Source organism: Dendrobates tinctorius, unplaced genomic scaffold, assembly GCF_039654945.1.
Source record: "Dendrobates tinctorius isolate UK_male_01 unplaced genomic scaffold, ASM3965494v1 ptg000143l, whole genome shotgun sequence".
Classification (NCBI taxonomy): domain Eukaryota; kingdom Metazoa; phylum Chordata; class Amphibia; order Anura; family Dendrobatidae; genus Dendrobates; species Dendrobates tinctorius.
The window spans coordinates 10,544,704-10,612,500 of record NW_027361810.1 but is presented as its reverse complement, the minus strand read 5'-3'; the positions used below and the strand labels follow the sequence as shown (position 1 = coordinate 10,612,500).

The 67,797-nt window shown below is 44.4% G+C and overlaps 2 protein-coding genes, 1 long non-coding RNA gene and 2 other non-coding genes across 6 annotated transcripts in view; all 5 read left to right on the top strand.

The window, feature by feature from the left end:
• Window positions 1-11,056, top strand: part of ASIC4 (acid sensing ion channel subunit family member 4) — a 316,859-nt gene extending 305,803 nt beyond the window's left edge. The window contains exons 2-10 of the mRNA XM_073545442.1: window positions 922-1,066; window positions 2,085-2,212; window positions 5,362-5,521; window positions 5,852-5,908; window positions 6,255-6,408; window positions 7,168-7,259; window positions 7,494-7,573; window positions 7,656-7,760; window positions 10,631-11,056. Coding sequence (XP_073401543.1) covers window positions 922-1,066; window positions 2,085-2,212; window positions 5,362-5,521; window positions 5,852-5,908; window positions 6,255-6,408; window positions 7,168-7,259; window positions 7,494-7,573; window positions 7,656-7,760; window positions 10,631-10,744 — 1,035 coding nt within the window. The 3' untranslated portion in view covers window positions 10,745-11,056. The remainder of the gene's footprint in view (window positions 1-921; window positions 1,067-2,084; window positions 2,213-5,361; window positions 5,522-5,851; window positions 5,909-6,254; window positions 6,409-7,167; window positions 7,260-7,493; window positions 7,574-7,655; window positions 7,761-10,630) is intronic.
• A 39,216-nt stretch (window positions 11,057-50,272) lies between these two features.
• LOC141049231 (uncharacterized) lies at window positions 50,273-52,592 on the top strand. Of its 2 annotated transcripts, XR_012220297.1 has the most exons (5): window positions 50,273-50,421; window positions 50,946-51,066; window positions 51,274-51,369; window positions 51,739-51,791; window positions 52,344-52,592. It is a non-coding gene; the product is annotated as an uncharacterized lncRNA (long non-coding RNA). The 2 variants fall into 2 exon arrangements; XR_012220296.1 differs by having other exon boundaries at window positions 50,286-51,066.
• Window positions 51,430-51,542, top strand: LOC141049448 (small nucleolar RNA SNORD89). The gene has a single exon (XR_012220353.1). It is a non-coding gene; the product is annotated as a small nucleolar RNA SNORD89 (small nucleolar RNA).
• Window positions 52,167-52,274, top strand: LOC141049449 (small nucleolar RNA SNORD89). Its single transcript, XR_012220354.1, has one exon. It is a non-coding gene; the product is annotated as a small nucleolar RNA SNORD89 (small nucleolar RNA).
• Window positions 52,593-56,563: 3,971 nt separating the features above from the next.
• On the top strand, window positions 56,564-65,540 carry RETREG2 (reticulophagy regulator family member 2). Its single transcript, XM_073545441.1, has 9 exons — window positions 56,564-58,069; window positions 58,250-58,356; window positions 59,697-59,727; window positions 59,979-60,117; window positions 60,623-60,707; window positions 60,784-60,915; window positions 61,629-61,723; window positions 61,911-62,046; window positions 63,112-65,540. Exons 1-9 carry the CDS (start codon window positions 57,798-57,800, stop codon window positions 63,567-63,569), a joined length of 1,455 nt encoding a protein of 484 aa, XP_073401542.1. The 5' UTR covers window positions 56,564-57,797; the 3' UTR covers window positions 63,570-65,540.
• Window positions 65,541-67,797: the final 2,257 nt, after the last annotated feature.

The following is a 67,797-nucleotide window of genomic DNA, read 5'->3' as shown; positions in this document are numbered from 1 at the left end:
GATGATATGGGTGACGAAACTGAAGTTTCCAGCGGTCACGATCTGTAGGGTCCGGCAGCAGAAAGGAGTCACCCAGTACCCCAAAATGTCTTCTCCACCTGGGCATCGCTCTCAGATTGACGAGCTAGGACTTCCAATGTCGTCCAATGAGTCGTGGAAAGATCTAGATAACCTGATATTAAAATGCATCTTCCGGGGACGTAACTGCACAAGCCAAGACTTTACTCCCGTGAGTAGAACGTGACCTGAGAATCTTTATTTTCTTCCCATAGTCAAAATGTAATATCCATGAAAGTATGATGTAAAGTTCTGCAACTTTCCAATATACTTTTTGTATCAACTCCTTAATATTTTAAAGATGTGTTAGTCTGTGAAATGTAACTCTTTTTCTTAACATTCAGAACCTTTACAGACCTAATACTTCTCAAAGCTGAGAGTTTGTTCCAATTATGCACAGTCTGAACAATCCTCCATCAGAAGCCACAAGTCTCTCCTCTCCTGATAGTTTGCTACAATGTATCAGTGAGAAATAAAAGGTCTCAAGATTGGGAATTTTCCAGCTGTTTGTCCAGAGTGGATACAATTGTATCAGATCTTCAGCTGAGAGAAGGAATGCTGTCTGTACAGGGCTTTACAATGTTTCCATCCACAGAGTGAAACATAACATATATTGTCACATTTGCAGAAATGGTTCCTGCCACATGCGATCAGTTTGGTTATCTGCAATAATATTGTGGAGTATTATGTGTATAGAATATTTCTAATGTTTCTAATCACAAAACTCCATTGTTAACACAAGGATGGAGGCTTGGAGTTGTAGTATTGCAGGGTGGCAATCGCTCACATCTTCTGTGACTTCCATGTAAGCAGGGTCTACACACATTACTCTGTCCTCTTATTAACCATTTCTTCTCCTTACAGGTTTACACCAGATATGGGAAATGTTACACCTTTAACGCTGACAAAAGGAACCCAAAAGTGACCCGACAGGGGGGGATGGGAAATGGACTGGAGATAATGCTGGACATCCAACAGGAGGAATACCTTCCCATCTGGAGAGAGACCAGTGAGTATCTGTGTCCCTAAATGGGTCCTGAGTGTAGGAGTAAGAACACGACTGAACCCGCCTTTTTATTGTTCCAATGTATCTAAAACAAAAATGCAAGCAATTTTGCAAAAAGTTTTAATCCAAAATCTATCATTTTGTGCCTACAGCTCCTGTGCAGTCCTATGTGTCTCCATGGTTACAGACTACAAACCCTGTGTAGTCTGATAATGCCGTCCTGTTATTTTTCATTATCTATTGTCTGGAGCTAGAGGGAGGAGAGACCAAAGTAACAACTACAGAATCAGACGCAGGGATGGTCCATCTTCTGTGACCATGGAGTCATACAGGTTTGCACAGGAGCTGTATACACTCACATCACACTCGCAAGTGTGACCCCGGCCTAAAAAGGATCATCAAGACTAGATGCTACTGTAGCAAACTCCCAGCTGTACGATGTATAATTATTTAGTTGCTTGTCGTTCACAGTCATTGCTATAAAAAAAAAAAACCTGCATTGAATTCCTGCTGATCGTGTGGTTATACACAGTTGCCAATCTGAGCACGGAAACCCGCAGTGTAAAGCATGTGGGACAAAATGTAGCAAACCGTTTCCACAATAGTAGCAAGATCACTCACGTGTTCAGGTCCTGGATATAAATAAGGCTGTTACAATTCATTTCTAGTTAGTAGAGAAGAATTGTAACAGAGTATATTAGAAAGTTGCAGAAGTTTTTATTACCCCATGTTCTAAATGTTATTTTCAGAAAAACAGAAAACCCCTTTAAGTTTCTCATGAAAAAGGCAGGATTCAGTGAATAGGAACAGGTGGACGCTAAGAACGGGAGTATTGGGGGTTAATGTCTCGGGTCTGTGAGATTTCGCTGATGAATAATTGAGCGCAGGGCAAGAAGTGTCGACAATTACAAGAACACGAATTATCCCAAAGTGTCTGACGAACATTACAGAACTAAATGTAACCACAAGAACTGAGCGAAGCTCCCAGGGACCAGACCAACCCCATCTCTTTACTCCTCAGATGAGACATCCTTCGAAGCTGGGATCAGGGTGCAGATACACAGCCAGGACGAGCCCCCCTACATCCACCAGCTGGGGTTTGGAGTGTCCCCCGGATTCCAGACCTTCGTCTCTTGCCAGGAGCAGAGGGTATGTATGATGAGGAATCCTGAGGGGTGCAAGAAGGATCTAGGTGGGATCTGACACAGAAATGGCACCCCACGGTCTCATTCACTCATGGATCCAGGGCCGGACTGGCCATCTGGCAATTCTGGCAAATGCCAGAAGGGCCTGTCTGGTCACGGGCCGCCTTGTCTGCTACATTGTTTGCAGAATCTGTGTTCTCAAGACACTCATACTGTTAAGAGTTGTGAAGAAGCACAAAGTCGCCGACTCCATCACTTACCCCAGCAGCCACGGGTATCATTAGAAATATTGGATCCCATCTGGTTCATGGGTACGGGGACAGCATGAGCCTGTGTGACTTCAAATGCCAGGGCAGAATTTCAGACCCAGTCCGTACCTGCATGGATCCGTAGTCTGCAGCCTGCAATAGGTCTGTGCTGTAATTGTAATTTATTCTTTCCTAGAAGCAATCCTCCCCTGTAATATGGTGCACCATGTGGCGGCACACATCCTGCCTGGCAGCGGAATGTTATAAAGCAGGAGGCGCTGAGCAGACTGATATATAGATTTGTGCGAATAAGATTTAGCAGTATTTGTATTGTCTTATTACTCGCAACAAATCAATCTAATTCTTAGCTGATGAGTCCAGTGGGCGGAGTCACGCTGGCTCTCACACAGTAGGACCTCCCACTGGACTCAAAAGCAGAGATTTAGACTACTTTCCATTTACACAAAACTTAACTACTCCGGTCAGCTTATCCTGCTCTATAACAAGCAGAAAATCTGTTTCATGTGCCAGGATCACTGTGAAGGAGAAATGTTACATTGTAAGCAAAGGCCTGCAAAGCAAATGATTCACCACATGTAGGAGCGGCATATGATTTGCATACATTACCTGCATTGCTGTGCAAATGTAGGCAGTGACTTTTGCGCTAATCCGAGATGCAAAGAAGTAAATCAATTTTTCAATGTCTAACTGGCCAGAAAATCAGCGCATTGGATGAAAGCTTAATCCGGAGGATAAATTATACTGAATTACTGAATCCTGATCTACGGTAACAGAGATTGTATCCAGTCCCCAAATATGACACACTGAGAATATACATATCAGACATATATGGCGTTACTATTATCAGAGGGTCCATCATTAACTTAGAACGGGTGCCATAACACCCAGCAGAATAGTGAGTGCAGCTCTGGAGTATAATACAGGATGTAACTCAGGATCAGTAATGTAATGTATGTACACAGTGACTGCACCAGCAGAATAGTGAGTGCAGCTCTGGAGTATAATACAGGAGGTAACTCAGGATCAGTAATGTAATGTATGGACACAGTCACTGCACCAGCAGAATAGTGAGTTCAGCTCTGGGGTATAATACAGGATGTAACTCAGGATCAGTAATGTAATGTATGTACACAGTGACTGCACCAGCAGAATAGTGAGTGCAGCTCTGGAGTATAATACAGGATGTAACTCAGGATCAGTAATGTAATGTATGTACACATTGACTGCACCAGCAGAATAGTGAGTGCAGCTCTGGAGTATAATACAGGAGGTAACTCAGGATCAGTAATGTAATGTATGGACACAGTCACTGCACCAGCAGAATAGTGAGTTCAGCTCTGGGGTATAATACAGGATGTAACTCAGGATCAGTAATGTATGTACACAGTGAATGTACCAGCAGAATAGTGAGTGCAGCTCTGGGGTATAATACAGGATGTAACTCAGGATCAGTAATGTAATGTATGTACACAGTGACTACACCAGCAAAATAGTGAGTGCAGCTCTGGAATATAATACAGGATGTAACTCAGGATCAGTAATGTATGTACACAGTGACTGTACCAGCAGAATAATGAGTGCAGCTCTGGGGTATAATACAGGATGTAACTCAGGATCAGTAATGTAATGTATGTACACAGTGACTGCACCAGGAGAATAGTGAGTGCAGCTCTGGAGTTTAATACAGGATGTAACTCTGGATCAGTAATGTAATGTATGTACACAGTCACTGCACCAGCAGAATAGTGAGTGCAGCTCTGGGGTATAATACAGGATGTAACTCAGGATCAGTAATGTATGTACACAGTGAATGTACCAGCAGAATAGTGAGTGCAGCTCTGGGGTATAATACAGGATGTAACTCAGGATCAGTAATGTAATGTATGTACACAGTGACTACACCAGCAAAATAGTGAGTGCAGCTCTGGAATATAATACAGGATGTAACTCAGGATCAGTAATGTATGTACACAGTGACTGTACGAGCAGAATAGTGAGTGCAGCTCTGGGGTATAATACATTATGTAACTCAAGATCAGTAATGTAATGTATGTACACAGTGACTGCACCAGGAGAATAGTGAGTGCAGCTCTGGAGTTTAATACAGGATGTAACTCTGGATCAGTAATGTAATGTATGTACACAGTCACTGCACCAGCAGAATAGTGAGTGCAGCTCTGGGGTATAATACAGGATGTAACTCAGGATCAGTAATGTAATAATGTAATGTATGTACACAGTGACTGCACCAGCAGAATAGTGAGTGCAGCTCTGGAGTATAATACAGGATGTAGCTCTGGATCAGTAATGTAATGTATGTACACAGTGACTGCACCAGCAGAATAGTGAGTGCAGCTCTGGAGTATAATACAGGATGTAACTCAGGATCAGTAATGTAATGTATGTACACAGTGACTGCACCAGCAGAATAGTGAGTGCAGCTCTGGGGTATAATACAGGATGTAACTCAGGATCAGTAATGTAATGTACACAGTGACTGCACCAGCAGAATAGTGAGTGCAGCTCTGGAGTATAATACAGGATGTAACTCAGGATCAGTAATGTAATGTATGTACACAGTGACTGCACCAGCAGAATAGTGAGTGCAGCTCTGGGGTATAATACAGGATGTAACTCAGGATCAGTAATGTAATGTATGTACACAGTGACTGCACCAGCAGAATAGTGAGTGCAGCTCTGGGGTATAATACAGGATGTAACTCAGGATCAGTAATGTAATGTACACAGTGACTGCACCAGCAGAATAGTGACTGCAGCTCTGGAGTATAATACAGAATGTAACTCAGGATCAGTACAGGAAATAATTTAAGTAAATGTTATCTATTTCTAAAGGTATCACATTTGTTTTGCTTTTTGCACACAGCTGACCTATTTGCCCCAGCCATGGGGTAACTGCAGATCCAGTGCGCCGTCTGGTGAATTCCTTCCAGGTTACAGCAAATACAGCATCTCTGCCTGCAGACTGCAGTGTGAGAGACAATCCGTGGTGAGGAGCTGCTCCTGTCGAATGGTCCATATGCCAGGTAATGGTCACCTGCCGCCTTCTCTGATCATCAAAAGTCCAATCTGTACTAAATTACTCATGTCAGTGACTTGCACAATTCACAATTGCAGCTACTGATGGGTTTATCTCTTACTGAACAGTGACTCCTCTCCTGCTTTGCTACGCAGCGCTGACAATCAGTAGTTTGGGAAAGCTGAGTGACAAATATGGCCTCCAGTGTAGATTGAATAAATTTAGATAGAAAAATACTAAATGACAGATACAATTTATTACCATCTAGGTATTTCTATGTATAACATCAGTAAAGTTTATTAACATCTTTATTCTGTCAATGTTTTAATTTCCATAGGAAATGAGACCATCTGCTCCCCCTCCAAATACATCAGCTGCGCTGACAACACACTGGGTACGATATCCCCCAAAGTTCTGCCTGATTCTGTCCTCTGCTTGTCTTAGAAGCTGACCACCATCGATCCTGATCCCTAGCGGGTTTGTCTGACCGTATGTTTCCCCTACAGCGGCCACTACTGGTGGAATGTAGAATTACATGCTGGCGGCTCTTATTTCTCTTCTCTGCCTTATAGAAGTGAGACTCTACAATGCCCCTAATAGGAGGAATGGAAAACGGTTTCCCTGATTAAAGCGCTCCTTTAATTATAGATTTGCAAAAAAGTCCATGCCCCAATGTGCAATTAGTTTTTGTGTATACAGTGTCCATGACCTGCAGATTGGTCTCGTCTCTTCCCCTACAGACGCCATGGTAGAAGACAATAATGATAAATGCACTTGCCCCACACCCTGTGACATGACGCGCTACGGCAAGGAGATCTCCATGGTCCGGATTCCCAATAAAGGCTCCGCTCGGTATCTGGCTAAAAAATACAACAGGAATGAAACATACATTAGGTGAGAGAACATCTCGGAGACTCCCCCATACTCAGATTCATTCCCTTCAGTCTATGGCTGGAAGTTTTCTTATAATTTTCCGCTGAAGATTAGTTAGTTGCAGTTTATAATAATTATCTATCCATGTACTGAATCAAACTGACCTGCAGGATAAAGCATGGTGGAGAGAGACAAATGCAATAGAGTGTGTGAGCCGGGTGAACTCATGGACTAAATCTTTATGAAATAAGCCTTCATGTACAGTGACAACCATTCATCAAGAAGCTACAGATTGTCACCAAACTGACCCCACACTCACTTTTGTTCCTGCCAGAAGTAGCCGTGCCCCCACATCATCTACTGTATGGATATCTGTCGCCTTCCTTCCCTCTTTTTCCATGATCCCCTTACTATTCACTCCCCATCCCAACACTTACAACATACTGACATGTCCTGCTTTCTGCTTCACTGTATAGACTGTGACAGATGTGCAGAGTCATGTCTTTATCATTAGAGGACACGTCATTGGCGTGTGTTCCAATTATGTTTATTGTATATCGTGGAAAAGCTCCCGGTATAACCATTAAATGTATCCATGTACGCGTCAGTATAGATTTTTTTCAGTATAGATTTTTTTTTTAATTAAGTATACACATGGGTGAAGATATGTATGCAGCTCCCAGAAAATACTCCCTGGCTTCTGGGGCAGAGGTGAAATTAATGGAACCAAAAGTTACACACGAGACTTTCCCTTTAAGTCATCCATATTTTACTCCGCAGGGACAATTTCCTCATTCTCGACATTTTCTTTGAAGCCCTGAACTATGGGACAATAACACAGAAGAAGGCGTACGACCTGGCCAGTCTACTTGGTAAGAGAATGGGATCTTGCAGATGAACCGCTTGACGGACCAGAAAAATAAAGATTTAGCCCTTTTAATTTTGCTTGTTTGATTCCCAAATATCTTTCCCTTCTCGGATGATGGTTCTTTGACGAGCGCCTGTTATAATGTATAAGACATAAATGTGGGAACCACCGGGATGAAGGCCACGCTGGACTGACCGCTGCTCCTCACGAGGACATCTCCTTTTATCTCGTCCCTCAGGAGACATCGGAGGGCAGATGGGTCTCTTTATCGGAGCCAGTATCCTGACCATCCTGGAGATCCTAGATTACGTCTACGAGGTGAGTAACAGTAGCCGGTGGTACTCCATCTCATCCCCCGTGGCTCTGCTGTGACGCGGGACTTGTATTTTCTACTCTGTAGTTGATACGTGATAAAGGGAACAAACTATTTAGGAGAAAACCATCCCCCACCAGAAAGCCGAAAGAAAACATTTCAACGCTCGCCATGGATGACCTGAATGACCAGGTACGGAGAGGAGGCTGCACGGGAAAGAATGGGGGGCACTCAGACATATAGGAAATATTGGAAGTGCTACGGGGGGGGACGTTGGTACAAGTGGAAGATAGATAACAGCTACTTCTCCAAATTCTTGCCGGTCCTCTATGCAACACTTACTTCTCTAGTATATGGCTCCTCATTCCTTGCCAATAATCTTATTCGCTGCCATCCTAGGTGTGTTGTGGGTTATTTGGTTGATTTGTTGTTCCAATGTTTGATTGGTCAGTTCATAGACCTATTTGTTTGCCAATCGATTAGTTGAGTTATTTTCCCAGTATTGGTGTAGAAGACGCTCAGCAATAGATGATCTTTACTGATCGTGCGATCATAGTGCTGAACATGATCACTAAAGGTAAATGCCATTGTCCAAAGAGGTGAGTCCACAGAAAAATATTGTCACGGATGTGTCACCAGGGCTGCAGACCGTTGAACTGCATCTGTTTGCAGAAGGTCCCAGCAGTTTGCTTTGCAGACTTCTGCCTGGTCCTTCTGACGCTAGTACCCAGTGGCCACCTCCCACGGCTCTAATGGTCACACCTGGATCTGGGTGTTTATAACTCCCACCTTCCTGTTGGAAGTTGCGGGTGTTATGAGCTCATTTTCTGCTCCACCAGTTGAGAGTTCTCCTTCCGTTCTCCCTCTGGTGGTGACAGGAGGTAGTGAGGTTGGTTTAATTGGTAGTGATCTGCCACCTGGTGAGGAAGATAACGATTGGATCTCTGGAGTATCAGACTGGATATAAGACAGCCGACACCCTATCCTGGTGCTGGTGATTCAGTCTGCCTCTCAGGTCTTGGACTCAGCTCTGTTCCAGTCTTCTCAAGTTAAGTCTGTTTTAGCTAATGTTCACACTGGCTCTTGTTGGTCAATTCAGTTTTTTGTGTGGTCAGTCAGCCTGGCTGGGCTGTGCTGATTTTCCACTCTTATTTATCTGTATTTGCCAATTTGCTTTTTTTTTGTCCCTTATTAGATTGGCCTCTTTTTGCTCTGTCTCAGAATATTTCAGATTGCTGATATAGTGGGAGAAGTCTAGTGACTTCAGGGTTAATTTTGCTGTCAGTTGTGTTGGACATTTTGGTAGGGTTTTTGGCAGATTGCAGACAGTGTCTTTCCTTTCCTGTCCTTTCTAGTTAGTTTGGCTCCATCGTTTGCTCAGCCTATTTTCCTGCCTTTGTTTGCGTTTTCATCTTGTTTCACCGTCAATACATGTGGGGGGCTGTCTTTCCTTTGGGGTCTGCTCTGGGGCAGTTAGTTTCCTCTTTTCCTGCTTTAGGCTTATTTAGCTCTCCAGTTGTGACGAGGCATCTAGGTCCACCGTAGGAACGCTCCACAACTGCTGCTAGTTGCGTGTTTAGGATCAGGGGTCTGCAGTCTGCATAGTTACCAACCTCTTTGATTTTCTGAGACTTATCTTTTGTTGTTTTTTATTTCCTCCTCGGCGACCCGTTCATAACATGCGGGTAATATTTCCTTTTGCATTTCCCTGTTGAGGATTGGAGCTGTAGCAGTCTGCTATCGGACTTTTTGGAGATTGGAGGACATTGGTGTTTCTCTCTGAGTCTACTCAAGCTAAATGTTCCCCTTGTTTCGTTTGTCTATCCCAGTTGTCTTTACCGGTAGTGGAGATTGACTAGCGCGACATCCTGTCCTTCCAGGTGCAGGGCTTATCGGCAGGGATTAGGTATCCTGCTCAGCGATAGGTGCAGAACCTATATAGGGACGATAGAGCAGACAGGAAGACGTTACATCTGTCAAAGGTTTTCCACTCCCCTTCCCTAGTGTTTGGTTCCCTTTCCCTTATCCCTTCGTGTTGCACTTAGCATTTCCTACACATTATACATATGATGTGAAATATTTCGCATCTCCATTGTGCACCATGTGTTTTTCTTGCACTGCATAAAACTGAACTCTACATTTGTAGCATTTACCACTAGTGATCAGACATTTCGAAACGCGGTCGGCAAGTGTCCAAATATTAGATCAGTTGGAATTGGAGAAGCCACAAAGTACCTGGGTATCAATCTGTAGAAGGCTCCCAACTACGTTCCACTATTTAATAATAATATGTGGAGAGGAGCGAATCCCCCGCAATTTGTTTCAGTAAGATTTCCTTGATTCGTCCAGTAGATTTGATTCGGTCTCCAAAAAATTGGCCTGTATCAAAGATCAAAAGTGCCCTGATTGCCATAAAAAACTATTACTATGCCCTGAGCACCCTCCATAATAAACAGAGAGGAGGGAGCCGGTTAAAAAATAAAATAAATTATACTCATCTGTCCAAATTGCCTCCTCAGTTTCTACGCTGCCTCTGGAGAGCTCCTGTCGTCCATGCTGGTCTTCGGTTCTTCCGGGGGTCCATTACACCAATGACTGGCCTCACACGATCTTGTGGGGGGCACTGTGGCCAAACATTAGTCTCTGAGCCAGAAGAGAATACCAAAAGAAGCAAAGATGAGGAATGGGGAACTGGGGAGGTGGCGTAGAAACAGGTGGTTTCCTCCAAATCGAGTCAAAAAAGTTTGGATTCGCCAGTGTCTAAAATTTTTAGGGAGATTCATAATTAATTTGATTTATTATGGAGGGAATCGCTCATCTCTAATAATGGTGTTTTCTTTGGGTTGTCGCTTCCTCTGCACTTATTCTATCTCCGGCCACGTCTGCTCTAGTGATCATATTGGTTGGTTTCCACTTCACACCAGCCCATCCTGTAGTATTATAGTCACACTGTGTAACATCGGGATGTGATCAAGCCAAAAGGAAAACAGATTTCATGTATTGTTGATTTTAAACATTTTAGGACAATGGACTAGATAAACAATTTCTTGATTTCTATCTAGAGCTCCACCGAGACCCACGGACGACATCCAGAAGGAGCCTATGCCACCACGATGCTCCCCAACCATCATCGGCATTACACACACCATGGTGTATTTGAGGACTTTGCCTGCTAGACACATAACGGTGAGGTTGTACCCACCAAAAATAACTTTTTTTCCGACAGAGGCAAAAACATATTATGATTCCTCTGAATAAATCTGGGAAATAACCCTAACACCTACGTTCTTATGAACTGGAATTTTCAAGTACTCATATAATGCAGGAAGATCTTGAGAACCTCTTTGGAGGGTAAGGTATAACACCTGCGAATATCCAGGACATCATGATGCATCCTCTTTGCTCCAGTCCGTAGAGTTCGCTCCTCTGCAGAGTTGGGTGGGTCGTCAGACTCGTCATTAAATCTATAGCACTGGTTTCAGATCGGGTTTTCTTTACTTGAGTTTTTACTCTTCGTCCATCTACATTTCACACCGAGAATTGGATGAAAACATCGAGGAGTCCGCAATAAGAGTAAAGCAGGTCTAGCTGTCACCATGTAATGTGCACAATGTATGGTATAGATTTACGGGTCTCAGAATATGATGCTTTGTAGATAGACTTCTCCGAGGAGCACAGTCACCAAATCATCGGGTGTTTATTAATATTTATACTCATTTTATATAGTGCAAAAATCCAGGCACAATGACTAAACAGGTGTAACATTCAGAATATCTACATATAAAGCACACCCACTACTCAATATACTCCAAAGATGGACAATCCACCACCTCCACCCTTCGTATCTACGGTAGGTTTCTCTTTATTTGTAGGACTACCAATGTCTAGTTTCAACTAACAGTTTCCTCAAGTTTTCAGTGCTTTCCAAGATTCTCCATACAAAAAAAAATGAAATGGTGACCATCTACCGTACATATTTTTTAGGGGCTTACATTCCTGCAAGGCCCATTGCCAACTGCCTTATCCATACCAATATACTACCACAAAAGTATGGAAATACAAATGTCCTGCAGTCTTGGGAAAAGTTTTCCGAATTGTTAGAATTAGTTGACAAATCTGTGGTAGGACAACTATGGTGAGATGATTAGAAGTCTTTAGATGCGTGGATGTATGTACCAATGTCAGAAGTTTTCAGAAGATGCTGAAGGACTCAAGGGTCTCGATAGATGGCGTTGGCTATGGTAATGATACTGATGACGAGTTATGATATTTAAGGCAATGAGATTGGTGAAAAGTGATATTCAGGATGGTAATAAAATTACAGCCAGGTTAGAAGTTGGGACAAATCGCAAGGATGAATATAGACTTAAATACGACAGTGAGATGTCTAGAAGATTCTCCAATAGGTCTTAAGTTGATAAAGTTGATATGGAAGTCCAAAGAGAACACAATGGATAATAAAAAATTGAGAAATCAATGTAAGAAAAGTTAGTGAACTCCAAAACCAAAGAGGATTTACATCGAGGGTTAAGGTTTCATGGACCATAAATAAAAGACCATGCGTGTTGTACAACCATGCACTATCTACATGTAGATGAGAAGGTAGACCAATTACTAAAGGGGGTCCCATAATTATTATAGAAGAACTGGTCAAGAACGTTCACTGGAGAAGTGTGAATACTTGTAGGCTTCACACTCGCCCAGATCACAAAAGACCAGTTCAGTAGAATGGGACAGTCCTGGAGAAGAAGAAACTGAAGAACGAGGGACTGGTGGGGGACATGCACTTCGGAGAGGGCACTTGAGTTATGGCGGATAGTTATTGGAGATCTCACCGTACAGAAGACATATTGGTAAAGGGTTGGCACTCTTAAGTTGCGGCAGAATATTGGTGACTTACTCTGGAAGAACAGACATACGGAGCTCTGCTAGGTAGACAGTGAGGTCAACGGACAGGTAAGATGTTACAGATGGCAATAGAGTCACGTGCAATGAGGAAAAGACTAAGAGCTTGGTTAGCACCAACGATGGTGGAACAGTCATGTCAACTAAAAAGCCAGACAGTCGTAGTCAGTAAGGGTCGAGGCTCTACATGTGACTTCAAAAATGACAGTGGTGGGACTCATACTGATGGGCAAGAGTGAAGCTACGAGTCAGGTAAACAAAGCAGACAATGGGGGTCCACAAGTAGAGGTCTGGGATTTCTATGCCTTGAGGTGATGGAAGGTAAAGGAGCGGAGCCCCAGGCAGGGAACAAAGGTGGAGCCCCCAATTAGGTCAGGATGAATGCCACACATATCGTGCCAATGTTAGTAAAAATTGAACTTAACCAGAGAAATCTGGTAAGAAAATGATTCACAGAAAGAAGGTCATTCTTTAAGAAATGTTACTAAATCTAAGTTACTGAAGTGCCTGGTTAGAGAGAGTTATGAACCAGACCCCAAAAAACTTTGGGCAGGGGGTTGGACCAGGTGACCCAGGAGGTCCCTTCCAACTCCACCATTCTATGATTCTAACTAAACAGAGTCCCGAAGAACCGGAGGGCGGACGGCAATTCTGGGTGATGTCCAATGGAAGCATAATGTCTCACGTTGGACACCAGGAGTGGAGTTTGGGGTTTGGTAATCTATGACCATGTCTATATCCCATGGATTAAATTACAGATACAATCACCACAAAGATATTTATTACGACATTAAGACATATTTATAGAAAATATCGAGCATAAAATAACTATTTACAGATTTATATTTTTCACGAATTTCAGAGGAGCTTGTCTATTATATGTGAGCTCTTTGGCCAATTAAGAGGAGAGGAACATCCAGAGGAAACCGAGCCGGGGACGCACTACTGGTTTACAACTATATCCAAGCTCCCCTCCCCCTTCTATCCGATGTAGAAGGGCCTGTTACCCTGATTTACCCTTCCTGTTGACACCCCAGAGAAAAAAACAGTGGGGGCATCCTGATCTTTTCCCCTGTTCCTGGCACAGGATCCACACGGGCTAATCATAGGGTACGTACTCTGTCATGCAGGATATTTCCTCTGGCTGTAACTTGACTCAGAAAATAATCTATTTTTCGGGGACGAAGTGGAAAAAATTGTGATGGCAAGACCGGAGAGTGTTGTGCGGTGTGCATATAAAGGGGTCCTTTTTTTTTTCTTCCCAAAAACAGCGCCACACCTGCTCATAGGCTGAGAGAGGTATTGCAGGAAAGCACTATTCATTTCCATGAAGCTTAGCTGCCGTGTCAGACACAGCACGTGGACCGGTGTGGGGTTGTTTTTTGCTTTTCTAATGTTAAATGACACCTTTAATTCTACGAGGAGGCAGTGAGGGAGGGCTAATATTATGGACACAGACTCAGCTACCGTGGCCCTTCTCGGTCATCCAGGGGAGTGGTCGCCTGTCCGGTCCCATGTAATCACGGGGTTTGGGGTAAAAGACTTTGTTTTGATTGTACAATATTTTAATGTTAAAACTATAAAATAAAAAGTATTTTTAAGTGTTAATGTTTCATATCATCATTTGTGTCTAATGGGTCACATGAGAGACGCCGACAGCCGGAGTATCCCAGCGAAGACTAGTCTCCACAAATGAGGGAAAAAAGCAAACACTGAGGCCCCGGTATTTCAATAGTAAGTGGCTGTGTAGCCATAAGTTACTATGTACAGAGACGTCATCAGTCATTTTACAGGAGGAGGAGGTGAGCTGTCATATCAGCTATTGTGAATGGTGAATCCTGTGTTATCTACTCTATATAGAGGTGTTATCAGTCATTGTACAGGAGGAGGAGGAGGTGAGCTGTGATATCACCTATTGTGAATAGTGGATCCTGTGTTATTTACTGTATATAGAGGTATTATCAGTCATTATACAGGAGGAGGAGGTGAGCTGTGACATCACTTATTGTGCATGGTGGATCCTGTGTTATCTACTGTATATAGAGGTGTTATCAGTCATTGTACAGTAGGAGGAGGAGGTGAGCTGTGACATCACCTATTGTGAATAGTGGATCCTGTGTTATTTACTGTATATAGAGGTGTTATCAGTCATTATACAGGAGGAGGAGGTGAGCTGTGACATCACTCATTGTGCATGGTGGATCCTGTGTTATTCTCTGTATATAGAGGAGTTATCAGTTACGGTACAGGAGGGGGGTGGAGGTGAGCTGTGGCAACACCTATTGTGAATAGTGCATCCAATCCTGTTATCTACTGTATATAGAGGTGTTATCAGTCATTGTACAGTGGGAGGAGGAGGTGAGCTGTGACATCACCTATTGTGAATAGTGGATCCTGTGTTATTTACTGTATATAGAGGTGTTATCAGTCATTGTACAGGAGGGGGAAGTGAGCTGTGACATCACTTATTGTGCATGGTGGATCCTGTGTTATCTTCTGTATATAGAGGTGTTATCAGTCATTGTACAGGAGGGGGAGGAGGTGAGCTGTGGCAACACCTATTGTGAATAGTGGATCCGATCCTGTTAACACCTCTATATACAGTAGATAACAGGATCAGACCCACTATTCATAATAGGTGTTGCCACAGCTCACCTCCTCCCCCTCCTGTACAATAACTGATAACACCTCTATATACAGTAGATATCAGTCATTGTACAGAAGGAGGAGGAGGTGAGCTGTGACATCACCTATTGTGAATGGTGGATCCTGTGTTATTACTGTATATAGAGGTGACTGATAAGTCACTGTACAGGAGGAGGTGAGTTATAGTTATATGTAAAATAAAAAGAAAATCAAACATTTTTAAAAATACATTTAACACAAATGTGATTGACACATCAGGTCACTTTTGATGACACATTCCCTTTAAGCCGATCGTGTGTGATGCCATCTGCTGACTTGTGTCTAAACCTATGAGATGTGATACTGTCTGCACTGCGCCTCCCGTATGACCTGGACACCAGGCACGAGTGATAGTTATGGACCACGTGTTGCACATTACAGACATCCCCTTTAAGGAAACCTTCTGTAGGATGAAAAGTAACAATATTTCCATATCCATAATGTATGCCAGTAAGTAAAGCACATAAACATGTTTCTTGTTTTCTGATTTCAGCTCCGGGAGGTGGAGGTGATAATGAGGAATATCGATATAAATAAACTATTTGTTTACCGAGGATTCAGAAGTATTATTAGAGGAGCAGATGTAGGGGTGAAGAATTGGGGGAGGGGTTTCTATAGAAACAGTAGCAATAATTGGAATTAATGCAGTATACATTCCACTTTGCACGATATTAAATAGTATATTTATAAGGGCTGTACAGGATGTAAAAAAAAATGTGGAAACAGCGCCTCCCCTGTCCATAGGTTATGTCTGGAATTGCAGTTTATCGCCATCAAAGTGAAAGATTCTGGGCTGCAATTCCACATACAACCTGTGGGCAAGTGTGGCGCTGTGTTTGGAAGAAAGCAGCCATGTTTTTATCATTTAACCCCTCCACTTTCGTCCCTAGTTTATAATTCTAAAACCACTTTCAATAAGAAATGGTGACCAGAATAACCGTCCAGCTCAGCTGCATTGTGAGTAGTAAAATGAAATAAACAGATTCTCTCATTAGAGGCTCAAACTGTGGCTCTTTCCCCCATGCTTTACGCTGCAGCTCTGCTTAAACTGATGAGCAGAAGGGTAACAATGTTGTGACCTTCTGACTTTCAGGCTCCATATCTCACCATGTGACACTGCCATCATTTTATAGACAATCATTTTGGCTTTCTCATACATAAATGTGACATGCAGCTATTCTGCCTGTGATTATTTCTGCAGATTCTCGTCATGTCGCTGTATTGTTACTGTTTTGCTTCTAAAAACATAAATTGAAATTTGTGTTTCTTTTTCAGTATTTTGTAATTCCACCTGTCTGAATCCTTCTGGGCTGCTCTCCATCAGATTCATACATGTCTCCACTGTACTCTGACCCCAGGTCTCTTATACACGTTCCCATAGTTGGTGTATATTGGTCTCCTCACTTGGGTCTGTATACACCGAACTTCACAGCTCCTTCAATTTCTTGATCCCATTTTCCTTTGTTTCTGTGGCGCCCCCAGGAGTATGGCCGTCACAGTGGCTTTGCCTTCCTCCAGGGAGGGTAATGCCAGGCTTGGAAGCAGTGAAGGGTCTCTCTCGCAGTTAACCTATACATGCAACACAGTTCCACTCCAGGCCAGCAGGGGGGACTTTGAACCGGAATTGAAGGGAGGAGTGCTCTCTGAGGGCCAAGAGGAAGGAGTGGTCAGTTAGTGGGAGGAGGGTGAAGTGTGCAGACGTGAGGGAGAAGCGCGGAGATCGAGCGGAGAGGAAAGGCTCATCTCCAGTGAGAGCGCATGAACTGGAGCCTGGTCTCCACGGTTGTACGGATACTAACGGTCCTGCAACAGACACCAGAGGAGTAGGAGGCTGTAAATTCCCTACTCCCATCTAAGACTCGGAGGCACAACAGCACGGAGTGAGCCAAGAGAGGAATAGCGGCTACAGCTGTCTGCCATACGAGGAGTGCTAGTAGAAGAGAATTAGGAGGAACTTCAGTGTAACTCAGTACTAGGAGTACGTCACTCAAATAAACGCTAAGAAGGAGACTGCACAGCCCGTCTGCAGAGAGAGAATCCCTGAGCTGCTTCCAGGCTAGCCTGCTCCGGTACCATCTGTAATCAGGACCCTGGACTGCAGTTATCAAGTAAAGGTACAGAAATTGCACCCCGCTGTGTCTTTGGCTGGTTTCACATTTGCGTTTTTTAGCGCTGGAAAAAAACGCATACGTGCGCATGCGTTTTTTCCCCTATATTTAACATGGGTGCGCATACCTGCGCGCTGGTAAGCGCATGTATGCGATTTTCATGCGCTGCGTTTTTTTGGGGTGTGCGTTTGTATTTTCCAGACGCAGCATGTTGCATTTTTTGGCCCTGCAAAAAAGCGCATGCGCACATATGCGCACGTTTTGCGCTAAAAATGGCCATTATAGCCTATGGATGCGCATACATGCGCACTGGCATGCTCATGTATGCGTTTTTTTGCACATGCGTTTTTTTTGTTAACCATGGAATTTAGGGGTTTGGGTTAGAGTTAGGGTTAGTTAAGGGGGTTTAGGGTTAGGGTTAGGGTCAGGGTCAGGGTCAGGGTTAGGGTTGGGGTTAGGGTCAGGGTTAGGGTTAAGTATGGTTTGGTTAAGGGTCAGGGTCAGGGTTAGGGTTGGGGTTAGGGTCAGGGTTAGGGTTAAGTATGGTTTGGTTAAGGGTTAGGGTCAGGGTTAGGGTCAGGGTTAGGGTTAGGGTTAGGGTTAGTTAGGGTTTGGGTTAGGGTTAAGTATGGTTTGGTTAAGGGTTAGGGTCAGGGTTAGGGTTAGGGTTAGGGTTAGGGTTAGTTAGGGTTTGGGTTAGGGTTAAGTATGGTTTGGTTAAGGGTTAGGGTCAGGGTTAGGGTTAGGGTTAGGGTTAGGGTCAGGGTTAGGGTTAGGGTCAGGGTTAGGGTTAGGGTTAGGGTTAGTTAGGGTTTAGGGTTTGGGTTAGGGTTAAGTATGGTTTGGTTAAGGGTTAGGGTCAGGGTTAGGGTTAGGGTTAGGGTTAGGGTCAGGGTTAGGGTTAGGGTTAGGGTTAGTTAGGGTTTAGGGTTTGGGTTAGGGTTAAGTATGGTTTGGTTAAGGGTTAGGGTCAGGGTTAGGGTTAGGGTCAGGGTTAGGGTTAGGGTTAGGGTTAGGGTCAGGGTTAGGGTTAGTAAAGTCATGGTTTGGGTTAGTGTGAGGGGCCACCTAATGTTGGAAAAAAACGCAAACGCGGTAAAAACGCACTAAAAACGCTTACAAACGCATAAAAACGCTGCGTTTTTTTCATGCATGCTCATAAAAATGCTTGAAAAAAACGCAGCAGTTGTATGCTTTTGTATGCGTTTTTTCAATGCGTTTTTTTGCGGGAAAAACGCGCTGCAAAAAAAAGCAAGTGTGAAACTAGCCTTTGTCTGCTTCCTACCCTTCCGGCACTGCTACATCCCCGTGCCAACCACATCTACACTGCCCTGGGACTACAGCGTCACCTGTGGGGAGCTTTTACATCTTTGCTCCACCCTACCATCAGTCCCAGTGGCTCTGCATGCAGCGTCGGCTTAGGCTACTTTCACACATCGGTTTTTTTCCGTCAGGCAGGATCCGGCTATTTTTAGAAAAAACGGATCCGGCATAAATTTTGGAGAACTGTAGAAACGGATCCGTTTTTTTGCTGGATCCGTCTAGCAGGTTATATCTGTTTCCTGGGGGCTGGCCAATTGGATCTGAGCATGCGCAGACTTAAAAAAACGGATCCGGTGGCTGGATCCGTCTTTTTCTGGATCCGGCGCATTCCGGCGCCCATAGACTTTCATTGTAGCAAAAAGCTGGAAGCGTCGGATCCGGCGCTTCCGGCTTTTTCGCCGGAGACAAAAAACGTTACAGTAGCCGTTTTTTCCAGACGCCGGAATGAGACAAGTAGCCGGATCCGGCAAAAAACGGATGAAACGCAATGCCATCTGGCGCGATCTGGCGCTAATGCAAGTCAATGGGGAAAAACTGGATCCGGCATTGCATTTTGCCGGATCCGGTTTTACAAAAAAAAGCCGGATCGCGCCTGACGGCAAAAAACTGATGTGTGAAAGAGGCCTTAACATCTCACTTGCCGAACACCACAGGTGGCGTCACGAACTATTCCATTAACTACATTCCACCATTCAATCTCCCCTATTACTTGGGCGCCCAGGGCCACGGACCGGGTCACTGCTACTGTGACACATCCCGCTGACACCGGCCCGGTACCGAGTACCCCACAGCCCTGGGAGGGCGACCCAATTTGGTATCACGAACAGGATTACGGAGCCCGGTACCCCCCGGGTCCTGTGTGCCATAGACTGTGTTTGTGTAAAAGACTGTGTTGGAGCCAATTGCCGCCATTGCCGCGCTGCTTGGCGCGCGCGGGAACCAAAAGAGGCAGGCCTCTGTGGGCGGAGCCTGCCGCAGAGCGCGAAGAAGTGAAGTGCCGCGCGGGAAGAGAGGACAACGCGTGAGAAGTGGGAGGAGCTGAGGCCTACAGCCCGGAGCATCGGGCCTGCGAAGTGGCCGCCCGTAAGCTCACTCAACCCCCGGCCCTGGTTAACGTTAACTAGGGGGGAAGAGAATGTCTGTGCCAAGCAGCAATGCAGCGGCGGACGACGCCGCCAACCCCTCAGCACCTCAAGGAGTAGCGCCCGCCGCAGCGGTCCCCATAATGCCGCTGTCTATGCCCTACCTTCCGGGAGCGGCCTGGCTACCGCAGTACTCGGGTGAGTCACATACCCTGAGTGAATTTAAAGAGAGACTGTGCAGTTTGTTTAAAGTTTACCCTCTGTCTGAAAGCCAGAAAGTGAATATCCTGATTGGACAGCTAACGGGTGCAGCACAGAGAGAGGTGAAAGCCTGGCAGGACACTGACAAAGAGACTGTTAAAAAGATTCTAGCCAAGCTGAGAAGCACCTTTGACACTAGCACTGCAGCTGAAATCAAGATGCGATTCTTTGGATGTAAGAGTGCGCAGGACAGTATCAGGGACTATGCGCTCAACCTGCAGGAGGCGCTGCGAGCAGTTAAGCAAGTTGATCCTGACCGTGTGAAGGAGGAAGATAAACTGTTAAAGGAGCAGTTCATTGAAGGACTCCTATCCAGTACCCACAGAGGACAGCTGCGCATCATAACCCTGCAAGACCCTGATCTGGACTTTGCTGATTTCAAGGACAGGGCTATTCGGGTCCTGCAGGAATCAACTGACAGCCGTCCAGCACCTCCTTGGCGCCCAACGATCACCTACCATCAGGAAGCAACATCTTTCCCTTCCATCCCTGTGGAGGCTGATGCACAGACTCTGGATAAAGATCCAACTGAGGAGCTGCGTCTTCAGGTCCAGGAGTTGACCAAAGGAATGGCTGCACTTACCAAAACCATGCAGTCCCTGCAGGTGTCCTCCAAGGAGAAGATCCAGCTTGCTTCCAGTCCAGAGGATGTCCTGTGGCTCCGGAGGAGGAGAACCCCGCCACTCCGAGGAAGGAACAACGATCGCTATGACCAGGACGGACGTCCCATCTGTCGTCGCTGCTACAAGGCAGGTCATATTGCAAGATTTTGTCCTTTAAATGAGTAACCCCTGGGGCAGAGGGCCAACCTCCAGGAGTAGGACCACATGCAAAATCTTCTGGTGGGGCAGTCCAAGAAAGCCAAACAGAAGAATTCCACATTTGAATGGACTGAGGAGTTGGAGAGGTCCTTCACCCGACTGAAGATGGCTCTCACAGGAGATGAAGTTCTAGCCTACCCAGATTATGACCAGCCCTTTGTGTTGTATACTGATGCCAGCAACATGGGACTGGGAGCAGTACTGTCACAGGTACAGAATGGCAAAGAAAGAGTGATCTCCTACGCCAGCAGGAAGCTTCGTCCCACTGAAAGGAACCCAGACAACTACAGTTCCTTCAAGCTGGAGTTCCTCGCCATAGTCTGGGCGGTGACTGAAAGATTCAAGCATTACCTAGCTTAAGCCAAGTTTACCATTTTCACGGACAACAACCCGTTGACTCACTTGGAAACTGCAAACTAGGTGCACTGGAGCAGCGATGGATGGCTCGGCTGTCTAACTATGAATTCACCATCAAGTACCGAGCGGGGCACAAGAATGCCAATGCTGATGCGCTGTCCAGAATGCCTAATCTGCCAGATGCAGGAGAAGACCCTGAGGCTCTTGAAGAAATAGAGTTGCCTCCCTTCCACCGGCCACTTGCGGCCCAACGTGCTCAAGGAGTGAAAAACAGACGGTCTGGCTTGAAAGAGGTCACCCTAAATCCATTGCCCCATCATGACTGGGCAGAAACTCAGGATAGTGACCCTGCAGTCCGCCTGGTGAAGGAGCTACTGTCACAAGCTGACTCACCCCCAGAGTCGGATGCTCCTGAAGAAACCCAGCAGTTGTGGAAGGAAAGAGGTCAGCTGTTCATCTATGCAGGAAAGCTGTGTCGGAGGAGTATCAATGCCCGCACGCATGAGCTGGTCTGGCAGGTAGTAGTCCCAAAGAGGGAGGCATCAATGGTCTTGGAAGCATACCACAATGGAGCTGGACACTTCGATATGGAAGAAGTTGGAAGCACTGCTCCGAGAGAGATTCTACTGGGCTGGTATGAGGAAAGCCTTTGAAAAGTGGTGCCGAGAGTGTGGTCAATGTAACCTGCGCAGAAAGGATCGAAACAGCCAGAGAGCTCCTCTGCAGCCAATAGTGACCAAGCAACCACTCGAGTTGGTTGCCCTGGACCATGTGAAGTTGGTCCCAAGCCGGTCGGGCTACATCTATGCTCTTACCATCGTGGACCACTACTCAAAATTCCTGGTAGTTGTGCCTGTCAAAGATCAAACAGCCAGGACAGCAGCCAGAGCCTTTCAACAGCACTTCTGTAGACCACATGGATATCCTGAGCAAGTGATTACAGATCAAGGTCCCGCCTTTGAGGCCGAAGTGTTCCAGGAATTCTGTAACTTGTATGGTTGTAAGAAGATCCGGACAACACCGTACCACCCACAGACCAATGGCATGTGTGAGAAGATGAACCAGGTAGTGATTGACCTACTGAAGACCTTGCCTTTGGAGGAGAGGAATCTGTGGCCAGAAAAGTTGCCAGATCTGGTAGACCGCTACAACCACATTCCTGTGAATTCCACCAACTGTACTCCAGCCTACCTAATGAGAGCAAGACCTGGTAAACTGCCTATTGATTTGGACATGGGAGTCCTGACACCTGAGGTAATGTCACCAGATGCTGACTGGGACACAGAGAGGCAGCTACAGTACAGAAGAGTACAAGACTGTGTGGAGAAGAGTCTAGCTCAGGCAAGACAAAAGCAAGAAAGGCACTGCAATCAGCATGCACCTGCAGTTCCCTTGTCACCAGGAGAACAAGTCCTCAAGAGGAAAAGAAGACTGCATAAGCTGGATGACCAATGGGAAGCTGAACCCTACACCATTCTACCCTCAAACTTTGACAATACCAAGGTGTGCCTTATTAGTAAAGATGGATGATAAACCTCAGCAGCAGTATCCTGGGATCATTTGAAATTATGCCCTGATCAGCTAAAAGAAAGAATGGAAGAGCAAGATAACATCCAACCCATAGAAGAAGAAAAGGTCAGCACCATACTTGTAGAATTCCCTGCAAATTGGACTAAAGTAAATGATGCTATAGTGGTGCCAGTGTTGACATTTCCCCAACTGGTAGTACAAGAAGAAGTGACTCCTGAAAACTGTAAAAATCAAGAAGTTCAGGTAGCAGATGCCATACCAGCAGTGGAGCCAGAGAACCCTCGCCCTGCCAATGGTGAATCTGTCATACCCATGGTGAGACTAAGAGTCAGTAGGAGAATACTACCTAGTTTAACTACACCAGTAGACAACCAGTAAGATCCCCAGTCACACCAGTATTACGCAGGTCTACCCGTACTACACAAGGTATACCAGCCATCAGATATCGTATATAGCTAAGTTTATCTAAATGTTGAAATTGTGTATATATGTAACTGTTTTGAAGTTTTGTGCCTACAGGTACTCTGTAAGAGTTTTCCTTTGAATTTTCCAGTTTTGTTTTATGGACATTGTACCACAGAACTTATGTGGTCACCAATTTGTATATAGTTCACCATTTGCCCAGGAATGGACCATGGACATTGATGCTTGGACTTGTCATCATAGGACTATTTTTGGAGCTTGTGGTTTTTGTACATTTTTCATTTTTCTAAATCTTGAACAATTATATTTGTTATTTGATTATATGTTTTTCATATGTTTTTCATCAGCCCAGGAGTGCTGACTTGCACTAGGGGGGAATGTGGCGCCCCCAGGAGTATGACCACCACAGTGGCTTTGCTTTACCTTCCTCCAGGGAGGGTAATGCCAGGCTTGGAAGCAGTGAAGGGTCTCTCTCGCAGTTAACTTATACATGCAACACAGTTCCACTCCATGCCAGCAGGGGGGAATTTGAACCGTAATTGAAGGGAGGAGTGCTCTCTGAGGGCCAAGAGGAAGGAGTGGTCAGTTAGTGGGAGGAGGGTGAAGTGTGCAGACGTGAGGGAGAAGCGCGGAGATCGAGCGGAGAGGAAAGGCTCATCTCCAGTGAGAGCGCATGAACTGGAGCCTGGTCTCCACGGTTGTACGGATACTAACGGTCCTGCAACAGACACCAGAGGAGTAGGAGGCTGTAAATGCCCTACCCCCATCGAAGACTCTGAGGTACAACAGCACGGAGTGAGCCAAAAGAGGAATAGCGGCTACAGCTGTCTGCCATACGAGGAGTGCCAGTAGAAGAGAATTAGGAGGAACTTCAGTGTAACTCAGTACTAGGAGTACTTCACTCAAATAAGCGCTAGGAAGGAGACTGCACAGCCCGTCTGCTGAGAGAGAATCCCTGAGCTGCTTCCAGGCTAGCCTGCTCCGGTACCATCTGTAATCAGGACCCTGGACTGCATTTATCAAGTAAAGGTACAGAAATTGCGCCCCGCTGTGTCTTTTTCTGCTTCCTACCCTTACGGCACTGCTACATCCCCGTGCCAATCACGTCTACACTGCCCTGGGACTACAGCGTCACCTGTGGGGAGCTTTTACACCTTTGCTCCACCCTACCATCAGTCCCAGTGGATCTGCATGCAGCGTCGGCTTAACATCTCACTTGCCGAACACCACAGGTGGCGTCACGAACTATTCCATTAACTACATTCCACCATTCAATCTCCCCTATTACTTGGGCGCCCAGGGCCACGGACCGGGTCACTGCTACTGTGACACATCCCGCTGACACCGGCCCGGTACCGAGTACCCCTCAGCCCTGGGAGGGCGACCCATTTCTTACAGACCCATTTGCACTCATCAGAGCAAAAAGTCTAAATACATTCATCTCTTCGCTCCAAATCCTCCGTCTCCAATCTTCCACTTTTTATCCTTTTTTGCAAAATCAAGCCAACGCTTCTTATGACGATATTGAAGTCGAAGCTTCTTCCCCTTTTATCGGGCCACCATTACAGACTTGTGCAACGCGCGTTGCACGGTGATGCATCAATGTCTGTGATCCCCCCATTATGAAGCATACGAGCCTTCTCCACCGCCGTGTTTGTCTCCAGAACTTATAGACATTGTGATGAGCTGAGTTGGTGACTCCGATATTTTTCCTGGACATCCACCTCTTGGCTTCTGAATAGATGGACGGACTTCACTTTGTATCTTCCAGCTGTCATGGCCTCACATGATGCAGTATCGTAATTTTCTTGGCTGATAGACCGCCATCAATGAGTTGGATGAGGCTGTTTCTCATTTCTTGGGAAATCTTCATGGCGGCTCCTAGATATGAACCAGTGACCTCTCACTTGGGAATCGTCCTAATAACACACTGAGCTATAAGGGAATGTGAGGACAGGGTGTCATTTGTAGTACTCAGGAAGAAAAAGACTTTTCCACCATTAGGAGTAAAACAGTAACAATGCAGCAACATGACGAGAATCAGCAGAACTAATCATATGCTAAATAGTTACAAGTCACATTTATGTGTGAGATATCCAAGATGATTGTCTATAAATGATGGCGGTGTCACAATCAGCAGAAGTGTGTGGAGAGATATGGAGCCTGAAGGTCAGAAGGGCAAAGATTGCTCCCTTTCCTCGTCACTGTACAGACATTACTGTTTAGCAGGAGAATTATAAACTATCAGCAGCGCAATTGACAATGACGATCACCAGGTGACTGCCGGCGCGGGCTGAGCGGCTGCAGGATAATATCCTCTGGTACCCAGAAGTAATTGCAACCATTACTTTGGAAGTTGTGTGTTCAGTCTCATCCGGAGCCAAAATTACAATTCTGCTGGCTGCTACTTGTACAAAGTCAACCCTGTGTGGACTGACTCCGGGCTCAGCCGTCATAATAAAATATCAAGAAACATGCTGCATTGCATTGCGGGAGATGTAGTTTCTCTATAACAGAAAATTGTACGGTGCCTGCAACTTAATAGAGCGGCCGCTGTACAGACACTGAGTCAGCAGGAGCTGCTATAGTGCGAGAAGTCTGAGCGAACCTGATATACAGCTCTGGATGGAGCTGTGAGGCCGGGGTCACACTACCGTGTGTGATGCAAGAAACTCGCACGAGCCTCGCGTCTCAATACCCGGCACTGCCGCCGGCACTCAGGACCGGAGCTGCGGCTGCATAGAAATACATGCATAGAAATACATGCATAGAAATACATGCAGCCGCAGCTCCGGTCCTGAGTGCCGGCGGCAGTGCCGGGTATTAAGACGCGAGACTCGTGCGAGTTTCTTGCATCACACACACAGTAGTGGGATCCTGGCCTTATACTGATCCTGTCACATCATGATGCTCTAGTCGCGTCTGTGCACACGCTGCGGATTCACCCGCGGATTTGTATCTGCGGATCCACAGGTTTTACCTCTGGATTGGCCAGCGGTTTTCCCCTGCGGTTTGACACCTGGACAATGGAATAGGTGGCAAACCGCAGCGGAATCCGCAGAAAGAATTGACATGTCAATTCTTTCTGCGGATTTAAAACCGCAGCTTTTCCGCAGTGAAAAAACCGCAGCATGTGCACTGCGTATTGTAAATCCCATAGACTTACATGGTACTGTACACTGTCTGCGGAACTGCTGCAGATCCCAGCGGCCAAATCTGCAGCAAAATCTGCAGCGTGTGCACATAGCCTAAAGCTGCATTTAGAAAGTTTCAGGCTTGCTTGCTTGTTTTTAGCAGAAGATTAAAAAAAATGCCTGCACAGTCTGCGAATTGCAATTCTTCTGCAACTCTGTCCCATTCACTTCAATGGAGACCAGCAGTACCAGAACCAACCTGTTGTCAGGTGTGGCGCTGTGATTATTGATACCAGTCAGGCATGCCGAGGCACATAATAGTCATTCATTATATTGCTGGTATTTCTTGGACCTGAGGTGCAGAATAATGTATATATATATACATTAGGAGAAAGGAGTGCGGCACGAGACGGTCAGGCTGCCAAGAAGGTTACATCAGAATAACAAGTAACACGGTAACGTCAGCAAATGGAGCGAGAATGTACATAAAAAAAACAAAAATACATTGTTTATGTAATTGAAACATTTGTATTGATCAGTCGCTGTCGTTCCAACAAACTTTGCATAATTCTCAATACAAGTGAATATTAGAAGCTTTGTAATGTTCCCGTGTGCAGAACTATCAGAGAACTTGTATTTCTGATGATTACTGTTATTATCGAACATCTCCAGAGCGGCCGTCAGTCCGAGAGGAGAATAAACCGGACTAGAATGTAACCGTAAGGTTTTTCTTTCTTAGGAAAGCATCTCTGTGTGCAGAATTATTGAGCAACTAAATGAAAAACGTAACTTTTCCATATGTTTATTTTCATTCCTTTCAGTGAGAATAAGAACCAAAAACAGCTCAATGCACAAAACACATTTCTAACATTTCCATAAGAGGTCTCAGTGCCCGATATAGTGATCAGGAGCTGCGTCCTCTCTCAGACTTTTTCTAATTTTTGACTTTGCAAAGTCAATTTTGGCTCTTTTTTGGCCCATTTTTCCTAAGGAAATCAAGTTGCCTATTAATTCTGCACCTCTTGATAAAGGGTTTGGCATCCTGAGGCTGCACCCCTTCATTAAACAAATACGCATCACATGATGTGCTTCATCCAATCAGCATTCAGGATTATACAGTTCGGAGTGCAAAAAATCTGCATAAAAATGCTGATATGGTCACAATACTCACTGCCTAAAAATTCTGCTCACAGTGAAAACACTTATCAGAGCCTTCTGCTTCTTTCTCCACTTATGAGCCACTTCTTCTCATCCCCAGCTCTCTGAACTCATCACTTGAAAAGCTGTCAAAATCTGTCTTGGTCAAACAAGATGAACTGCCAAGACTCACTGAAGCATCACATTACAGCTGCCTATTAAAGTCTATGGAAAGGGGAGGAAGGAGTAGAGAAAGGCAAAGACACAAAGACAGTGGTGCTCTCCAGTGTTTTTTTCTTGCTCTAACATGAAACTTATAGTTACCAAAACCCTAGCTACACCTCTGGTTACACTGCTCAGTAGTGCTGTAAAATTTCCTCCATGCTGCTGCTCTCTAGTACATCTTTTATCTCATCCCAATGCTGAATTCACAGCTACACTGCTCAGTACTGTTGTATAATGTCCTCCATGCTGCTGTTGCTTCTGAACATGTGTTACAAAGAGACAGGAAAGCAGGAATCCCTCATGTCTGTGCGTGCTGTGTATGGGAGACATCATATCAGTCAGTTTCCACCCTCTAGTTCAGAGGCAACTGAAAATTAGAGATGCAGAAGGGAAAACTAGTGAGAAATGTAGAATACAAGTCACACAATTGCCATAAATAGTGAAATTTCTTGCATTGATTTACCAATTAAAATCGTGAGGGAGTGTTATTATTTAAAAAATATATATTTTTAGGATTGCAGGTTCTAGCCCAACTTCCAGGATTTGAACTTGCAATCACTTGATCACTGGTACAATGCACTACACTACTTCTGTATTTTAGTGTATAGCCCAGTGAGCACAAACAAAGCAGACTCGGGGCCTTCATTATGTCACTGACAGCCATGAAAGCCAACCAATTACTTTACGTGGGGGCACAAGGTGAGACAGAGAGGCATATTTCCTTCTAACTGCTTAGATGCTGTGGTCTGTATTGATCACAGCGTCTAAGAGGCTGATCAGCCACGATCTGACCCAGCTTCAATCACAGCAGTTATAGGCGAGTGTCTGCTGTATAACACAGCTGGCATCCACCGAGTATAGAGTTGGCACATCTCCTGCGCTTACTCCCTACAATTCCTGAGCACAACTGCCCTACGTTTATGTGTATAGAGGAGTTGGGGGGCTTCCTTAAATGTGAATTTTATGCCATGTGCAAAACCTGCTAGAATAAAGCAATATGTGAATGCAGACTACCTTTACTATAGGAAGGGCTGGCGTTAGGGGCAGGCAGACTAGGCAGCTGCCTAGGGTCCCGCTCCCACAGGTGGCCCCAGCCAGTGGCGTGCCATAAAGGGCGGCACACTACATGGCCGCTATAAGGCCCACGAGTCAGGGGGGCCCGGTGTCAGCGCCGCCTCACCACACGCCGCGTTCAACTGTATCGGCATCATAGATGCCGATACAGTTGAAAGCAATATGGAGGGGAGAGCGTCAGATGACGCTCCCTCTCCCATCATTCCCCTCTGCCTCTGACACAGTAGGTATGCAATTACCTCACTTCATTGCGCACCATGATGTGTGCCGGGCAGACTGCAGTGCAGCTGCTGAGACGCTCTGCATTATACTCTTTGAGGAGGCTGCATTATATTCTATGGGGGCTGCATTATACTATATGGGGGCTGCATTATACTCTATGAGGGGCTACATTATATTTTATGGGGGCTGCATTATATTCTGTGGGGGGCTGCATTATGTCCTATGGGGGCTACATTATACTCTATGAGGGGACTGCATTATATTCTATGATGGGGACTGCATTATAGTCTATGGGGGCTTACGTTATACTATATGACGGGGGCTGCATTATATTCTATGAGGGCGCTACATTATATTCTATGAGGGGGCTGCATTAAATTCTATGGGGGCTTTCATTATACTCCATGGGGTGGCTGCATTATACTCTGAGGGGGACAGCATTATAATCTATAAGGAGGCTGCATTATAATCTATAGGGTGGAGTTATCATACTCTTAGGGGAACTGCATTATACTCTTATCAAGGACTATAGGCTGTGCATTATTCTATATGTACAATATGGGACTTGCATTATACTGTATCGAGGACTATGGGGATTGCATTATACTATATGAAGAACTATGGGGTGCAATATACTATGGGGAGTTCATTCTACTACATGGAGGGCTGTGAGTTTATTTTAATATATGGTGGACTATGGGATGCAGTATACTATGGGGAGTACATTGTACTACTTGGAAGATTATAAAGGGTGTATTATACTATATAGAGGATTATGGGGAGTGTATTATACCATATGGAGGACTATGGGGAGTATATTATACTATATGGAGGACTATGGGGTGTATTATACCATATGGAGGACTATGGGGAGTATATTATACTATATGGAGGACTATGGGGTGTATTATACCATATGGAGGACTATGGGGAGTATATTATACTATATGGAGGACTATGGGGTGCATTATACCATATAGAGGACTATGGGGAGTATATTATGCTATATGGAGGACTATGGGGTGCATTATACTAAACAAGCAAAATGCTGCATATTCATCGAGTAATTGGATTGTTTATGCCAGAACAGAAATCTTTGTTCTCAGCAGCACGTCGCCCGGTGAAGACTGCAGATATGCTGCTGATAACATGATATGTACGGGGCAGATTGAGCTGCTAGTGATTATTCTGTGACGGTCATTCTTCCTCAGCCGCTGTAAAGAGGCCGGGAAACAAGCAGCGAACTACTTTAATATTGTTGATCACTCTCGTTTAGTGGCCTGAACTCAGTGCATGTAAATGTTTCAGTGTGATGGTCCAATATGTGAGCATTTGGGGCCCCATTTTAAACTTGTGCCCAAGGCCCTACTTTGCCTAAAACCGGCCCTGACTATAGTGGACACCTCCAGAAATGCCTCCCCCACTTTAACCAGTGCTCAATGCAACCCAAGGAAAATTGGGGATCGCTGCAACCAAGGCTCCCCAAAATCCTCTACTCTATAACTGTCCAAGCTGTCTGGAGCAGAATTTAACATTGTGCCCGACAAACTTCTCTCCAAATATTTCTGGCACCAGAAGCCGCCACAGAATCAGCAAGTTCTTGAAATAGTGATGAATATTTTATCACCGCAGACAAGATACAGCAACAAATCTCAGCCTCCCAATCTGGCTACAGCTGGCGAGCAATAAAAATTATCTACAAGAAAAAAAATGGAATTTCTGCCAAACATGCAAAATGTGGATACTTATCAAACTATGGCAGCGTCCTGCAGGCCAGATGAGCGGATCTGTGATAGAAACGCCGAAGGGTTTTAGGTCGTTCATCAAAAGAACGTATTTCACATTCTTGGATGAGAAATGATTTCACCGACATAAGGTCATTGACTGTCCGGACATAAAACTCAGCAACACAGAGGACTACGCAATGGCAAAAAGTCATAGAAGAGCATAAAAATGATACTGTTAATAAATCATTGCCCCCTATATACAAGAATATAACTACTATAATACTGTCCCCTATGTACAAGAATATAACTGCTATAATACTGCTCCTATGTACAAGAATATAACTACTATAATACTGCACCTATGTACAAGAATATAACTACTATAATGCTGCCTCCTATGTACAAGAATATAACTACTATAATACTGCCCCTATGTACAAGAATATAACTACTATAATACTGCACCTATGTACAAGAATATAACTACTATAATACTGTCCCCTATGTACAAGAATATAACTACTATAATATTGCCCCCTATGTACAAGAATATAACTACTATAATACTGCCCTCTATATACAAGAATATAACTACTATAATACTGTTCCTATATACAAGAATATAACTACTATAATACTGCTCCTATGTACAAGAATATAACTACTATAATACTGCCCCTATGTACAAGAATATAACTACTATAATACTGCCCCCATGTACAAGAATATAACTACTATAATACTGCCCCTATGTACAAGAATATAACTACTATAATACTGCCCCCTATGTACAAGACTATAACTACTATAATATTGCCCCCTATGTACAAGAATATAACTACTATAATACTGCTCCCTATGTACAAGAATATAACTACTATAATACTGTTCCTATATACAAGAATATAACTACTATAATACTGCCCCTATGTACAAGAATATAACTACTATAATACTGCCCCCTATGTACAAGAATATAACTGCTATAATACTGCCCCTATGTGCAAGACTATAACTACTATAATACTGCCCCTATGTACAAGAATATAACTACTATAATACTGCCCCCTATGTACAAGAATATAACTGCTATAATACTGCTCCTATGTACAAGAATATAACTACTATAATACTGCTCCTATGTACAAGAATATAACCACTATAATACTGCCCCTATGTACAAGAATATAACTACTATAATACTGTCCCTATATATACAAGAATATAACTACTATAATACTTCTCCTATGTACAAGAATATAACCACTATAATACTGCCCCTATATATACAAGAATATAACTACTATAATACTGCCCCTATGTACAAGAAGATAACTGCTATAATACTGCCCCTATATATACAAGAATATAACTACTATAATACTGTCCCTATGTACAAGAATATAACTACTATAATACTGCTCCTATGTACAAGAATATAACTGCTATAATACTGCTCCTATGTACAAGAATATAGCTACTATAATACTGCCCCTATATATACAAGAATATAACTACTATAATACTGCCCCTATATATACAAGAATATAACTACTATAATACTGCCCCTATGTACAAGAATATAACTACTATAATACTGCTCCTATGTACAAGAATATAATTACTATAATACTACCTCTATGTACAAGAATATAACTACTATAATACTGCTCCTATGTACAAGAATATAACTGCTATAATACTGCTCCTATGTACAAGAATATAGCTACTATAATACTGCCCCTATATATACAAGAATATAACTACTATAATACTGCCCCTATATATACAAGAATATAACTACTATAATACTGCCCCTATGTACAAGAATATAACTACTATAATACTGCTCCTATGTACAAGAATATAATTACTATAATACTGCCGCTATGTACAAGAATATAACTACTATAATACCGCTCCTATGTACAAGAATATAACTACTATAGTACTGCCCCCTATGTACAAGAATATAACTACTATAGTACTGCCCCCTATGTACAAGAATATAACTACTATAATACTTCTACTATATACAAGAATATAACTACTATAATACTGCTCCTATGTACAAGAATATAATTACTATAATACTGCCGCTATGTACAAGAATATAACTACTATAATACTGCTCCTATGTACAAGAATATAACGACTATAATACTGCTCCTATGTACAAGAATATAATTACTATAATACTGCCGCTATGTACAAGAATATAACTACTATAATACTGCTCCTATGTACAAGAATATAACTACTATAATACTGCCTCCTAGCTGTGAGGTTGTGTGTCAGTGGTTCTCCTCACGTCTGGAGCAAACCCAGGGAGGGGCCACCCTGGGCGGGGAAGCTCCCCTGGCAAAGCCCAGGCTTCCCGGCCTACACTGGGACTAGCTTCCCAGGCTTCTACTAATGGGAATGTTAATTCCAAAGTCACTGTGAGTCCAGTGAATGCAGCGAGTCAAAACTGCAGCAGTTCTATGAAGGAGGAAACAGTTGTGAGTAAAGTTTTGGGAGGAAAACCTTCTCCAATTCCAGCAAAGAAGCCAGAAGGCAATGTGTCAGTGAGTGATGGAAACCAGCAGAATGTGAAGTCTTGTAGCTCCCCAGTCAGTAAGCAGCTCCTGCCAGGTGCACAGGTGAGATCGGCCCCAGCTGTGCAGATCACCTCTCCTGCTTCCAGGCAGAGACGGACGTCTTTGGAAAGGCAGACAATGCAGGAGAACCTACAGCAGCATGGCAGTATGGCGCGGTCAGGACGCACATGGTCGCAGTCAGGTGGCAGCGATAAACCTGCTGCGGAGCCTGCATCCAGCCAAGGGGCCACAAAACCATCTATGGTGGACCCGCACAAGACTGTCTTCAAAACCCCTGTACCCGTGGTCAAGACTAAACCTGTGGGGCCGGCGCGTGCACCCGAGCTGCAGCTAGCGGATGAGATACCGGGACTTGTCCAAAAACTGGGTGAGTTACAGCAGCAAAAAAAAGCGCTGCAAATGGAGGTAGACTTCATCTATAGTCTAAAGACCACTAATCCTGCCAGTAATGACGCCTATGACCTGAGACTGAACACACTGGGAGTACAGCTGGCGAGTGTTGTGCAGGACACTGAATCTGTGCTGGAGAGCATGGGGCCCCTGGCAGAGACCTACAGGAACCGCGAGCGGTTCACCTCCTTTAAGAAGGACTGTGCTGTAGAGGCCAGGACCCCTGATGTTCAGGACGGGACCCCCCAGCAGCGGACACGGCCAGTGTTACAGGCTGCCCGCTTCTGCTTCCAGGAGGGGAAACAGCTGCAGCAGCAGGCAGCTCAGTGTGAACAGGAGCATACACTTCAGACTGCAGCAGAGGCACCACAGGTCCCAGAATGCCCCACACAGGAGCAGGACAGTATATGTGAGACTGTTTGTGCTGATGAGGCTGAGGCTGAAGCACAGACTGTGGCTGGGGATGCTTTGCCCATGGGGTCGGGGGATGGAGGGGTTTCACATTCTGTAATGGACGTCGCACTGTCTGATAATGATGCTGCTTATGATAATGTGCATGATATGTGTGATTATCCCCCTTTGCCATCCAGTCCACAAGGTGTGACAGCCCCCCCTGCTGCAGGCCCTCTCCCTGTCAGTCAGCCCAGTGTGACCCGGCAGGTGCCCCCCAGGAATGCCTGGAGCCGCGGCGCCCCATCCTTCACTTCCAGCGCCAGGTATACCGGCCAGACATTCAAACGCATTAATGTGGTGCGGTTTAAATACATAGGTGCCAAGGAGGATCTGCCACAACGCAGGTATGTGGTGAGAGAGCTGCTCTGCGGCCAGATGGGGTTTGTGGCAAATGAGATACTGGCAGTGTCTAATCTTCAGGACAGGCAGGGCTACGAGGTCAGCTTCAAGCTCATGTCTGACCTGGATAGATTCTGGGCCAATTACCCCAAGTTCAGAGATGCTGAGGGCTGGAATAAGTTTGTGTTGGTTCCTATCTCCAGGCCGGACACTGTCACAGTAAACATCACGTTCTGGAATGAGGCCGTTCCTCCACAGGACATCGAGGTGTGGCTCCGGAGACACTGTGACCTCGTCTCTGGACTCACCAAGGTCAGAGATGAGGATGGTATCTGGACAATGGGGTGGCGGGTCTTGGTAAAATTGCGGCAATGTGATAACATCACTGCCCACTTACCCAACTCCTTCTTCATTGGGAGGGAGAAGGGAAGGTGTTATTATCCCGGGCAACCCAGAAAGTGCTTCAAATGTGGTGGGAAAGGTCATCTGGCTAACGCCTGTACTGTGGTGAAGTGCAGTCTGTGTGGGGCAATCGGCCATGTCGCTGCAGACTGCCGGGACGTCAGGTGCAACCTCTGTGGTAGGATGGGCCACCCTCACAGGGACTGTCCAGACGCCTGGCACAACATCTGCAGAGTCTTCCCTGATGAGTTAGTGATGGCAGGGGCAGAGGCTCAGGAGGATGAGGATGTGGTGGCAGGGACACATGAGGAGGAGTGTTTAATGTCAGGAGAGATGCTGACCAGCTCAGATGCCCACCAGGAGTCCACTCAGGCAGCACCAGAGAAGCAGGGTGCAGAGGGGAACATGGAGGTCGTCCATCAGGTCCAGCAGCCTCAGATACCCCCCCCCTTCAGCATCGCTGTCTGTATCTGATGACTGGAACCTTAATAATAATAAAAGGAAGAAAAAGAACACATCCTCCCGTAAACCTGAGGCAGAATATGACACTGGTCAGACTGCTAGTAAGAAGGTTCAGAATTCTGCAGGAGTGATGGTCGTGTCCAACAAGTATGGAGTTTTATCTGACTCCAATGGTGATGATTATGAGGAAGAGTTGAGGAAAGTTGATGCTGCGTGTAACAGGGACATAGAGGACTATCCCCCGCCAAAGCGGAAGCCCTTATCTGTGGACCCTCAGGTAGAGTCTGACATGGACACCAGTGGTGGACAGAACATCTCTGACTCATGATGATGGCTGTTACTTTGCTCCTACTATATTGTGTTGTGATGGCGGGGTTCTCATTGACAGTGACCTCGAGTAATGCGAATAGCATTAAGCTGAGGACGAGACACGCGGTGTATGAACATCTCAAATATCTGGACACAGAGGTCATCTTCCTGCAGGAGACACGACTGACATCTCTGGGGCTTATGAGAGAGGCTGAGAGGGAATGGTGGTCCGGTCCTTCTTTCTGGTCACTGGCTGTGGAGCCTTATGCCGGGGTCGCTGTCCTGTTTAACACCAATGATGTGACTGTGCATAGGATGACGGAGGTGGTCATGGGAAGATGTCTGGTCCTAGAAGTCACTATCCATGGGAGGTGACTCCGGCTTATTAACATCTATGGGCCACAGACAGTGACTGACAGGATCCAGCTGTTTAATGACGTCAAGCCTTACCTCTTCACTTCTCTTCCAGTGGTGATGGCGGGGGACTTTAATGCCATAATGACATCAGGTGACAGCTCCTCGGGCAGGGCAGTGACCAGGGACGGTAAGGTCCTACATAGCGTCATAATGCAGGCAGGACTGACTGACGTTTTCACACAGGGTGGGCGACAGCCAAAATTCACATATTCATGTTCCAACAGGAGCAGTAGGATAGATTTTGCTTTTGTCAGTCCTACTGAGGCTGTTGGCGCCCTGAGTGAGAAGGTCATCCCTTACTCTGATCACCTCGCCTTGTGCTTCTCTTTGGGGGCCTCTAACCGTCCGGACATTGGTAGAGGGTTGTGGAAGCTCAATTCCAGTCTCCTGGATGATGCCTATGTTCAGAGTCGTGTTCCCTCCCTTATCCAGCTTCATCTAGACAGGGTTGACTTCTATGACAACATGACCGACTGGTGGGAGGACGTCAAGGAGGATATCATGGAATAAATGGCGCTATAACAATAAATAATAATAATAATAATAATATCAGATCCCTCTTAAAGAGACTGTCAGTTAATAAAGGGAGGAATAAGTACAGCCAGTACCTAAAGCTGTGCAAAGAATTGGAGTCACTGTATTCGGCGGGCGGAGATGACAAAGTGAAGATCGACCGGCTGAAATCTGAGATAAAGCAGTATCAGTATAGCAGGTATACCTCCCTGGTTCTTGAACAGGATTATGGGTCCTTAGGGGCCCCTGATCCCTTTGAGAATTGCAGGGAGAGGGTGGTCAAAAAAATGGTCACGGGTCTCACCGACTCCCAGGGTGTATTGCAGGATTCACGGGAGGGTATCCTGGAGGTGGTGAGATCTTACTATGCTGACTTGTTTCAGAGGAAAGTTTTGGATAAAGATAAGATGACTCAATTCTTGGAGGCAACTCCAGCGCCTGATACTAATGATCTGGACTTTTCTCCTTTGACAGCAGAATTAACGGTGGAGGAGGTTAAGGAGGCTATTGATAAGTTATATCTGAAGAAGGCACCAGGTCCAGATGGTATAACAGCAGAATTTTATAAGAAATTCAGAGACCTCCTGGCTCCAATTCTCGTGGATGTGTATAGAAATTGTCTAGAAAATCACCTGATGCCTCCATCCATGAGAGTGTCCTCGTTAATTCTGCTGTCTAAAGGTAAAGAGCCGAGCGACATCAAGAACTGGAGGCCGATTGCCCTCTTGAATGTGGACAGGAAGATTTTAGCAAAGATCCTATTTTCTAGGTTAGTCTGTTTGTCCCCGGCACTGTTGGTAGGCTCTCAGTTTGGCACAGTAAAAGGGCGGAACATCTCTGGAGCAGTCATCTCGATACGAGAGATGTTTGAGAGATGTAAAGCTCTGCGGGGTGGGAGATATGTTGTCAGTCTGGACCAGGCTAAAGCCTTTGACAGGGTTGATCATGACTATCTGTGGGCCACTTTGTCAAAGCACGGTATTCCGGGACAATTTGTGGATTGGCTGAAGACGTTGTACAGAGAGGCGGTGAGCTTTCCTCTGATTAATGGTTGGCAGGGTGGCACTTTTGGAGTTGGGGCGGGGGTGAGTCAGGGCTGCCCAATGAGTCCGCTCCTGTATGTTTTTGCCCTAGACCCGTTTCTAAGGTCACTGCAGGAGTGCGATTTTCAGGGGGTGCCGGTCCCCCACTGCCCGCCTCTGAATGTTGTTGCCTATGCGGACGATGTGACGCTGGTGATCTCCAATCCTCGTGAGGTGCAGATGTTATCTGCGTCCATCAGAAGCTACTCAGAGGCCTCCAGGTCTCTGGTTAACCTTGAAAAGAGCCAAGCTCTGTGGACATTAGATACTGAGCCCAGCTTTGATCTGCCGCAGTTTTCCAAAGCCTCCACCCATATTAAGATCCTAGGGGTTAAATTTGGGAGGGATGATAATGCCATGCTAAATTGGAAGGAGAAATTGGAAACCGGAAATGCAAAGGTTCAGCGATGGAAGAACTGGAGGCTGACCTACAGGGAAAGGGTCACAATGTTGAAGACTTACCTGGTCCCCGTTTTCTTGTATGTCTCTGTCGCTTTCCCTTTGCCAGAATCTTTCTCAGCTAGGCTCCTCAGCCTGTTCTTCCAGCTCTTGTGGGGGAATAGGTTGAACCTAATAAAGAGGGGAATAACGTACCTACGGCGGAGAGAGGGTGGGCTGGATATGTTGAATCCAAGGGTTTTCTTTGACTCCTTGTTTCTAAAGGTGAATTTTAGGAACATGGACTCAAACAGTAGCTCCCTGTGGGTAAATAGTATCAGGTACTGGATATTGCCTTTTGCAGAATCTTGGGTGCAAGGCGGCAGTCTCAAGAGGAGGAGATGGACAGGTGACCACCTCCCCCAGTATCTGGACTATGGTCTGAAGTGTGTTAGGAGGTGGGGACTGGAGAAGTCTTACATTGAGAGCAGTACGAGAAGAGACCTGTATGCTCGTGTATGTAGGACTTTCTTCTACTCTCCACTGGCCCTGAGAGATTGTGTCACCACCACCCTGCAGGAAAGCCTTAGGTTCCTAAACGGGAAACGGCTTCCTCCTAAACTGTTTGATGTCACATGGCTTTCACTGCATAGTCGGCTCTTTGTCAGAGGGAACCTGAAACATCTGTGTGTCTCTGATCGGAATTGTCCCCTTGGTTGTCAGCAAGAGGAAACTATGGAGCACTTCATATGTGAATGCTGGGGAAGGAGGAAGATCTGGGAGGAAGTGTCAGATAATCTAAAAATCCCCAGACTGCGGACCCTAAAGTATCCCGACATAATCTATGGTGTCCCCTCCACTGTTAGTAACATCAACAGAGAGACGATGTACATTATAATCAGTGTCATCAAATACTATCACTGGCACATGAGAACCCGGGTGTCAATGCACAATGAGCTGTTCAATCACACCGCTGCTGCCAATCAGGTTATGTCAGAACTCCGGTGGATAAAATCACTGGAAGTTGGAAGGAGTCCAAGAAACACAACGTTATGGAGAAATGTAAAATTCAGTTAGAAAAATATGATAATTTTTTTTTTTTTCTCTAACTTTTTCCATCGCCAGGTGTGGATACTTTAATTTATTTATGAATATGATCTGATTATGTAGTGCTGTGTATATATTACCTAAGTGGTTTGTGTTTTGTAATACTGGATGATTTTTGTTTTACTATAATTGTATTTATGTTTGGTTTATAATAAAAATTGCCCCTATGTACAAGAATATAACTACTATAATACTGCTCCTATGTACAAGAATATAACTACTATAATACTGCTCCCTATGTACAAGAATATAACTACTATAATACTGCCCTATATACAAGAATATAACTACTATAATACTGCTCCTATGTACAAGAATATAACTACTATAATACTGCCCCTATGTACAAGAATATAACTACTATAATACTGCCCTATATACAAGAATATAACTGCTATAATACTGCCCCCTATGTACAAGAATATAACTACTATAATACTGCTCCTATGTACAAGAATATAACAACTATAATACTGCCCTAGATACAAGAATATAACTACTATAATACTGCTCCTATGTACAAGAATATAACTACTATAATACTGCTCCTATGTACAATAATATAACTACTATAATACTGCTCCCTATGTACAAGAATATAACTACTATAATACTGCCCTATATACAAGAATATAACTACTATAATACTGTCCCTATGTACAAGAATATAACTACTATAATACTGCCCCTATGTACAAGAATATAACTGCTATAATACTGCCCCCTATGTACAAGAATATAACTACTATAATACTGCTCCTATGTACAAGAATATAACTACTATAATACTGCCCTATATACAAGAATATAACTGCTATAATACTGCCCCCTATGTACAAGAATATACCTACTATAATACTGCTCCTATGTACAAGAATATAACTACTATAATACTGCTCCTATGTACAAGAATATAACTACTATAATACTGCCCTATATACAAGAATATAACTGCTATAATACTGCCCCCTATGTACAAGAATATAACTACTATAATACTGCTCCTATGTACAAGAATATAACTACTATAATACTGCTCCTATGTACAAGAATATAACTACTATAATACTGCCCTATATACAAGAATATAACTGCTATAATACTGCCCCCTATGTACAAGAATATAACTACTATAATACTGCTCCTATGTACAAGAATATAACTACTATAATACTGCCCTATATACAAGAATATAACTGCTATAATACTGCCCCCTATGTACAAGAATATAACTACTATAATACTGCTCCTATGTACAAGAATATAACTACTATAATACTGCCCTATATACAAGAATATAACTGCTATAATACTGCCCCCTATGTACAAGAATATAACTACTATAATACTGCTCCTATATACAAGAATATAACTACTATAATACTGATCCTATGTACAAGAATATAACTACTATAATACTGCCCTATATACAAGAATATAACTGCTATAATACTGCCCCCTATGTACAAGAATATAACTACTATAATACTGCTCCTATGTACAAGAATATAACTACTATAATACTGCCCTATATACAAGAATATAACTGCTATAATACTGCCCCCTATGTACAAGAATATACCTACTATAATACTGCCCCTATGTACAAGAATATAACTACTATAATACTGCTCCTATGTACAAGAATATAACTACTATAATACTGCTCCTATGTACAAGAATATAACTACTATAATACTGCCTCTATGTGCAAGAATATAACTACTATAATTCTGCCCTATATACAAGAATATAACTACAATACTGCCCCCTATGTACAAGAATATAACTACTATAATACTGCCCCTATGTACAAGAATATAACTGCTATAATACTGCCCCTATGTACAAGAATATAACTACTATAATACTGCCTCTATGTGCAAGAATATAACTACTATAATACTGCCCTATATACAAGAATATAACTGCTATAATACTGCCCTATATACAAGAATATAACTACTACAATACTGCTCCTATGTACAAGAATATAACTACTATAATACTGCCCCTATGTACAAGAATATAACTACTATAATACTGTCCTTATGTACAAGACAGTACAGTGACAGGATATCAGGACTCTTCAGTAGTGTTGAGCATTCCGATACCGCAAGTATCGGGTATCGGCCGATACTTGCTGTATCGGAATTCCGATACCGACTTCCGATATTTTTTCAATATCGGAATTCGGCATCGGAATCGGAAGTTCAGTTGATTGACGGCCTGACGTCATCATGATGCGCGGTGTGTGCGCATCATGATGCGCCGTCATTTCGGGCCTTCCGGGGGTCTCTGCCGGCCTGCCGGGGGGCTGTGCCGGCCTGCCGGGGGGCTGTGTGGACTGCCCGGGGTCTGTACCGGCCTGCCGGGGGGCTGTGCCGGCCTGCCGGTGGTCTGTGCACCCTGTGGGGGTCTGTACCGGCCTGCCGGGGGGCTGTGCCGGCCTGCCGGGGGGCTGTGCTGATGTCCGGGGGTCTGTGCAAGCATCGTCCGATGGGACTACAAGTCCCATCGGGCGATGCCTGCTACCATGACAGTGATTGACACATTAGCCAATGATGGGACAGTAGTAGTCCCATCATCCGGCTAATGTGTTAAATGTTAAAAAAAAAAAAAAAAAAAAAAATACTACATGCATGCTACATACATACTACATGCATGCTACATATATACTACATACATACTACATACATGCTACATACATACTGCATGCTACATACATACTACATACATACTACATACATACTACATACATACTACATATATACTACATACATACTACATACATGCTACATACATACTGCATGCTACATACATACTACATACATACATACTACATACATGCTACATACTGCATGCTACATACATACTACATACATACTACATGCATGCTACATACATACTACATATATACTACATACATACTACATACATGCTACATACATACTGCATGCTACATACATACTACATACATACTACATGCATACTACATATATACTACATACATACTACATACATGCTGCATGCTACATATATACTACATGCTACATACATACTACATGCATGCTACATACATACTACATATATACTACATGCATGCTACATACATACTACATACTACATATATACTACATACATACTACATATATACTACATACATACTGCATGCTACATACATGCTACATACATACTACATACATACTACATACATACTACATGCATGCTACATGCATGCTACATGCATGCTACATACATACTACATGCATGCTACATACATACCACATACATACTACATGCTACATACATACCACATATATACTACATACATACAATACATTCATACAATACATACATAGACATACAGTACATATAACATAGAGTAACATACTTACCAATACTTGTCACATTGTTCCCCGAAGCCATTGTCTATTCCGGGATAAATATTAACATAACAAACCACAAAAATACTCACCCACGATCCGAAGCAGTCCACGAGTGTGTCCCACGACGATCTTGGGTAGAGAACTGCAGCATCAGATGATGCTGCCGTTCTCTACGGGCTGCAGGAATCCAATGACGGAAGGTAGGTATCCTTCCGCACTGTATTCCTCCGCCACTTAAAAAAAAAAAGTCCCTAGTCTCACTTTATGCCATTGCTGTGTGGGAATTTCCCACACAGCAATGGCATAAAGTGAGACTAGGGACTTTTTTTTTTTTAAGTGGCGGAGGAATACAGTGCGGAAGGATACCTACCTTCCGTCATTGGATTCCTGCAGCCCGTAGAGAACGGCAGCATCATCTGATGCTGCAGTTCTCTACCCAAGATCGTCGTGGGACACACTCGTGGACTGCTTCGGATCGTGGGTGAGTATTTTTGTGGTTTGTTATGTTAATATTTATCCCGGAATAGACAATGGCTTCGGGGAACAATGTGACAAGTATTGGTAAGTATGTTACTCTATGTTATATGTACTGTATGTCTATGTATGTATTGTATGAATGTATTGTATGTATGTAGTATATATGTGGTATGTATGTAGCATGTAGTATGTATGTGGTATGTATGTAGCATGCATGTAGTATGTATGTAGCATGCATGTAGTATGTATGTAGTATGTATGTAGTATGTATGTAGTATATATGTAGTATGTAGTATGAATGTAGTATATATGTAGTATGTATGTAGCATGTAGTATGTAGCATGCATGTAGTATATATGTAGTATGTATGTAGTATGTATGTAGCATGCATGTAGTATATATGTAGTATGTAGCATGTAGTATGTATGTAGCATGCATGTAGTATGTAGCATGTAGTATGTATGTAGCATGCATGTAGTATATATGTAGTATGTATGTAGTATGTATGTAGCATGCATGTAGTATGTATGTAGCATGTAGTATGTAGCATGCATGTAGTATATATGTAGTATGTAGCATGTAGTATGTATGTAGCATGCATGTAGTATATATGTGTTATGTATGTAGCATGTAGCATGCATGTAGTATGTATGTAGTATATATGTGGTATGTATGTAGCATGCAGTATGTATGTAGCATGCATGTAGTATATATGTAGTATGTATGTTGCATGTAGTATTTATGTAGTATGAATGTAGCATGTATGTAGTATGTAGTATGAATGTAGCATGTATGTAGTATGCATGTTGTATGTATGTAGCATGTAATTTTTTTTTTTTTTTTTTTTTTTTTTTACATTTAACACATTAGCCGGATGATGGGACTACTACTGTCCCATCATTGGCTAATGTGTCAATCACTGTCATGGTAGCAGGCATCGCCCGATGGGACTTGTAGTCCCATCGGACGATGCCTGCACAGCCCCCCGGAGCCTGCACAGCCCCCCGGCAGGCCGGCACAGCCCCCCGGCAGGCCGGCACAGCCCCCCGGAGCCTGCACAGCCCCCCGGCAGGCCGGCACAGCCCCCCGGCAGGCCGGCACAGCCCCCCGGCAGGCCGGCACAGCCCCCCGGAGCCTGCACAGACCACCGGCAGGCCGGCACAGACCACCGGAGCCTGCACAGACCCCCTGGCAGGCCGGCACAGCCCCCCGAAAGGCCCGTACAGACCCCAGAGAGGCTGTACAAGGGCAGGAAAGGGTTTTTCTTATTCCGATACCGGAAGTCCCATAGACTTGAATGGGACTTCCGGTATCGGAATCGGCGATACCGATACTTTTTTTAAAGATCGGCCGATACCATCCGATACGATACTTTGAAGTATCGGACGGTATCGCTCAACTCTACTCTTCAGACCTACAGATGACTACCCATTCCTGCTACTACATGTGGGGACAAATGACACCGCAAGAAGCGACCTGGAAACCATCTGCAGAGACTTTGAAGACTTAGGCAAGAAAGTGAAAGAACTGGGAGCGCAGGTGGTCTTCTCTTCCATCCTTCCAGTGGATGGCTATGGAACAAGGAGGTGGAATAAGATTCTGCAGGTGAACAACTGGCTACGTCGATGGTGCCGTCAGCAACGATTTGGATTTCTGGATCACGGAGTGAACTACTTATACGATGGACTACTTGCTAGAGATGGGGTGCACCCTACGAAGACTGGAAACAGGTATTTGGAAGTCGCCTTGCTACACTTGTAAGGAGAGCTTTAAACTAGAACAACATGGGAAGGGAAGCAAAAGACCAGAAAAAGCCATACACCTGACAAATGCTATTGAGAACTCTGCTATTAGAAGTGAAAAGGAAGAACAAAGACGAAAGAATCTAATTAATAAAAATATTGGAGAAAGAGAAACCAATCACAAACTAAAATGTATCAATACTAATGCACAAAGCATGGGCAACAAACAAGGAGAATTGGAACTACTAACACAGGAAAAGAAATATGATGTCATTGGAATCACTGAAACTTGGTGGGACAATACACATGATTGGAATACAAGACTAGAAGGATACAACTTATTTGCAAGAAACAGACTTGATAAACGAGGAGGAGGTGTCGCATTGTATGTTAGAAACGCGTATATCTGCACAGAGATTGAAGCTTCAGAGACTGGGAGTTCTGTGGAAACTGTTTAGGTAAGAATACAAGGACAGAACAATGGAAAGGACACCATTGTAGGCATTTACTACAGGCCGCCTGTGCAAGCTGAAGATATGGATGAACTCTTTATGCATCAAATGGCCAAGTTCTCCAAAAAATATGACATAGTTGTCATGGGAGATTTCAACTATCCAGACATTTGTTGGGAATCTCTCTCAGGCAAAACTAACAGGTCAAGGAAATTCTTATCCTCTCTTGCTGACAACTTTATCTTCCAAAAGGTAAGGGAGAAAACAAGGGGAATTGCTACCTTGGATCTAATCCTTATAAACAGGGAGGAAATGGTTGAGGAGGTAAAAGTGGCTGGGACCCTAGGAGGTAGCGACCATGCTATTTTAGAATTTTGGATAACTAGAGGCGGAAGACCTGTGAAGACTCAGACGTCAAGGTTAGATTTCAGAAAGGCAGATTTTAAGGGATTCAGAAAGAGAATTGGAGGGATCCAATGGCTGGATATCCTTAAAGACAAAAATGTCCAGGAAGGATGGGAAATCTTGAAAAATGAAATTCTCAAAGCTCAGTTGTTAACAATTCCGAAAAGAGGGAAGAATAGGAAGCATTTAAGGAAACCAGGATGGATGAACACAGAACTTAAGCACATGCTAAAAAGGAAGAAAAAAATGTTTATAAAATGGAAAGAGGGAGGCATATCTAAAGAATATAATGCTGTCTGCAGAACCTGCAGGGCACAAATCAGATTTCTAAAGCTGAAAATGAATTGAGGCTTGCAAGAGATGTCAAAAGCAATAATAAAGGATTTTGGGGATATGTCAAAAGTAAAAGAAAAGTCAAAGATGCTATAGGATTTTTACAGGATGAAAATGATGAAATGGTAAGACAGGATATTGAGAAGGCTGAACTTTTAAATTCCTATTTTGCATCTGTTTTCTCTCAGAAAGGAAATGTAACATCAACTGTTATTCACTGTCCTATTAAGGGAATAGTAGAATCCAGGATATCTATAAACAGAAAGATAGTGAGGAAACACTTAGCTAACCTAAATAAATTCAAGTCTCCAGGTCCAGATGAATTACACCCCAGAGTACTGAAGGAGATAGCAGAAGAAATTTTTGAACCCCTCTCCATAATCTTTGAAAATTCTTGGAGAACAGGAGAAGTGCCTGAAGACTGGAGAAGAGCAAATGTTGTTCCTATCTTCAAAAAGGGGAAGAAGGTGGACCCAGGCAACTATAGGCCGGTGAGTCTGACTTCTATACCAGGAAAGATCTTTGAACAAATTATTAAACAACATGTATGTCAATACCTGGATAAGAATGAAGTGATTAAACAGAGTCAGCATGGGTTTGTAACTAATAAGTCATGTCAGACTAACTTAATTTCCTTCTATGACGGTATCACTGATTGGGTGGATCAAGGAAATGCTGTAGATATAGTATATCTTGACTTCAGCAAAGCATTTGACAAAGTCTCTCATACAATCCTTATTGAAAAAATGACTAAGTATGGAATGGACAAGGCAACTGTTAGGTGGATTCATAACTGGCTTAGTGATCGGACCCAAAGAGTGGTCGTAAATGGCTGCACATCCAGTTGGAAGAATGTCTCAAGTGGGGTACCACAGGGCTCTGTCCTGGGCCCTGTATTGTTCAACATCTTTATCAACGATTTAGATGAAGGAATTGAGGGTAAACTGATTAAATTTGCTGATGACACAAAGCTAGGAGGGATAGCTAATACTAGAGAAGAGAGAGAGAGGATTCAAAAAGATTTAAATAAACTGGAGAAGTGGGCAGCAACTAACAGAGTGGTTTTTAACAGGGAGAAATGCAAAGTACTACATCTGGGCAATAAAAATGAAAAAAGCATATATAGAATGGGAGGAATAGGGCTAAGTGACAGCACATGTGAAAAAGACTTGGGTATACTAATAGATCACAGACTGAATATGAGTCAACAGTGTGATGCAGCAGCAAAAAAGGCAAATGCAATTCTAGGATGTATTAACAGAAGCATACAGTCTAGATCACGTGAAGTCATTATTTCCCTCTACTCCTCTTTGGTCAGACCTCATCTGGAATATTGTGTCCAGTTTTGGGCACCACATTTTAAAAAAGACATCAACAAACTGGAGCAAGTTCAGAAAAGAGCGACCAGAATGGTGACCGGTCTGCAAACCCTGTCTTATGAGGAAAGGTTGCAGAATTTGGGAATGTTTAGTTTGCAAAAGAGAAGACTGAGAGGAGACTTAATAGCTGTCTACAAATATCTCAAGGGCTGTCACATTGTAGAAGGATCAACTTTATTCTCATTTGCACAAGGAAAGACTAGAAGCAATGGGATGAAACTGAATGGGAGGAGACACAGATTAGATATTAGAAAAAACTTTTTGACAGTTAGAGTGATCAATGAGTGGAATAGGCTGCCACGAGAAGTGGTGAGTTCTCCTTCAATGGAAGTCTTCAAACAGAGGCTGGACAGACATCTGACTGGGATGATTTAGCGAATCCTGCTTTGAGCAGGGGGTTGGACCAGATGGCCCAGGAGGTCCCTTCCAACTCTACGATTCTATGATTCTAAGAATATAACTACTATAATACTGCTCCCTATGTACAAGAATATAACTACTATAATACTGCCCCTATGTACAAGAATATAACTACTATAATACTGCTCCCTATGTACAAGAATATAACTACTATAACACTGCTCCTATGTACAAGAATATAACTACTATAATACTGCCCCTATGTACAAGAATATAACTACTATAATACTGCTCCCTATGTACAAGAATATAACTACTATAATACTGCTCCTATGTACAAGAATATAACTACTATAACACTGCCCCTATGTACAAGAATATAACTACTATAATACTGCCCCTATGTACAAGAATATAACTACTATAACACTGCCCCTATGTACAAGAATATAACTACTATAATACTGCTCCCTATGTACAAGAATATAACTACTATAATACTGCTCCTATGTACAAGAATATAACTACTATAATACTGCCCCTATGTACAAGAATATAACTACTATAATACTGCCCCTATGTACAAGAATATAACTACTATAACACTGCCCCTATGTACAAGAATATAACTACTATAATACTGCTCCCTATGTACAAGAATATAACTACTATAATACTGCTCCCTATGTACAAGAATATAACTACTATAATACTGCTCCTATGTACAAGAATATAACTACTATAATACTGCCCCTATGTACAAGAATATAACTACTATAATACTGCTCCTATGTACAAGAATATAACTACTATAATACTGCTCCTATGTACAAGAATATAACTACTATAATACTGCCCCTATGTACAAGAATATAACTACTATAATACTGCCCCTATGTACAAGAATATAACTACTATAATACTGCTCCCATGTACAAGAATATAACTACTATAATACTGCCCCTATGTACAAGAATATAACTACTATAATACTGCCCCTATGTACAAGAATATAACTACTATAATACTGCTCCTATGTACAAGAATATAACTACTATAATACTGCCCCTATGTACAAGAATATAACTACTATAATACTGCCCCTATGTACAAGAATATAACTACTATAATACTGCTCCCTATGTACAAGAATATAACTACTATAATACTGCTCCTATGTACAAGAATATAACTACTATAACACTGCCCCTATGTACAAGAATATAACTACTATAATACTGCCCCTATGTACAAGAATATAACTACTATAACACTGCCCCTATGTACAAGAATATAACTACTATAATACTGCTCCCTATGTACAAGAATATAACTACTATAATACTGCCCCTATGTACAAGAATATAACTACTATAATACTGTTCCTATGTACAAGAATATAACTACTATAATACTGCCCCTATGTACAAGAATATAACTACTATAATACTGCTCCCTATGTACAAGAATATAACTACTATAATACTGTTCCTATGTACAAGAATATAACTACTATAATACTGCCCCTATGTACAAGAATATAACTACTATAATACTGCTCCTATGTACAAGAATATAACTACTATAATACTGCCCCCTATGTACAAGAATATAACTACTATAATCCTGCACTGTATGCCGTGTATGTGGTGAGCTGTGAATCAGGTGTACATGTTGCTTCATTTGTCTGATTGCTCTTCGCTCGTATATATCATTTGTCCTCTGAGGTCTCGTGGTGACCTTGGATATACTTGTAGACGGTAATTGTGCACTTATATCGGACGCTCTCCACAAATAACCATGCCAATTGAGCCGGGCTTTCTTTATGATTGAAGTCGTCCACTCTCTTTATTAATTTTCCTTCCGGTCACTGATCTCTGTCCAATTTCATTAGTTTTTTTTTTAATTTACGACTTGAACTCCGGAGATCTGGCCCGTTGGAGGTTGAGGCGGTTTTTTTTCTTGTTGGTTTTCTGCGTCCTGTTACATGGAGGGGAATCATTCTTTGTCTCGTTTGCTTTCACCTAATGGAGCAGGGTGTAGCGGTGGGTAACGCCATGTGAGGGTCATATTTGAGCTCTGCCACGTAAAAAGGCACAAGTGTGTGCCCTTTGTAAGAAAAAATAAAAAGGGACAAAAAAATATCGCCTGTGACCGGAGAACCCGGCACAAGCCTCCATCATGTCTGACTGTAGGAGACGGAGAGGCTCAGATGCGGAGTGCGCAGGCGCAGGGCGCCCTCTGCTGGTGCGTTATAACCCCACAGATCAGAGATTGGGGGCTCAGCGCCTTTTAACCCCATAAGGACTGTATCGTTTTTTGGTGTTAACCCCTTAAACACTGAAACCAATTTTTTTTTTGAGTTCTCGTTTTTTCCCTCCCTTTCCTGTGGATGGCGCTGTGGAGGGCGCGCTGTTCTTTGGGCCCTGTACCTTTATTGCTCCCATCTTGGGGAACATTTGACGTTTTCAGCACTTTTTCTTACATTAAAAAAACGAACGCTTTTTCTTAAAATGTTAAATCAATAGGGAGAATAGTTTTAGTGTGATCCCGGCGGTTGTAGCCGGAGCTCGGCTGTCGGTCACCACCAGGGAGCTCTTAGCTCAGTGATCTCTGCCGTTTATCCGCCCTCAGTGATGCCGCGCAGACGCCATCTTTATTGTGGGCAAAGAATCGGCTAATAAATGAGCAAAGGAGCAAAAGGCAAACACAGGCCGGAAGTGACGTCACTGCTCCGCGCCTCTCGAGGAAGCGGAAGTGGATATGCGCAGTGACGTCACATCCGTTCAGCGCCAAAACTTCTTTGTGCCGGAGGAGGAGTTTTGTGTGCAGCGGGGAGAAGGAGGATGGGTGAGATCGGGAGCGGACAAGGACTGTGAGGGCGACAGAGCCACCGAGGGGGAGGGTTGGCGGCTAAACTCTGAGCTGATCGGGCATGGTGGAGTATGGTGGGAGAAGTGTGTGCACAACCAGGGAAACAGCGGCAGATGGGGGGCTGAGGTCAGGAAATCAGGGCTGGGACACTCTATGGCGGATGGGGCTGGTAGACCCAGGCAGGCTGTGGTGAATAGGGGATGGGGCTAGTGGTGGAGGATAGGGCAGCAGTGGATCGTGGGGTTGGAGGATGGGAAGTTGGGGCTGGGGGTTGCGGATGGGGGGCTGGAGGACGGGCAGGCGGGTGAGGATCGGCAGGCGATGGTGGAGGCTGCAGGACGTGTAGGCGGTGGCGGATGGGAGGGCAGGTGATGGCGACTGGAGAACAGAAGTTGGGGCAGGCAGTTGTTGGTGGGGGGGCTACATTCATGGACCTACTTCTATTCATGGTGGATTTTGGGTGTAAATGCCTATTACCAGTAACGTTTTTGCTTGTGCAGGACGACGTTCTGCCTCTGGAGATGAGGAAGGAGATGACAATGAGGATATTTATACTTCTCTATGGGATGTGACCAGACAGTCGTCACAAGGATGACTTGGAACTAGAATTTATCGATCTTGGTGAGTGATCTACTATTGCTGGGCTCTGCCAGATCTCGTCAAGCATGGTGCCCCTACCATAACCCGCTAATCCTTGCACACAATGACAGTCTGCCGTCCTGGGATTTAGTTTGATCCCCATCCTCTAATATTTGTAGTTGAGTCTTGTGCAGTGTTGACACTTTTTTTTATTGTTCTCAACCTTTTTTTTCCTGCATTGTCACCCAGCATCACCTCTATGTGCCACCATCCTAGGCCGTATATCAGGGTAGGAATTGTTGTCCCTGACTGTTTTACAAGATGCCTGACTGCAGACACTCATGGGTGAGCATCTCCTACATGGATTTAGTGATGTCTGGGGAAAAAGCCAAACCCTGGGGCAGCATTGGGGAATGATGACCAAAAAGGCCGAATTGCAGCGTCATCCTGGGCAGTTGACTCTCTGTGGGAGACGCCATGACAAATCCTCCTGAAGCGAATACATAGCTGACCTCTGCTGTCTCAGGGCTGGACCTCCTGCTAGAGCAGGTGGAGGCATCTTGGGGTAAATGTTTCCATCTGTGGAGGTAATGGAAGCAGCTTGATGTCTTCCTGCATAGGACATAGATGATAGATTTCTCCTCTTATATAGGACTCAGTCACCTGTGTGTGGGGGTCTCGGTATATGATTATTTCCTGGCTTACTCTCAACAGATATCTGTGCGCGGATCACTGGAGCGTCCCTTCCACAAAGTCTGAGAACAAAGGTAACACTGCCCTTCATTAATCGTGCGTTTTGGTATAGTCAGTGGTGGGTGTATTTAAAGGGATGTTTTGACCTGGGGCAATTGATGAAACATGGCGTATCAGACAAAAATAATCTACAACTCCTATGCAAACCAGTAACCACAGACACACAGATTACAAAAATAACCCTGAGTTGTCTGATCCTGCAATCATGTGCTGCTAGTCTTCATCTGCTCCTTTTTTTGTAACCTACAGAAAATGATAAAGTATTGCATGTAACCATGGCATTGCATTGATCTGCATAGGAGCTGTATACACAGAATACCTGGCGAGTTGTAAAAGTTCATGTCTTGTTCTGCAATGTTTAAATTTCAATTATATAAAACTGAATGAAGGCTGAGGAATGATGACATAAAAGGCCGAATTACAGTGTCCCCCTGAGTAGCGCTCTGTGAGGGGCATAATGACAAAAACCCTTGAAGCGAAATCAAACTGACCTCAGCTTGGCCCAAACGGCTTCACTTGTTCATCTGTACTGCATTTGTGATGCTAATGTATCTTCTCTCCAACAGGACGGGGCTGATAAAGCAGCTTATCCAGGTAAGGAGAATCATGGGAGACCGGCAGGAGGAGTCCTGGTGTCCAGAGTCCGTGTGGATTTCCCAAATGGCAGTCTAATTTGTCTACAAAGTGCATTAAGACAAGGGCTACAAACCCTCGGCAATGGCCCCTAAAAAATGGGAAGGTGAAGCATAAATATGGCTCATAACCTTGTATATGCCTTTCTTTGTAATGTGAATAAAATACTTTTATATTTCTAACTAGTTGCCTGTTCTGGAACTTTTTTCTATAGTGGGAGGCTTTAGATAATTGTATGCATTGAGCTCCCTCTAGTAGTGGTGAGAGGCAAAGTTAACAGGAGTCTGTCATCAAGTATGTGCTCATGGAGCCACAGCTGGCATTCTACGGGGCTCATGCTTGCCTTTATAGACATCTGTGATCGCTGGTCATCCAGGCAGTAATGACTGAGCATCCAGTCGGTGGTCTGAAGACAAGTTTCCTCAACTATAGCGCTGTCTATGCTCAAGGTGTGTGCTCTTAAAGGGGTTAATTGTAATCACTTATTCATAGAATAGGTGATAACTTGCAGATTGGTGGGATTCCAAGTACCAGGATCTGCACCAATTGCCAAAATAGGGCACTTTTATTATTCGCGTTAGAAAGGAGAAACAGTGCACATGTGCAACCGCAGGTCCATTCATTCTCTTCAGGGCTGCCATGTGTAGCCTACTTTATGAAATGAATGGCGCATTTAGTGAGGATGTGTCCCATTCTGCCGATGTGCGCAGGTCCCAGCGATTTACCCACCCCACGATCAGTAAGATATCTCCTTTCCTATGGAGAGGTGGTAACTGACCTCACAACTAGTATAAAAACCTTTCTTTACTGGGCAATAACTTCTGGCTCTAAAGCTATTACACAGAATCTGCAGTATTTAGAAGTCTCATGTTGGGCCCTGGAGTACTGCTTGATTCAGACATAAGACTCAGAGATGGAACAGCACCCGGAATATTGCTAGGCCTCATGTTTCATTTGCTGCATGCCTTAAAGTGCCAAAATGTGCACAGGGTATACCCCAAAAAAGACCCCCCCCCCCCCCCCCCCCCCCCGATATGGGAAATTACACCCCCTAGTCATGCATCTCGACCCTATCCGTAGTGCGATCCAGAAGTTACATAATTGTACAGTTTCCTCCCTTGTTATGCAGTGGTCTTACTGACTTGGGTATACGGGTGCATCCTCTGCCAGGGCAGGAGATGTGTTGGGCAGCCACTGACTCCAGCAACCACTCTGATCGCTGCTGTTTAACAATTTAGATGCCGCTACCAGTCGCTAAAAGCGGCTTTTAAATGGTTGTGATTGACACAATTGCGAGATGATTTCAGCCATCTTTTTGATGGGCCTTTTATAAGAGATCATTATTTTTTTTATTCTGTATACACTACAAGTGATCATAGCTGTATGTTTTTAGGGGGATGAAGAAGTAAAGTAAAAATTAAAGTTTTAAAAAAATTTAAATCAGTTAAAATTGCCATTTCTCCAATTCAAAAATAAAACAACCCTTTAACCTCTTAATGACCAGGCCAAATTTTACAACTTTGACCAGTGTCCCTTTGAGGTTATAACTCTGGAACACTTCAATGAATCCCGCCAATTCTGAGATTTTTTTTTTTTTTTTTTCTTGTGTGACATATTGTACTTCATGATAGTGGTAAAATTTCTTCGCTATGACTTGTTTAATTGTGAAAAACTAAATTTGGCAAATTTCAGAATTTTCAAATTTTTAATTCTTATACCCTTGAGTCAGAGTTATGTCACACAAAATAGTTAATAAATAACATTTCCCACATGTCTACTTTACGTCGGTACAATTTTTGAAACAAATTATTTTTGTTAGGAAGTTATAAGGGTTAAAAGTCAGCTTTCTAACAATTTAAAAAAACATTTTTTATTTTATATTTAAGAGACACCATTCTAAAAACTACCACTCAAGGTGCTCAAAACCATATTCAAGAAGTTTATTAACCCTTCAGGTACTTCATAGGAACTGAAGCAATGTGGAAGGAAAAAATGAACATTTAATTTTTTTTATTTTTTTTTTCACAAATTTATTTTAGACCCAAACTTTTTTTTTTTTTTATTTTAACAAGAGGAAATGATCCCCAAAACTTGTTGTGGAATTTCTCTTGAATACGTTGATACTTTATTTGTGGGGGAAATCTACTGTTTGGGCGCACAGAAGGGAAGGAGCGCCATTTGACTTTTTGAATGTAAAATTTGCTGGAATAGTTAGTGGACGCCATGTTGTGTTTGCAGAGCCCCTGATGTGCCTAAACAGTGGACCCCCCCCACGTGACCCCATTTTGGAAACCACACCCTCAAGGATTTTCTCCAGGGGTATAGTGAGCAGTTTGAACCCACAGGTAGGTTACAGAATTTCATAACATTAGGTGATCATTAGCGTTGAGTGCAAGTGCTCGCTACTCCGTTTACATCTGGTACTTAGCTATGCACTGTATACTGTGGGTGCTTGAGTGACATGCTTGAGTCCCTATGTTTTGCGGCTGTGAGACACCAAGAAACCACGATACTCTATGCAAACTTGAGTAGCGAACACTTGCGCGCTCAACACTAGCCATCATTTTAATTTGTTTTACTTTTGAAAAAAAAAAATTTCTAATGCTACCCTAACCCCAGCTGCAAAGAATGAAAAGAATGAAAAAAAACATTTTTTTTTAATCAAAGGGGGGGAGGGATATGATTTACTGTTTTGCTTTATCTTGATGATCAAAAGGAACCAAGAGGAAAAAATGTCCTATTGTTGCCGGGTACCATCTGGCAGATCTCAGCGGGTGCACTGGACATACACCCGCCAATATTTTTTTTTTTTCCTAGGAAGGTGATGCTGGGTCCCGGGACAGATCAGAAGTGCGTGAGGATGGCGGAGGTCTCGGGGGGGGGGGGGAAAGAGAAGAGAGAGAAATCATTTAAATCGCAGGTACACTGTTTATTTTGTGATCAGTCACTGGAAATCCAGCCCTGATCGTGTTCTCCGGGGTCTGTTACCCCAGTAGCTGAGACCTCGGACAGTTCCTGACTCTGGGGGGCGCTTCAGTCTTAATTCTCGATCGTCATTTTAATGCGTATCGGCGGTCGCTGAAGGGTTAATCTCCCCACATGTGTAAATGTCGGAGCTATCAAAACATAGTTAACCCTTAAGGGCATGTCACACTAAGAGATATCGCTAGCAATATTGCTATAACTTGTGACATTATAGCGATATTGCTGTCTGATACTTACCTACAACCCGCTGGTTATTGCTGATGGCGCGAGAACGTCCTGGACTGTTTCTCGTCAGCTTCCTGCTGTGGCGACGCGTGGAACCGGGCGGGAGGACGCAGGATCGCCTGGTGTGACAGGTAAGTAGCGATCCCCGTCCCCTGCGATGTCGCTGGTGAGATCTGCCTGTGTGGCAGCTCACTAGCGACCACTTAGCGATGCACCAGCGATCCTGACTGCATCATATCGCTGGTCGGGATCACTGGTGCATCGCTAAGTGTGACAGCACCTTTACAGTCACAATTGTCGGTGTTTGTTGCATCAACCACAAAAATACAAAAGTGGTGAAAACATAATTTATACAATAGGCTCGTCCCAATAAAAGAACCTGCGCCACGAACAACAACCGGTGTGTGCGTCCGCACGGCTTCAGGGTAAAGGCAGACTACAGCGGCAACTCTCCATCGCTCCGCCGCAGTCACAGCACTGCGCTGAGGAACATGGCGGAATCTAAGGCTACGTGCACACGCTGCGGATTTGGCCGTGCGGATTTTGTAAAATCTGCAGGTCATTTTACCTGCGGATTGCTCTGCGGTTTTGCCCTGTGGTTTTTCATCTCCACAATGGAGATGGTAAACCGCAGCGGAATCCCTGTCAATTCTTTCTGTGGTTTTCAAACCGCGGAAAATTCCACAGCGTCTGCACAGCGGGTTTTTTTTTTTCCATAGGTTAGAATGCCACTGTACACCGCAGCAAAAACTGCTGCGGATCCGCAGCGTGTGCACACAGCCTAAGGGAAATAATGTCCAGCAGTGGATGTTACTGGGGAAGGGGCAGACTAACACTCCCTGCTGGCGGTTATAGGGTCAATGCTGACATAACGGAGAGCTGCTCTGCGCGGTCACACGGAGACGCTGCGGCCGTCACGGGCGGTGTGCCCTCCTCACACCCCGCCCCCTGAGCAATGACGGCCTGCAGGGACCCGCCGCATCCGGTCACGTGACCCGGCTGAAGCCGCAGACACGGTCACGTGGGCCGGAAGCGGCCGCGCAGTGACGTCACCTCCGCTTGAGCATCATCATAACAACAACATCCCGGCTGAGAAGAGTCTGCGCTCCTGGGAGGGGGCTGCCGGGACCGCGGGGGAGAGTAATCACCGGGGCTGTGAGGGCGCAGGAACCGGTGAGGGAGAAGAGGGGCCTAGTGAGGAGACACAGGGGCAGAGGATAGGGGTGTAAGGTAGTGACCCCTATACAGTCCTGACAGGGAGCAGCAGATAGGGGTCAGAACCGGTGGCGGACGTAACGTGTGGCCGACATAGAGCTGATAGGGGTGTAACTTGTGGATGACGGGGTGCTGGTGAGGACGGACAGGGGTGTATGGGCAGGACAGGTGGCAGACAGGGGCGTAACTTGTGGATGACGGGGTGCTGGTGAGGACGGACAGGGGTGTATGGGCAGGACAGGTGGCAGACAGGGGCGTAACTTGTGGATGACGGGGTGCTGGTGAGGACGGACAGGGGTGTATGGGCAGGACAGGTGGCAGACAGGGGCGTAACTTGTGGACGACAGAGGGCAGAAAAGGGGGTTATTTGTAGACAATGGGGCGCAGGTAATGACAAAGGTGTAAGGTGAGGACGGGTCTACGGCCAGAGTGGACCAGGGCATGAGGTGAGGACAGGCAGCAGACGGGTGTATGGCCAGGGTGGACCAGGGCATGAGGTGAGGACAGGCAGCAGACGGGTGTATGGCCAGGGTGGACCAGGGCATGAGGTGAGGAAAAGTAGTGGTTAGGAGGGGGCATAAGTTTGGAGGTTCAGGTTAGAAAAATTTTGGTCACAGATTACGCAGTTTTGGTGACACCACCAGTGATCTGGCACAGTCGGCTGCACTGTGGTCATTTTTTAGTTTGGGCTCTGGTGCAGCATCAGAGATGATTTTGGTAAATGTAGCGCGTCACTAAATCCTCTTCATTTTGACATCTGGTGACGATATGTAGAAGGGGCCTCCGGCCACCCACACGTCTGACACTTGGGTTGATGGAGGCTGCAGGGAGGGATTAGCACCAGGGGAATGTTGTGGAGAGACTGCAAAGGAGCCGCATTGTGTCAGAGGATTGGTGAGAGCATTAGTCCTGTGGAGATATAGAAAGTGCTAGAAGACGTCAGAATCACACATCAGATCACAATGAGCAGCGCAGCTGAGCCGTCAGCTCCTGGGCCAAGGAAGATGCCCAAAGAAGAAGTGGCGTCTTGGTCTTCAGCAGATCCGGCTCAGGGTGATGAAAAAAGTGTCCGTGACTCTGGCGCCTCTGAGGAAGACATGAAATCTTTGGAGGCCAGTCTGCACCAGCAACTCAGCGAATGGGGCCCAGTGATTACGGTCGGACAGCGGCTTTTAGTGTGGGAGCAGCCATTGCCTAGTCTGCTGACGGCAGTAGCTCTGCATGGGGCTTTCTGGTGAGTCTTCCACCCCACCTTCACCAAGTCAAAAATGGCTTATAACAGGGAATATTAGAATGCAACTGCATAGTGTCTCTGTGCCTTTATAAAATGAGGGTACCTTTTTAAGTCTTACGTAGTCACAACAGGTGTTTTTTCTCCTTCACATCTGATGTAATTTCTTTGTCTTTCTTGCAGGTTATTTTCTTACCTCTCTCTCAGACCTGTTTTTTTATTGAGCTCCTTTCTGCTGTGTCTGCTGGGTGTGGATCGCTGGAAGCCGTGGCTGCTCCATCACTGCAGAGGTGACTCCCTCACATCTTGTGTAATGTGTGGAGAAATTGCATAATACAATGCGTAGTAATGAAAAAGTAGTCCACAAATAATTGGATCAGACAACAAACCCATTCTTGCTCTGTGCCATACGGTTTTGGTGGGTGGTACAGCGTTTGGATGGGACTGGATCAGAAACTGAAGTTGTAACACGTAATATACCATTACATGCCATGGCAAATGGCGACTGCAGCCACCATGGTAGAAGGCCCTCAGTACCAATCTTTTGAGATTATAGGAAGGCTAAACTCCATAGGAGATTGAGAATTATACAAGTAACTAAAGGATCGCTGTTTCAATTCTCCAGTGGCGGATGGGCTATGAAAAAATGTAAACAATTTAAAAAAAAAAATAAAATTGTTTAAAAAGTTCAAGAAAGGTTAACATTCATATCACCCCCACTCTATTCCAAATAAAAATAATAATGAAAAAACGTGCATAATTGGTATTACCAGTTTTGATTTGTCAAAATATAAAATTATGTAATTCGCATGGTAAACACTATAGGGGAAAAAAAATACAAGATTTGCATGTTTTGTTTTTTGTCAACTCTCTTACTAGAGGAATAAAAAAGTGATAGTGAAAGTCGGCTGCTTGAATGGGTTAATGTTCACTTAAAGCAATCAAAAAAGCCAACTTATTTAGGCATAAGATGCAAGGTTGGAAAAGAAAAAAAAAAGTTGCTGTTTTTTATAATGGGGCATAAAACAGAGCAACAATTGGCTGTCACATTGTGGAAGGATCATCTTTATTCTCATTTGCACTAGGAAAGACTAGAAGTAATGGGATGAAACTTAATGGGAGGAGACACAGATTAGATATTAGAAAAACTTTTTGACAGTGAGGATGATCAAGGAGTGCAACAGGCTGCCACGAGAGGTGGGGAGTTCTCCTTCAATGCAAGTTTTCAAACAGAGGCTGGACAGACATCTGACTGGGATGATTTAGTGACTCCTGCTTTGAGCAGGGGGTTGGACCAGATGACCCAGGAGGTCCCTTCCAACTCCACCATTCTACGTGTCTACGGATGACGTATTGAAAATTGCTGCAACTTTCTCAGTTGTTTAAAGATCTATTTGCTGTCACGAAAGTAGAGATTGCTACCGTAGCAATTGGGATGAAAAACAGAGGCAAGTGCGGCGTAGGTTACACAGACCTCTCTGTTATTGTGTGAATGGGATCCGGATCGGTTCACTGTAAACCAGAATGAAAATAGTGAAAGTTTTCTAGATGCTGTACAAATTGATAACTATTTGAAATGTGTTGCTAAACCTCTACTTCTTTTATTAATGACGTGTCTTCTGTTTTACAGCTCAGTCTCGTGGAGATCCAGCCGCTGACAGGTATATCTGTCTGATATCATCTTTTCTCCTCTGGGCGCTGTATCTTATTCTAGCTCCTGGGATACAACGATCAGAAGCTTTTAATTTGATGTAGAAGCAGACTGAAAAACTCAGAAGCAGCCCATAGGGGGCGCTAAGCAGCACTGTTACTCCCACTTCATTGATTTGTATTGATATATATTGAGGCATCCCCAGTTATTCCTGTAATTTCTGTAATGCAGGAATTAATCAGGTTTCTTCTCTGCTTGCAGTGAGACTACGGTTGGAGGGACGGGCCATCACCGCTTGCTGAGTCTACCGGAGCTGTGCCACTGTCTGGCCGAGACCTGGTTCACCTCACAGCAGTTCCTCCAGGAGCTGCTACTCTACAAAAAGCAAAACCCAGGAAAGGTGAGGAGAGACTCTGCAAATGGGGGGGGGGGGGGGGATTGCAAAAGCTGTATTCAAAAATAGGGTAGAAAATTAAAGGGGCAAAATACATTGATGTCCTCTATTTCCATTAATACAGTGGCTATAATGGGGGGAGGTATCTGGAGTATGCTCATACCTTCTTATCTTTTGCTGTGAGTTTTTTTCACAGCAGGTCCTCAGAAAAATATTACTGCAGTCCAGTCCTAAGGCCCATGCTAACACTAACAGCCTTGGGCATCATGGTACAAATACAGGCTAATAAAATTTAGTCTTTGATGCTATGATGGGCATCGCAACTGATCTTGGTATCATTGTAACTACTTTATTTCTCTGTCAATGTTCTTCTCACCCCTGTTACACCATGTGAGTCTCAATCTAAATAAAAACAAAAGCCCCTGTGGTTGTCATTAATGAATGAGACCCACTGAGACTGGTGGTTTCACTTCCACACGGAGTGCTTATTCGGTCTCTTCTTTCTCTGCAGTTCTGTGTGATGGTGTGTTCGTGCTGTGCCGTGCTCGCCGTTGTCGGACACTACGTTCCTGGCATTATGATTTCCTATATTATATGTAAGAACTGATTATATTCCATATCCGTCCTTTACATGATGAAATGCACACATGACTGCGGCTTTCTTTATTGCAGTACTCAGCGTGCTGCTGTGGCCTCTGGTCGTGTATTGGGAACTTATCCAGAGGATGTACACCGCTCTAGAACCTGTACTTATGAAGTTGGACTATAGCATGAAGGGAGAGGACCTGCCACGTTCTCATAAGAGTAAGTACCGGGGGCAGAAGGTTCAGTTATTCCTGTGATCCTAAATGTTAGAGAACAGCTTTAAAGAGGTTGTCCTACTGGGGATCTTGTGACATTGGCATCTCTGAAGCCTTTCTAATATACTAGCCAGCAAGTAAACAGTTCTTGAAGTTCGTATTGGAAGCAGGAAAAAAAGAGGCAAGAGTAAGGATCTCAGCGACTGACACAGACGGACGTTTTGGGAGTGTTCCCGGTATACGACAGGTCTTGCAGGATGTTCACATATTATGGCAGGACTTGTGAGGTGTCTCCTTTTTATGTTAAATCTTGTGGGATGTTCCCCGTATACGACGAGTCTTGTTCGGTGTTTCCGGTATACGACAAATCTAGTGGATTAATCCAAGTGTACAGTGACTTTTGTGGGGTGTCTCCTTATAAGTCAAGACTTGTGGGGTGTTCCAGATATACAGTATTCGTATTTTGCCAAAAATCATCCAAGAAAGGAGAACATTAGGCAGTGTTGTGGGTGCCCTCGTCGTATTGATGCTCTTTAGTAATGACGGTGCCCATCTTGTCTGATCCAGCAGGCTGAGTGAATGTAGAGAAAATTACCGATCACACAGCATCGCAGCTTTAATACAAAGGTTTCTGGAAACGTGGAACATTACCCAAAAGGTTATCGTTTCCAATTCCTTGACTGTTCATGTTTTTTTTTTTTTTTTTATCCTTTTCAGAAAGACAAACCAAGAAGGAGCCAGAAGAGGGACAGGAAGTGTCGGCGGATACAGACAGTGAGAGCGAGATTGAGCTCTCTGGCTTCTCTCCTGAGGTGGGTACACGGGATGACATCAGGTCTGACATTTCTAATCTGCATCCGGCTGCACAGTGACAGCATTAAAGTGAATGTCCGTTTTTGTCATTTATGGTCCCTCTGAGACCCCCCCCCCCCCCCCCCTTCCCCAGTGCTCTACTTGTGAGAGCTTTCAGGATTATTAACTGTTTATATCCTTTTGCAGCTAGACGTGAGAATCACCGCCTTGGCCCTATCCATTACCGACTCTGAATTGTCGGATGAAGAGGCTTCGATCCTGGAGAGCGGAGGATTCTCAGTATCCAGAGCAACGACACCGCAGCTGACCGATATGTCGGAGGGTACGATATTAGTATATGGCTACGTTAATGTCCTCCTACAATGCATAGACTGCAGTGTCACTGGTAATACCAGTCTGTCACATGTAAACAACCTAAATGGCTTGTGCAGCACCTCCCATTACAGCTTTGGAGATTGTTTCAACCTGACCAGAACAGCTGCCAAGGCAACAATCCAATACCCAAGCATTGTCTTAATCCAAATAATAGGACATGTGCATGACAGCTGCTGGATATCAGACTCTTGCCCAGCATCTGTGAGGGGGGGGGGGAGGCGGGAGGCGCCGCACAACCCTTTAAAAGACATCTGTCAGATGGTTTATACTTAATTAGGCTGTGTGCACACGCTGCGGAATCCGCTGCGGATCAATCCGCAGGGATTTTGCAAAAACCGCAGATAATCCGCAGGTCAAAAGACCTGCGGATTATCTGCGGTTTTGCCTGCGGTTTGGTCCTGCGGATTCACTATCTCCACAATGGTGGAGATAGGAACCCGCAGCGGTTTCCGCAGAAAGAATTGACATGCAATTCTTTCTGCGGATTCAAAACCGCAGCAAATCCGCGCGGATTTTTCCGCTGCGTCGGCACAGCGGTTTTTTTTTACCATTCATTTGAATGGTACTGTACACCGCAGCTAAAACTGCTGCGGGTCCGCAGCGGCCAAAAACGCTGCGGAAACGCAGCGTGTGCACGCAGCCTAAGGCATGCACAGCTCCAGGATGAGAAATGGGGTAAAATGTACCTGTGTGGCTGCAGATCAATGTAGATTGGAAAGCTTGCTTGCTTGAACAGGGATGTTTGTAGTCTGTAACAAGGGGACACATAAATCTGCAGCAGAGCTGTATACAGAAGACGTTAGACTGACGATTAAAAGCCATTGCAAACAAAATTTGCAGAAGTGGACGTAGCCTTTAAATTTTATTGTCATCTATTCCAATAATACCATAAATAATCAGACCAGCGGCGTTCACGCTACCTCTCACCCCCTTAGTGGTGGATTTGCAGCAAGCATCCTCATTAAAAACGTTTGGTGCTTTTTTTTTTACTTACCTGTTTATCTGTTTTTAGAGTTGGACCAGCAAGGTGCCGTCTCTGAAGAGCCCCCTCCTGCAGACTCCACTGAGTCCCCACTGTGGCTGAGGCCTGGTGACAGTGAAGAGAAGCGTTTACCACCTTCTGAGATTCCCCCGCTTTTACCAGTGGAACAACTCACCCTACATCCAGAAGAGTTGTTGCCCTCGCTCACCTCACCCCTGCATTTTGTAAATACGCACTTCAATGGGAAGGGTCAGCCCTCTCAACAGGAAGGCGAGATCCACCCCCTGAGCGAGGAAGCTGCCGGTGGAGCCATCGCCACGCCACCTTTAGCCAATGTAGACCCTTCAGCTCCTGTAGAGCCCGGGGGAGATGGGGAGGATTTTGAGCTTCTGGAACAGGGTGAGCTCGATCTAATGCGAAAGGAGCTGGAGGAGGCCGAAAAGCAATTAACCTCTTCTAAATACTATCAGCAAGGGCCAGACTCTTAAGGCCGGTGAGGAGGAGCGAAAGTTTGTCTAACTTTTTTTTGCAAATGGCGTCCTCTGCAGCATGGAAGTGGTAAAACATGTGGGCATTGATCTGAAGCACAGATTATTGCCAACCATCTCGCTCGAGAAAACTTCTATCTACTTACTGCCCCCACCCCATCCCAGCCTTTTCATTTATAGTGTTATTGCATTAACTTACTAGGCTTGCTAACCTCTGAAGCTGCTGACAACCTCACAAATTTAGAAAAAAAACTGAGATAGTGGAAGTGTGTTTCCTCGGGTTTACACTTTTTTTTTTTTTCTATGCTTTTTGTAGCATCCCTCCTCAAAGAAGCAAAAAAACAAAACAGAAAAACAGCCACTGTATGGTCACCCGACTCAGTTTCATCTGCTCCTGTTACTGGTATATTTGCAAATTCTTTCCAGTATCTTGTACTGATCCTGAGTTACATATCTGATACTCCAGTCACAACCAAAGCTGCAATCATTTGTAAATTTGGAAACTATCAACACAAATTTTGGTGTAAAACTTTTACATCCCCCGCAGTGCAGAATACCGGCCACAGTCATCCAACCTAGAAATATCCACATTCTGAATGCAGCTTTGGATGTGAATAAGGTCCAGATCACGTAACCTGCAAACCTAATCGATAGTGTAGAAATGGAAACCGTAAAGGGGTCTAAGGTAATCTTGTGTGAGGGCAATACCCCACCCCATGAGGGTAACGGAGGCTGCGGGCCCAGGACTGAGCACTAGTTGTCTACGTACGTCTGCGTCTTCTCACTCATTATCGTTTGAGGATTTAGGACAATGATTACAAGGTAATGGGAATGTAGGAGAACGATTACACAGCATTCGCTTACCAATAATTCCTGTACCTTCAGGAAGTGATGATCCTACTGGCCGCTCTGTGCTTATCGCATCTCGTAAAATCCGATGTGTAAGAATAGTTTTTAACGTTAATATTTATTACAATGTTTTAGTGATACGGATCTGATCGTGATGATTTCTTGCAGCACCTTCCAGTAGGGCTCCGTGAATACAGAAGACTCCGCGATAATGTTTCGTTTTAATCCACTTTCTGAACACACGTGCAAGACTTGTGAATATTTATATGTAAAAAGCTGACGTCCATCTCTGACCAGCACAGTTCACCTACAGATATGACCTACATATAAAAAGCAGTCACTGTGTACATACATTACTGATCCTAAGTTACATCCTGTATTATACTCCTGAGCTGCACTCACTATTCTGCTGGTGCAGTCACTGTGTATATATATGTACAAAGTGACTGCACCAGCAGAATAGTGAGTGCAGCTCTGGGGTATAATACATGCGCTAACTCAGCATCTGTAATGTAATGTATGTACACAGTGACTGCACCAGCAGAATAGTGAGTGCAGCTCTGGAGTATAATACAGGATGTAACTCAGGATCAGTAATGTAATGTATGTACACAGTGACTGCACCAGCAGAATAGTGAGTGCAGCTCTGGAGTATAATACAAGAGGTAACTCAGGATCAGTAATGTAATGTATGTACACAGTGACTGTACCAGCAGAATAGTGAGTGCAGCTCTGGGGTGTAATGGAGGATCAGTAATGTGATTTATTTACAAAGTCCTTTATGTTATATATTATATCTGTATATGAGCTGTATACAGGGTCAGAGGTCGGTAAAGCCTTTTAAGATGTAGGTCACTCTTTAGGGTTTGATAAACCAATGTTGGAGTGCAAGTTTCCTCTCCCCGGTGTGAGTGTATGTGGTGTGTGAGCAGTCGCATCTCTGTGCTGTGTACATGTCTGTAGCGGTGACCTAGCTGTATCTGTAAGTCTGTGTGTAGGTGTGCGGCTGTGGAAATGTACAATTTCTATGTGTGTAAAGTGTACAATTATATGATTAACACCCCCCCCCCCCCCAAAAAAAAAAAAAAAATGAAATAAAGAGCAATGTATTTAGCGTCCGCACCTCTCAGAAGCTGCTGGCTGCATTGTCGTGTGACTACAACATCCTTACTTTGCAAGAAAGATCCATCTCTCTGATCATGTATCCGTGTGCGCATGATAAACCCCTAACGTGATCCAGTACCAGTGTAAAGGGCCTGTCACACTAAGAGATATCGCTAGCAATATCGCTATAACTTGTGACGTTATAGCAATATTGCTAGCGATATCGCTGTGTGTGATACTTACCTACGACCCGCTCCCCCGCTGGTTATCGCTGATCGCGCGAGAACAGGCTGGACTGTTTCTCGTCGTCTGCTTCCTGCGGCGCTTCCTGCTGTGACGACGAGCGACGCGTGGAGCCGGGCGGGAGGACGCAGGATCGCCTAGTGTGACAGGTAAAGGTACTGTCACACTTAGCGATGTACCAGCGATCCCGACCAGCGATATGACGCGGTCAGGATCGCTGGTGCATCGCTAAGTGGTCGCTAGTGAGCTGCCACACAGGCAGATCTCACCAGCGACATCGCTGGGGACGGGGGTCGCTACTTACCTGTCACACCAGGCAATCCTGCGTCCTCCCGCCCGGCTCCACGCGTCGCTCGTCGTCACAGCAGGAAGCTGATGACGAGAAACAGTCCAGCCTGTTCTCGCACGATCAGCGGGGGAGCCGGTCGTAGGTAAGTATCAGACACCGCGATATCGCTAGCAATATCGCTATAACGTCACTAGTTATAGCGATATTGCTAGCGATATTTCTTAGTGTGACAGGCCCTTTAGTAACTACCCCCGACCCCTGTGATGTCGCTGGTGAGATTTGCCTGTGTGGCAGCTCACTAGCGACCACTTAGCGATGTACTAGCGATCCTGACCGCTTCATATCGCTGGTACATCGCTAAGTGTGACAGCACCTTAAGGATATCACAGGTGCCAAGTTGGTCATGAAATATCCTTTCCATTCACGAGACTGGAGGGATATTTTATTTTGTTAGCTACTCATCGCCTAGGTTATAGACTGCAGAAGTGGCCAATCAGCAATGGCCTTTTTCCTAGGCAAGAAAGATCCTAATTACAAGCTTTTTGTAAGTGCTGCTCTGAAGCTGGTTGATCTCAGGATCCGACCACCTTTTACTGTAAAGTCAAAGCTGCTCCAGCTTACAGCATCGGCAAGTGCATCGCTCAGGCTCTATCTGTCCATCATCAGGAGCACAGTGCTCCCCTGCAAAAAGGTAGCCGACAGGCAGAGGAACTGCGCTCTTGAAGATTGATGATAAACTTTAATTCTGTCCAGTGATTGGCTGCAGAGGTCATGAGACATAACAATATCGCATGACCCCTGGAAATAGCTGAACAGACGTTGCAGAGGTGGCGCTAGTCTGGGGCAAAAGTATGTACGTTTTTATTTATTTTTACATTTTATGTGGGTGCAACTAAGGCCTCTTTCACACTTCAGTGTTTTGCATCAGTCATAATCCGCCAAAAGGACGGATTGCGGATCCGTTGTAGAACTGATGACAACGGGTGCCACCCGTCCGTTTTTTTTGACGGATCCGACAAATGCAGATCTTTAAAGGAATCGCAGTCTGGAAAAGGGGAGAGAATGAGAATTGTTTTTGTCCGGCAGTCAGAAAGAATTTCGGGTTAAAACAGTGTCTGGAGGATCCGCCAGAAAAAAAAACGTTGCAAGCTCCGTTTTGAAATCTTTGAGAATGGTAACGGACAGCAACTTTTGGCGGATCCGCAAAAAAAAGGGATGCAACGGACGGCAATCCGTCACAATCCGCCCATAATGCAAGTCAATGGGGAAAAAAACGGATCCTCAAAAAAAAATTGCGGATCCGTTTTTTTTTCAAAACCTGGCGGATTGTGACTGATTGTAAAAAACTGAAGTGTGAAAGAGGCCTAAGAAGTGGTGGACATCCCCTTTTAGCCTGGCATGTAGCTGAAGTGCAGCACTTCACAGTTACATGGGTGTTCCAGTTCAAGTAAAAAATGATCATTTGTAAAGCGAAAAGTTGGACAATTTCAAAACATGATTTTCTTATCTGCTCCTTGTGGATGTTAAGATCTCTGCTTGCTGTGATTCTTCCTGATGGATTCTGTCCCAGCCATGTGATGGGACACTATACCACGGACGAGACAGCAAGTGGCACCATAATACAAGGCTCATACTCACTTGCGAGTCTCTCGCATGAAAACCTGGCACTGCCGCCGGCACTCAGACCGGAGCGTGCAGCTGCATAGAAATGCATGTAGCCGCACGCTCTGGTCCAAGTGCCGG

Bases quoted from the DNA above. Each gene is read 5' to 3' on its own strand.
- RETREG2 (XM_073545441.1), top strand. From the start codon at position 57,798: ATGAGCAGCGCAGCTGAGCCGTCAGCTCCTGGGCCAAGGAAGATGCCC. The intron at 59,728-59,978 runs GTATATCTGTCT...CTCTGCTTGCAG, and splicing joins GGAGATCCAGCCGCTGACAG to TGAGACTACGGTTGGAGGGA. The intron at 60,708-60,783 runs GTAAGAACTGAT...TCTTTATTGCAG, and splicing joins TATGATTTCCTATATTATAT to TACTCAGCGTGCTGCTGTGG.